We start from the raw sequence: 72,089 nt of genomic DNA, 5'->3' as shown, positions 1-72,089 counted from the left end.
GAGTATTATCCCACTGCAGACTATAAAAGAGACTACAGCACTGATCAGACACAGTCACAGGCAGAATGCACAACGGTTAGTGGAGCCGTCACCTCTCCTGACATGTCTATTCCAGCAAATACATGTGCTACCCATGAAATAACAATCCTGGAGCACATTTTCTCACAACTCTGCATTGTATTGTTCCTCTGCTATTCCTCCCAGAAATGCAAGAATTAAGTGACATCAAAAAGGGAGTCATATCTCCACAATCAGGCTACATGCACCCTATTGGTAAGGGGGAGGAATAACAGAGGAACATCATAACTGCTAAATAAAGATGCTCCAGAGTTGTTATCTCATGGGACAATGACTCAAAGGTGATGTCTTCTCTGATTGTAGACGCTTTCTTTTCTTTTCTGTGTCCTGCAGTCATGGAGAAGAAAATTAAAGTGGTTGTGTCATGAAATGCATTCTACATTTTTCAAACCAGCACCTGGATCTGAATTCTTGTAATTTAATGTAATTAAAAATTAGCCGGTAAGCAATTTAGTAAAATGTATTTGTACAGCGCCACCTGCTGTGTGTTCTTTTCCTTATTTTTCTTCCATCTTATTGCGCTGCTCGAACACAATCAGTTTAAGTCTATAACTGTCACCAGCCATAGGTTCTGTTAGAAGATGTGGCAGTTACGGGAAGAGAGTTGCAGTAGAAAGGACATGCCCCTGAGCTCGTAGGCTGAATATAAACGAGCAGAGCAATTAAAGTAGTGAAGATCAATGGACCCATGTGAGGTACAGGGCTGGTTCTAGCTTTGTTAAAAAAAGAATGTTATGTGTAGATATTAGCAAATGGAATCCAAGCCGGGGTGATGACGTAATTTCGCCCAAGATCTTCAAGCGAGATGGCGGCGACCGGACCGTAGCGAGCAAATGGAGGCGGTAAGTTTCATTAAACTTTTTTTTTATTCTTCATTTTACACTCAGATACCGCGATCATGTATGAACGCGGCATCTGAGAGGTACAATGATGGGGGCGGCGCTATCGCAGCTCCCTCTCATTGCACCCGCTACGAAGTAATTTGGCACAAAGCAAATATTTTTGTAAAATTCCGCGAAGCAGCCGAATTAAATTTTCAAGAAATTCGCTCATCCCTAGTCATGTGCTATATGATGTCTGATTTTCATTTTTTACATCAATCATGGGATAACCCCTTTCATGAAAAATCCCACACTAGACTGCTAGATATTTGCTTTAAAAGGGTTTTCTCCGATTTTTATACTGATGACCTATCCTCCGGATACGTCATCAATATCAGATCAATGGGGGTCCGACACCCGGGACCCCCACAGATCAACTGTTTTGGGAAGGCACCGACACTCCTGTGAGTGCCGCGGCCTTCTCTCAGCTCACCGTTGCACATATGCTGAAAGTATCGTCAATAATTCCAATGTGCGAAGGGAGCGGGCTGGGTGAAACCAGAAGTGTTTTTATTGAACATTTTTCTGCAATGACAAATACATGACCTTCAGTCTGAGAGGCAGAATAGTAACAGGATATTCTGTCCCTATAGATTAATACACATCTATCCCTTCAATCCTGACATTCACATAAACAGATATAGCCTTCTTGGAAAAGATAATAATTGATTAATATGTGCAGCTCTATTATTCCTGAACCTGCATCACAGCAAACAAAATAGTATAATAGAAGAGTATATATTAACATCAGCTCCTATAACAATTGCATTCACTATGCATTAGTACCAGGTGACACATCAGTTTACTCCACTAACATTTGTGCAGTGTGTTATCTACTCACACTGCATCACCAGCGGCCTTAGCTGATTACAGGGATGTGCATTAAATCATTTTACCCTGTTTAAAGCTCTGAATATGTGTTCTCTTACCTGCAATGACAAATAAATGATCAGTCTGAGAGACAGAATCGTTACTAGATATTCTGTCCTCTAGGAGCCAAATATCTGTGTTTTAAGATCCTACCTGCTAATGGTAGTACTATGTCATTCAGGCTTTAAGCACTCTGCTGCCATCTATTGGCGATTTAGTAGAATTGCGATGAGTTTGATTTTTCTATTACCAATACGATGAGGATTATAGTGCAGATTCTGCACAGAAACCCTCATCAGATCAGCTACACTTCCACATCCAATGGGGCTTCTGTATCCCCTTCACACAGGCTGGGGAAAAAAAGCATTAAAAAGAATGAGTATGCAAACTTCCACGTGGACAAATTAGCCGATCTGAATAGATCTCATTATCATCTTGATCTGTGGGGACATCTGAAGCGCGTGCACGGCGGAAAGCTGAGTGTAAGTCTCTGGGACACACATAAGATCTGTGATATGTGGACATACAATTAGACCTCATGCACTCGGCAGTAAGTGGATCGTGGAATAGCAAAACACGGATACTGACCAAGTGCATGCCGTCATTTATTAATTCACCCCTGATGACGCTGCACATGACCTATGATAGCAATAAGCGTGGGACTTAGCCTTTCACCCCTGATGACACTGCAAATAACCTATGGCGACAATACACGTGGGGCTTAGCCTAGCAGCATTTTGAAGGGGTCCTCATATCTCCTCATATTTTTACAGGTTGTATACACTTTTGCACTTCATTCTTAGCACGTGCACTTTATATTATATTTCATGTCCTTTTGGGATAATGTTTAAAAAGGTTTAACAAGATTTAAAAACTCTGGATAGGTCATGAGTATCTGATCCATGGAGGGTCTGGCAGCAGTGCTCCGGCCTTCTTCCCGCTGACCAAGCTCAGCGCCGTATATTATATAGCGGCTGTGTTTGGTATCACGCTCAGCTCCATTCACTTCTATGGGGCTGAGCTTCTCCTAGGTCACATGAGAGCCGATGCCTGGGTGTCGCACCTGCAACGATCACATACTGATGACCTATCCATTTGTAAAGTCTCAGAAAACCCTTAGGCTGGGTTCACACGAGCGGATGCCGTGCGTGGCATCCGCTCCGTGAAAGAGTGCCAAGACCCGATGCAGACTGCAGAGGCACGGAGCATTAACATGATTGATAATGCTCCGTGCCTCTCTGTGATCTCTTTACTACGAAATCACAGTGACAACTGTGATTTCGTAGTAAAGAGGTCACAGAGAGGCACGGAGCATTATCAGTCATGTTAATGCTCCGTGCCTCTGCAGTCTGCATCGGGTCTTGGCACTCTTTCACGGAGCGGATGCCACGCACGGCATCCGCTCGTGTGAACCCAGCCTTAGGATCGTTTGTTTGCGTTTTTATTTTTCTTCCCTATATCACTTGCGCCACAACTTTTTAAATTTTCCATTCACATAGCCATATCAGGGCTTATTCTTTGCAGGACAGGTTGTACTTTCTAATGCCACCATTTAATATGGCATACAATGTAGTGGGAAGCAGGAAAAAAATTCCAAATATGGTGGAATTTAGAAAAAAAAATTCAATTCCTTCACTGTTTAACAGGTTTTGTTCCCATGGCGTTCCCTTTGTGGCAAAACTGACCTCTGCCCTTCATTCTCTGGGTCAGTATGATTACGATACCTCATATATATAGTTTTTTTTATGTGTAAATAGTGTAAAACTAAATGTAAACTTTGAAAATAATTTTTTTTTTTTACGTCACCAAATTCTGAACCCCCATAACTGTTTTATAATTGTATCTACTGAGATGTGTGGGGGCTCATATTTGCAGGACAATTTGTCATCTTTATTGATACCATTTTTGAGTGTGACTTTTTTGTCACATTGTATTACATTTTTTTTGGGTAAGCAAAGCGATGAAAAAATGGCAAATTGGTCATTTTGACCCTTTTTTCCATTACACCATTGGAAAAATATTTTTATATTTTAATAGTACGGGCGTTTTCAGTCGCCGTGATACCCATGATGCTTATATTTTTGTTATTTATGTATTTATTTTATTATTCTACGGAAATGGGGTGATTTAAAGTTTTTTTCATTTATGTATATATTTTTAAAGTTTTTTTTAAACTTTTTTATGATTATGAAGCTCGTATTTGAGCTTAGAAAATGATTTATTTATTTAATTCTGAACAATCATGGATCTTTTAGAAACATGATTTGTACAGAATTGCTCATTTCTTATGTTGGCCTGCCACCTGCTGGCCAAAATAAGAATTGGAGCTTCAATACATTCAATTACCGGTATCCTCTTTGGCCTCAGAGGATGCGGGTAAGACGCCTGGAAGCGCAAGCTTCCGGGTTTTTCACCCTTAAGATGTTGGGATTTCAATTGATCACAACATATAAAGGTTTTAATGAAAGCAGCGGAGACCCGCCGGCCATGATGCCCGCTGCATGTTACATTGTAATCCTGGATTTTTATTGGTTAATGCTTAGTATTCACTTGAGATTATTCTGAATATTTATGTATTATCTTTATGGTTGTATCATGATCTGCGCTACGAGGGGAGAGTCTCCCACCATTCATTTGGGAACCTCCAGTTCTAATGGTTTTTAATTGGATCCATTGGATTTTTCATTGATGTGTGCCCTCTTTTTGTACTTGGTTTTGTGTTATTGAGCGTTATTTTACATGCAGGGCAGCACCCATGTGTCAGTACTACTCATACTGGTGGTGCCCTTCCTAAGGTTTTTTTTTATCATTTATTGTTTAACTTCTGTAGAAATCTGCAATCTGTGTCAGTAGAATGGACAAGAATAGGACATATTCTATGTTTTTTGCAGACAGAACACGTGCTGTCCACATTTTTTGAGGCCCCATTGAAATGAATGGGTAAGCATCTGATCCACAAAACATGTGGTTGTGTGAATGAGGCCTTATTGTGTGATACTATGTGCCAGGCAGTACTATGGTGTAGATACTGCTTTAGTGCCTGCACCTTGTTCTGGGTATTACTAGTACTACTGCTCTGGTATAGTTCCCCCCCCCCCATCCCGTCACAAGGCCTCCCCTTCTTCCAAACAGTTTCCTTCTCTCTTCTGATCCAGCTCCAGTCTACATCCACCTCCATGTAGTCATCTCCTCCACGCTTCTCTCAAGCTTCGCCCCTTTCTTCTGGTCTCCCAGTCTTTTCCTTCCCTCCTCCTGTACACCAGGAGACAAGGTTCCTTACTGAGAGTTGGTTCCTCCCTGACTGAAGCAGCACTTCTTCCCTCTGCTCTTGGCCCGCAGTGTCTGAGGTAAGCGCCCCCGTCAGGTCAGAGGGGCCTGTATGAGAGGGGAGTGGGGCTGCATAGAGACTGCACAGACTGAGGGCAGAGATGTCAGGGGGAAAACTCCAGAAACTCAAGATTAACTCTGTCCCTATCATGTGTCTGTGCCTATCCTTCATGTGTCCTCTGTCTGTCCTTCATGTGTCCCCTGTATGACCTGTGTCTGTCCTTCATGTGTCCTCTGTGTGACCTGTGTCTATCCTTCATGTGTCCTCTGTGTGACCTGTGTCTGTGCTTCATGTGTTTCCTTTGTGTGACCTGTGTCTATCCTTCATGTGTCCTCTGTGTGACCTGTGTCTGTGCTTCATGTGTCCTCTGTGTGACCTGTGTCTATCCTTCATGTGTTTCCTCTGTGTGACCTGTGTCTATCCTTCATGTGTCCTCTGTGTGACCTGTGTCTATCCTTCATGTGTCCTCTGTGTGACCTGTGTCTATCCTTCATGTGTCCTCTGTGTGACCTGTGTCTATCCTTCATGTGTCCTCTGTGTGACCTGTGTCTATCCTTCATGTGTCCTCTGTGTGACCTGTGTCTATCCTTCATGTGTCCTCTGTGTGACCTGTGTCTGTCCTTCATGTGTCCTCTGTGTGACCTGTGTCTATCCTTCATATGTCCTCTGTGTGACCTGTGTCTGTCCTTCATGTGTCCTCTGTGTGACCTGTGTCTGTGCTTCATGTGTCCTCTATGTGACCTGTGTCTATCCTTCATGTGTCCTCTGTGTGTCCTGTGTCTATCCTTCATGTGTCCTCTGTGTGTCCTGTGTCTATCCTTCATGTGTCCTCTGTGTGACTTGTGTCTGTGCTTCATGTGTCCGCTGTGTGTCCTGTGTCTGTCCTTCATGTGTCCTCTGTGTGACCTGTGTCTATCCTTCATGTGTCCTCTGTGTGACCTGTGTCTGTGCTTCATGTGTCCCCTGTGTGACTTGTGTCTGTCCTTCATGTGTCCGCTGTGTGTCCTGTGTCTGTCCTTCATGTGTCCTCTGTGTGACCTGTGTCTGTCCTTCATGTGTCCTCTGTGTGACCTGTGTCTGTGCTTCATGTGTCCTCTGTGTGACCTGTGTCTATCCTTCATGTGTCCTCTGTGTGACCTGTGTCTGTCCTTCATGTTCCTGCTGTGTGTCCTGTGTCTGTCCTTCATGTGTCCTCTGTGTGACCTGTGTCTGTGCTTCATGTGTTTCCTTTGTGTGACCTGTGTCTATCCTTCATGTGTCCTCTGTGTGACCTGTGTCTATCCTTCATGTGTCCTCTGTGTGACCTGTGTCTATCCTTCATGTGTCCGCTGTGTGTCCTGTGTCTGTCCTTCATTTGTCCTCTGTGTGACCTGTGTCTGTGCTTCATGTGTTTCCTTTGTGTGACCTGTGTCTATCCTTCATGTGTCCTCTGTGTGACCTGTGTCTATCCTTCATGTGTCCTCTGTGTGACCTGTGTCTGTGCTTCATGTGTCCTCTGTGTGACCTGTGTCTATCCTTCATGTGTCCTCTGTGTGACCTGTGTCTATCCTTCATGTGTCCTCTGTGTGACGTGTGTCTATCCTTCATGTGTCCGCTGTGTGACCTGTGTCTATCCTTCATGTGTCCTCTGTGTGACCTGTGTCTATGCTTCATGTGTCCGCTGTGTGTCCTGTGTCTGTCCTTCATGTGTCCTCTGTGTGACCTGTGTCTATCCTTCATGTGTCCTCTGTGTGACCTGTGTCTATCCTTCATGTGTCCGCTGTGTGTCCTGTGTCTGTCCTTCATGTGTCCTCTGTGTGACCTGTGTCTGTGCTTCATGTGTTTCTTTTGTGTGACCTGTGTCTATCCTTCATGTGTCCTCTGTGTGACCTGTGTCTATCCTTCATGTGTCCTCTGTGTGACCTGTGTCTGTGCTTCATGTGTCCTCTGTGTGACCTGTGTCTATCCTTCGTGTCCTCTGTGTGACCTGTGTCTATCCTTCATGTGTCCTCTGTGTGACGTGTGTCTATCCTTCATGTGTCCGCTGTGTGACCTGTGTCTATCCTTCATGTGTCCTCTGTGTGACCTGTGTCTATGCTTCATGTGTCCGCTGTGTGTCCTGTGTCTGTCCTTCATGTGTCCTCTGTGTGACCTGTGTCTATTCTTTATGTGTCCGTTGTGTGACCTGTGTCTATCCTTCATGTGTCCTCTGTGTGACCTGTGTCTGTCCTTCATGTGTCCTCTGTGTGACCTGTGTCTGTCCTTCATGTATCCTCTGTGTGTCCTGTGTCTATCCTTCATGTGTCCGCTGTGTGTCCTGTGTCTGTCCTTCATGTGTCCTCTGTGTGACCTGTGTCTGTGCTTCATGTGTTTCCTTTGTGTGACCTGTGTCTATCCTTCATGTGTCCTCTGTGTGACCTGTGTCTATCCTTCATGTGTCCGCTGTGTGACCTGTGTCTGTGCTTCATGTGTCCTCTGTGTGACCTGTGTCTATCCTTCATGTGTCCGCTGTGTGACCTGTGTCTGTGCTTCATGTGTCCTCTGTGTGACCTGTGTCTATCCTTCATGTGTCCTCTGTGTGACCTGTGTCTATCCTTCATGTGTCCGCTGTGTGACCTGTGTCTATCCTTCATGTGTCCTCTGTGTGACCTGTGTCTGTCCTTCATGTGTCCGCTGTGTGACCTGTGTCTATCCTTCATGTGTCCTCTGTGTGACCTGTGTCTATCCTTCATGTGTCCGCTGTGTGACCTGTGTCTGTCTTTCATGTGTCCTCTGTGTGTCCTGTGTCTATCCTTCATGTGTCCTCTGTGTGACCTGTGTCTATCCTTCATGTGTCCTCTGTGTGACCTGTGTCTATCCTTCATGTGTCCTCTGTGTGACCTGTGTCTATGCTTCATGTGTCCGCTGTGTGTCCTGTGTCTGTCCTTCATGTGTCCTCTGTGTGACCTGTGTCTATCCTTCATGTGTCCTCTGTGTGACCTGTGTCTGTGCTTCATGTGTCCTCTGTGTGACCTGTGTCTGTCCTTCATGTGTCCTCTGTGTGACCTGTGTCTGTCCTTCATGTGTCCTCTGTGTGTCCTGTGTCTATCCTTCATGTGTCCGCGGTGTGTCCTGTGTCTGTGCTTCATGTGTCCTCTGTGTGTCCTGTGTCTGTCCTATGTGTGACCTGTGTCTATCCATCATGTGTCCGCTGTGTGACATTTGTGAGAGAAGGATTTACTATTTTATGCATATATAATTAGAACATTCTGTAGTACACATTTTTGTCCACTAGATGGCCGCAAACCATATGTATGAGAAGGTCAATATGGGAGGGGGAAAAGGGGATTACATTACAGTTTTAAAATACACCTATAAACTCAGTTGAAGTTGCTGAAACCACTCCTATCAGGTTAAGGAGCCAATAGTCTCTTCTTAAGGAACATCCCTTTTGTGATGTCATGTCTGCTATTTAAGTGAATGTACTGTGAATAAAGGAGTCTTCTACCATGGCTCAGGGAAGATGAGAAGATGCTTTCATGAAACCACCTAGTGTGCCTGGTCTCATTATAAAGCAGTATGGTGTACACATACTTATTCTTCTAATTGATTTGGCACCACACAAAGAAGAAGGAGAAGCGCATGAATTGCGCTAACAAAATGGCACCCAACGTGGGGCAGACAGCTTGCGTAACTTCCGATTCAAACGCCACGAGAGCGACTTAAACGGAACCATCAGAGGAGATCACATGCCGGCAAGGTAAGAAAGCTTTATTTCTTACAAATCTCCTCTGAAACTTCCGCTTTTGTGGGTTCTCAAGAGTTGAATTGGTGTTATCGCGATATAAGGGTTCAAATTATAGCTGATCTGTCCGTTAGAAAGAACCTGTTGAAATATTCCTTCTTTGTGTGGTAGAACATGCTGGAACTAAACGGAAGTTGTTAGACGGCTGAGCCGGATATCCTGTGATGTAGAATTGGATCACAGCCCAAGATTCTGACGAGAATCTGGAGAAAAGGGTTAATACGAATTGTCATAGGCAATTGGAAGTTATTAAGATTTTGTATCCCGGTGAATTGACTAGGGGTCTTCACTTTGAGAGATTGTGGGTTCAATACTATTATATCATTTGAGCTTTGTGCAACTGCGCTTGAGTTAGTGGGTTCGGTGGCGATTACTTATAGTAATCGGATACCGTTTGATCTTTGTGCAACTACGCTTAAGTTTGCGGGTTTGATAAGTAGCAATTGTTTGATCTTCGTGCAACTACAATAATGGGAAATTCGAATGTTGCAGGACAGAGTGAAAAGATTTTAACAGCGGCTCAGTTGATGAGAGAAAGAGAAGGAAAAGTTTCAGTTAGAAATAAAAGTTGAAAGCATTCTGTCATACTAAGTAGCAGCGATTTCCGGTATTATCCGGAAATATGCAGTTTTGTGTAAAAGTTCCCCCTAGAGATTGCAAATGCAGTAGGAGATAGATTAAATTAAAGTTTGTGGATAAGTGTGTAGATGGAAAGTTGAAAGAAATTGAGGAGAATGGACAATATTGGTATAGTAAGATGGAGGATTTGGGTGTGATAGGGAACAAGGAACAAAGAACAAAGAAGAGTTTGCCATGTGGTGTTCCCTTCCCCCCCACCACATCTGTTGTAACTTTAAAAAAAAAAAAAAAAGTAATCCTGGGTCTTGTGGTCCATCAAAGACTACCTATTGCTTTTTCGGTCAGCCCCTCCTCTACACCATGTACTGTAATGTGCTAATCAGCACCACCCACTGTGCCTTCTGCTCCCTCTAGCCCTTCCCCATCCTCCAAAACTCTTTCCTTAGGACTTAGGGGGGATGGGAGTGTGTGTGCAAGCACGAGTAACATGTTGTTTGTTTGTGGATCTCAAAGACAGGACACAATTTCTATCATAGTTTCCAACACTGGATTATATCCAGTGATGTCTGAAAATAACCCTTCCCAATTGTATGTCCCATCAGTTAAAAAGGTACCTGCAGTAATTGCCCCTATGATGCCTACTAGAAATATTCCAGGCCAGTCTACTCAATCTAGATTGCACCCATTCTAAGTCCTTATTCAGGTATGAGTGAAAGTGTAGGGATATCTGCATCATTATACCACACCCAGTAGTAACATCAATTTTGCCATGATGAATAGAATTCCCAATTCAGAGAACTTACTTATGCTGCTTTATAGAAAATTAGTTAAAATATGGAGAGTTTTCTCATATTTTTTATGAGATTTGGAAAATTGAGTCCAATGTAGAGCTGGGGATTTAATGCATAGTGAAGATCAGTGAGTCTGGGAGGAAGTGTCTAGATCATCAGTCAGTCACATTGTCATCAGGACAGAGTGTGTGGAGAAAGTTTTCACTAGACTCCAGGAAAGTTGGGTGGATTTGGATTTTTGAGCTTACTTTATCTATGCATGAGAAAATCCTAAGTACTGCCTTTGTGTATGATCTTGAGAATCATCTAGAAAGGTCTAGTGTTGGCTAGGCTTGAGAGAAGTTCATTTTGTCCCTATTTTGTCATATTGTAAAAGTTAAATCGAACAAAGACCTAAGGCGGGGGTGGCTGCCTATCAGTCCTCCCCACAAGGGGGGGGGGGAGGACTTTGTATGTACTTGCCCACTTCCTCGCCTGTGGGAGGAAGACAAATGTTCAGCCCCTTCAAATGAAACACCCATAGGGAATTAACAACCCAGAATCAAATACTGGATCCCTATTATTTATATAATCCTTGGGATCTAATTCCTTTGCCTCATAGCAAACATGCTCCATGATCTCTCATGGCTAAGGGTAGTATCACATGTGTAGGAGCATCTAGTAATGCAATTCCAAATCCTCTCACCAATTAATCACCGTCTTAAGGGTGTGCAAAGTTAGATCCGATTACTCTGCTGCATCTGGAAGGGGGGAGGTTGGGAGTAGTAAATACAAATACTTTTTCCCACCTCTGTAAATAAAAATAAAAAGTGCTTCCTGGGAGTAGTAAATATAAAAATTCAAATTAAAATTTAATGTCTCCATCCAATTAATAACCACATTTTTGAGTTTCTGGTAGATCATTTCAGGTTCCTGGAAGATGGATCATTTCGGACAGGATATGCTGTTCCTACTTAATCTGATGTTGTCAAGAAAGAACCACTCCCTCCAGCAATGTTAGTGCAGGAGACAGAGCTGAAGACACTCGCTGAGGTTGGTAAGATGGCGGAGGGTAAGACTGCTAACATCCAGGTATGCCTTCGGTATCACTCATTATTATGGTCTAATCTAGTGAAGCAGAGATTTTGTTTGATCCATGGCTAAGCCCATCAATAATGAATGCTGAGTGTATGAAAGATGTTTGATGCCCTGATACTGCCTGAGAAGGTAGAGGCTACATTATTGCCTGAAATCTGTGTGATACAGGATGGCTTAAGGCCAGTGGACTTCCAAAAAGTTTGTCTTTTTCAGATACAGGTTACAGAGGCTGAAAGGAAACATCAAAGGATAAAGGTAGAAGTGATAATAGGACTCTGGAGAGTTGGTAATAAACTCTTCCTTCAGAGGGCACTCTACCTAAAGAGGATGGATTTAGAACATGGGCAAATCGAGAGAGAGAAGGTGTGATTGGGTTCTGTGGTGGATGGCTCCTGGGTTCAACAATCCTGCCACCAGGTTAGTCCAAGGTGAATGCTGTAATAATGATGGGAGAACTATGGGAGTTCCAGGAAGGCATATGCCAAGGTCATCTTACCCATTTCAGAGGCTGCGGATTGACTACATTCAGAACAAAGGTGGAACAGTGTGAATATGTCTGTGTCTATATTGATCTCTTTCCAGGATATTCGGAGATTTGGCCTGTAGCGAAGGCTACAGCTAAAAGATACTAACTGAGGTGAGAGTACCTATCCCTGGGGTTTTTCTTCCTCCGATATACATCTAACCGGAAGATAGGCCTAAGTCCTCATGAAGTACTCTTTGGGAATGCTCCTGGATTAGGTGTCTATTTCCCCAATAGTTCCAGATGCAGCATAGTAGTTTTCCAAAATGATGTTGTCTGTTGCACAATTTATTGTCTAATGTGTATTTCCAAGTTTTAGTTGTTTCCTAGAATCCAGACTGTATAGAAGCGATTCATTCTTTACAATCAGGAGATTGGATAGTGGTGAAACGAGAGACGTGTGGAAAGTCCTAGAGCTACGGTTTGATGATCTACATCAAGTCCTGATAACCGCCGCCACTGCTGTCGAATTGCAAGGAGAAACTGATCGTATTGCAATCATGTGCCAGGACTATAAGAGCCATAATGTCGTTTCATGCCTTATTGTTTGTTCCATATTGTACAAGGGGGAAATCACAGTCAAATCAAATTCCAACAGTGATATATTATCAAGATGAGTCAGGAACAACTAAGTTGACTTTTGCAGTATATTGGACTGTAAGACAGATGACAGATCGGACACTTGGTTTTGGTCTGATAAGTACATCTGTGTGACTGGAACTGACCCAGTCTATGGTAATTGTGTTTAGATATGACCATACCAACTGTGGATATTGGAAATTAACCGGATGGAGCACTAGTCTGAAGTGTTGTGAATATAAACTAGTGGAAACTACCTCTCGAGTCAGAAAAGCTGAAGGTTTGTTGCAAAGAATGACTATCCTGAAGGGAACCCCACCAAACAGCTGTAAACATGATGAGTGTAATCCTCTGTTCCTGTCCATTAGAAATCCTATCCAACAGGATTCGGGGATATATGTGTTAGGAGCGTGTGTAAGTGACCAAGATCCCCTAGGCAAATCTAGAATGTTGGTAAGAGAGAAACCTCAAAGTTCAGTTGCATCTGTGGCTCCTACATCCTTACCTATAATTGACATTAAATATTTGGCCAATTTAAAAATATAATGACAAACTGACCTTAGAGACAGGATTTATACAGGAAAGTCCTTTGGTGTTTTCCCTCCAGGATATTGTTCTTACATAATTCAGCTGAAGAAGACAAGTAGTGACTCTAACGTTTACTCTGACAGTTGGTTTATCAACCAAAATTATCAAAACGCAGATATCTGGTGATTGTGTGGAGATTTGAAACTCCAACCCAGGATGCAGGTGGAATGAAGTGGCCAATGTACCCTGATCAAGTCCTGATCGGGTACTGATGCCATTTGTTCTATTCTCACCTCCTGAGTGAGATCAAATCAGAAAACAATGTCCGGTCACGACTAAGGAGGTCACTGCCTACATCTTTTGACTCACGTTTATACATGGATACATGGATGCCATAGAAATCTGTAGAAGAGTTTCTGATGAATTTAAAGCAAAAAGTCAGATAGTTGCAGGATTTGAGTCACTAACTCCCATAATTAGGAAAAATAAAAATAAAAAATATATATATATATTTTTTTTGATTGGATTAACATATCTATTGTCATCAACAGAGATTTGTGAATTATATCTGTGATGCTGTGCAGAGAATGGTGGAACAACTGAGCTCTTTTCCAGTGATGACTCTACAGAACCGACTGGTCCATGACAGCAGAAAAAGGAGGGGTCTACAGGAACTGCTGCATCTACACTCCGGACAACACTGCCCCTGATGGAAGGATCACCAAGGATCTGAAGAAACTGATGAACTTTATCAAATGAACTGATGGGAAAAATTCTGAAATTAATATCATGGCCAGAATAATGTTTTGGGAACTGGTTCAGCGACTACAATGTTATTAGAATTTGGTTTTAACAGGCTGTCATATAGTTCTACATTTTAGGAAAATTGTTTTTGAAAATGTATAATACATCCATGCCCACACTATGTATATGTGCTGTGCCCCTGTCAAAGACAAAGATTATTCCATCCTTAAGTAAATAAAACCTTGTTGATGGTTGCGGGGTAAATAGGACAAGGAGAAGGCAAACCCGAAAGGGAGTTGAGGGGACCTGGTGAAGCAATAAGGAAAGTCCAGCTCTTCGCTGTTTAGGGCGTTGGGAGAGTACCTCACTTTGCCTGTTCACCTCTGGTCTATTTCCCGCAAAAGGAGGGATTTGTGAGAGAAGGATTTACTATTTTATGCATATATAATTAGAACATTCTGTAGTACACATTTTTGTCCACTAGATGGCCACAAACCATATGTATGAGAAGGTCAATATGGGAGGGGGAAGAGGGGATTACATTACAGTTTTCAAATACACCTATAAACTCAGTTGAAGTTGCTGAAACCACTCCTATCAGGTTAAGGAGCCAATAGTCTCTTCTTAAGGAACACCCCTTTTGTGATGTCATGTCTGCTATTTAAGTGAATGTACTGTGAATAAAGCAGTCTTCTACCATGGCTCAGGGAAGATGAGAAGATGCTTTCATGAAACCACCTAGTGTGCCTGGTCTCATTATAAAGCAGTATGGTGTACACATACTTATTCTTCTAATTGATTTGGCACCACACAAAGAAGAAGGAGAAGCGCATGAATTGCGCTAACACCTGTGTCTATCCTTCATGTGTCCTCTGTGTGACCTGTGTCTATCCTTCATGTGTCCGCTATGTGACCTGTGTCTGTGCTTCATGTGTCCTCTGTGTGACCTGTGTCTATCCTTCATGTGTCCGCTGTGTGACCTGTGTCTGTGCTTCATGTGTCCTCTGTGTGACCTGTGTCTATCCTTCATGTGTCCTCTGTGTGACCTGTGTCTATCCTTCATGTGTCCTCTGTGTGACCTGTGTCTATCCTTCATGTGTCCTCTGTGTGACCTGTGTCTATCCTTCATGTGTCCTCTGTGTGACCTGTGTCTATCCTTCATGTGTCCTCTGTGTGACCTGTGTCTATCCTTCATGTGTCCTCTGTGTGACCAGTGTCTATCCTTCATGTGTCCTCTGTGTGACCTGTGTCTGTCCTTCATGTGTCCTCTGTGTGACCTGTGTCTATCCTTCATGTGTCCGCTGTGTGTCCTGTGTCTGTGCTTCATGTGTCCGCTGTGTGTCCTGTGTCCGTCCTTCATGTGTCCTCTGTGTGACCTGTGTCTATCCTTCATATGTCCTCTGTGTAACCTGTGTCTATCCTTCATGTGTCCTCTGTGTGACCTGTGTTTGTGCTTCATGTGTCCTCTGTGTGACCTTTGTCTGTCCTTCATGTGTACGCTGTGTGTCCTGTGTCTGTGCTTCATGTGTCTGTCCTCTGTGTGACCTGTGTCTGTCCTTCATGTGTCCGCTGTGTGACCTGTGTCTATCCTTCATGTGTCCGCTGTATGACCTGTGTCTGTCCTTCATATGTCCGCTGTGTGACCTGTGTCTATCCTTCATGTGTTCGCTGTTTGCTTTAGAGTCTCTGAAAAGCTTGCTGACAACCCATAGAGACTCGGTGGTGGCTATCACTAGTATCTGCCATTTTCCTGATTAGCCCAGGTCAGGCCTGTACAAGGGACAAAGGTTTTAGCAGTATTTACGAAATTACTTCACCTTTTCCTATTTAAGGCTCCACCAGGGGCTTCAGGTTATAATTACATCTGAAAATATCAAACTGACTGAAGACACAACTGCAAGACTGCAGGTCAGCTCTGGACAACAGATTGAGCGCCTCTCATTCAGTGCGCTTAGAGGTTTTTTGTTGTTGTTATATTAGATGATTTTACAGCATGTCATAAGCTCCATGTAAGGACTGAGCAAGCAGGGACCGTGAAGAGATATCAGAGGTAATGCTTACAGAATAGGGAGTGCAGCTCTGGAGTATAATACAGGATGTAACTAAGGATCAGTACAGGATAAGTAATGTAATGTGTGCACACAGTGACTCCACCCGCTGAACAGTGAGTGCAGCTCTGGAGTATAATACAGCATGTAACTCAGGATCAGTACAGGATAAGTAATATAATGTATGTGCACAGTGACTGCACCAGCAGAATAGTGAGTGCAGCTCTGGAGTATAATACAGGATGTAACTCAGGATCAGTGCAGGATAAGTAATGTAATGTATGTACACAGTGACTCCACCAGCTGAACAGTGAGTGCAGCTCTGGAGTAGTGATGAGCGGCAGGGGCAATATTCGAATTTGCGATATTTCGCGAATATTCGCCATATATTCGAGAATTCGCGAATTCATGATCTCCAGGCATTATTTTCTTGATTGCGAAAATTTGCATAAAATTTGCATAAAATATTTGCATAAAAATTCGCATGAAGTGGTATTTAAAAAAAATCGAATATTCGCGATTACGAATATATTTTGCGATATTCTAAATATTCGCGAATTCTCGAAATGCCGATATTCGCGATTAAAATTCGCAATTCGTGATCAACACTACTCTGGAGTATAATACAGCATGTAACTCAGGATCAGTACAGGATAAGTAATGTAATGTATGTACACAGTGACTACACCAGCAGAATAGTAAGTGCAGCTCTGGAGTATAATACAGGATGTAACTCAGGATTAGTACAGGATAAGTAATGTAATGTATGTACACAGGGACTCCACCAGCAGAATAGTCAGTGCAGCTCTGGAGTATAATACAGGATGTAACTCAGGGTCAGTACAGGATAAGTAATGTATGTACACAGTGACTCTACCAGCTGAACAGTGAGTGCAGCTCTGGAGTATAATACAGCATGTAACTCAGGATCAGTACAGGATAAGTAATGTAATGTATGTGCACAGTGACTCCACCAGCAGAATAGTGAGTGCAGCTCTGGAGTATAGTACAGGATGTAACTTGCCTTCATTACCACAGAGTGAGGAATGGAGGAAGCAGGCACTACATACTTTTATTAAACATAAGTGACTATGTGAGTAAATTCTCATGAACAAGAAGAGGTTGGGAAAATCTTTGTGATAGGAGAAGAGATCTCCATATGGATATCTTCAGAGCTCTGCTGAGCTTTCCTGGAACACTGGTAAATCTACCAAAATGATTGCTGGAAGCTGATTGGCTATTGTTAATATTGTTAAAAGGGTTGTCTCACCATGGACAATGGGGGCATATTGCTAGGATAGGCCCCCATTGTCTTATAGGTGCGGGTCCTACAGCTGGGACCCGCACCTATATCGAGAACGGAGCCCCGCAAGTGAAGGAGGGTGCACTGCGCATGCGCAGCCGCCCTCCATTAATTTTCTATGGCACTGGCTCGGCTATTTCCGTCTGCCGCATAGAGATGAATGGGATCGGGGGCCGTGCATGCGCGGTATGCTCCCATTAACTTCTATGGGGAGCCGGCTTGGTGGTGGCCGGACCGGAGTCCTCCAGCCACCACCTTGTGGGGCTCCATTCTCGATATAGGGGCGGGTCCCAGCGGTGGACCTAGCGATATGTCCCCATTGTCCATGATGAGACAATCCCTTTAAGGAAACAGTAATAACCAGTAGAAATAATATAATTGGTCTAAATTCATCAAAGACACAGAAGTAGATAAAATCCATTTACTTGCAGGATTATGTAGAGCAGTAGAATAACTCATACAAGATAATGATAGACGGATATGATTACATCACATTTAATGATTTTCTGTATGTACAAAAAAAAAACATCTGAAATTTATTAGAAATATAAAAAAAATTCACAATTTTTACGTTTTTTTTTACCACAAAGTTTTACGGTTTCTGCATTTTGGTGAAAAACCAGAGGAATTGCCTTCATCTGCAGAGTTATCATCTTCACAGGGGACGCTGCAAGAGACAAAGCAGGTAAGATAGTACACAACGTACGCAGCTTCTTAGACCTCTGTAGGATAAACCTGTCTAGTTAAAGGGCATCTGTCAGCAGTTTTGTACCTATGACACTGGCTGACCTGTTACATGTGCGCTTGGCAGCTGAAGGCATCTGTGTTGGTCCCATGTCCATATGTGCCCGCATTGCTGAGAAAAATCATATTTTAATATATGCAAATGAGCTTCTGGGAGCAACAGGGGCGTTACCATTACACCTAGAGGCTCTGCTCTCTCTGCAGCTGCTGTACCCTCTCCATTTTGATTGATTGGCCAGGCAGTGTAAACCTTATCTCTCCTGGTACTTTCAATCAAACTGCAGATAGAGCAGAGCTTCTAGGTGTAATGGTAACGCCCCCGTTGCTCCTAGAGGCTCATTTGCATATATTAAAGCATCATTTTTCTCAGCAATGCAGGCACATATGAACATGTGACCAACACAGATGCCTTCAGCTGTCAAGTGCACATGAAACAGGTCAGCCAGTGTCATAGGTACAAGACTGCTGACAGATGCCCTTTAAGCAGTAATGTATCCCTGCTGCATAACTAAGAAGATGACTGACACCCTGGATCAGCTGCCTCATGTGCCTATCCTCCTCAAGAGGTAACGACCTGGTGTTCCCCTCAGGAAAGCCTATCCCCACCATCAGGGGTTCACTTAGACAATGCCCTTAGAGGAGTTAGGACACGTGGCACAGTGGGTTCCCACCCGCTGGTTCGTGCCATTTTTTTTATCATTGAAAACCTTTTTTTCAATGGGGAAAAAGCGTAATTTTTTTAATGTTTTTTTTTTTTTTATTGAATAAATTATTTTTAGTTTTTTTTAGTTTTTTTTAACCACTTAATAGTCCCATAAGGGGACTATAACAGACAGCTTTTTGATTGCTTTTAAAATGCAATGCAATATCCCTATAGTGCATTGCATTTTAATGGCAATGCTATTATGACATTGACCAGCAGGCTGCGCCAGAGAGGCACAGCCTGCTGGAAATTACTGAAGGCTGGTCTGGGGCCTATATCAGACCCCAGGCAGCCTTCACACACATCGGCACTCCGGGATCGCATTTGCCAATGGGAGACAGAGGGAGTCCGTTCCCTCTGTCAGCAATTTAGATGCGGTGGGTGCCATTGCCCCCGGCATGTAAAGTGTTAAAAAGCCCGGATCGGCACTCCTGCCGGTCTGAGCTGTTAGAGCAGGGCAGCGGCTCTCATGTGAGAGCCGGGTCCCCGCTCCCCGCAGCATGGGGGACCTGTGCAGCGCTTAGACTGGGCCGCCGTAAAAAAAAAACGGCGGCCCAGCCTAAGGCCCCATAGTGACCGCTGTAAAAAAAAGTATAGGTGGTCACTAAGGGGTTATATAAATAAATGATTCTTATATGGTAATGACTTATAGATTGCTGATTATAACTAGAGATGAGCGAATTTCTCAAAAATTAAATTCGGCTGGTTCGCCAAATTTTCTAAAAAGATTTGATTCGATCCGAATTTATTTGCAGAGAGTCGCATTAAAAAAACAGCTATTTCCTGGCCGCAGAGAGCCTGTATAGTGGTGTAGAACACTGTGCCTTGCAGTTAGGGCTCATGCACATGACCGTATGGCTTTTTCAGTGTTTTGCAGTCCGTTTTTTACGGATCCGTTGTTCCGTTTTTTGTTTCCGTTGTGTTTCCGTTTCCTTTCCGTTTTTCCGTTCCGTTTTTCCGTATGCCATATACAGTATACAGTAATTACATAGAAAAAATTGGGCTGGGCATAACATTTTCAATAGATGGTTCAGCAAAAACGGAACGGATACGGAAGACATACGGATGCATTTCCGTATGTGTTCAGTTTTTTTTGCGGACCCATTGACTTGAATGGAGCCAAGCACCGTGATTTGCGGACAAGAATAGGACATGTTCTATCTTTTCACGGTACGGAAATACGGAAATACTGAAACGGAATGCACACGGAGACACTTCAGTATTTTTTGCTGAACCATTGAAATGAATGGTTCAGTATATGTTCCGCATACTGAACTAAAAAAACAGCCAGTATACTGAACGCAAAATACTGTCGTGTGCATGAGCCCTTACACGTATAGAGAGTCTGCTGTGGTAGTGAAACAATACTGCGAGTCAGTATGACATGTCGATGACAGGCGTCGCTCTTAGAATCACTGCACACTTCACTTATTTGGGCAGTCACGGGGCCAAAACTGACCAAATAACTCAAGTGTGAACTCAGCCTTACAGGTCAATGTTAGCGCTAGGTATAAAGAACTGCGCAGAGGCTCAAGATCCTACTGTAGCGTGAAAGAGCGCAGTCCTTTTAAACCGTCGTCAGCTGATTCCACATAGATGTCTAGAGAACCTGCTCTATTAAACGCTTATACAAGTAGAGCCCCCCCCGACAGAGTGGAGAGGGTGTCAGCAGTAAGTTTGTGTTGACGTCTCTGATTACTTTTCCCTTCCTCTGATCCGTCAGAACAATAACCCCCCAAAAAACGGATCCTGTCTGTTGAGCATCCTCCTTCACTCGGTCAGCATTTGGTCAGTAATCCATCAGTATTGCTAAAGCCAAAAAACAGGAGTGGATCCAAAACAGAGATGACACGTGAATGGAATATTTGCATGTCTTCTGTGTTTTGTACCCACTCCTCCTGTCACAGTGTGGTTTACTAGGACAGTGGTGTCCGTATAGGCTGGCTGCAGGCGCACTTGCTTACTGGCTGCTGCCTGTGGAGGCTGGTTGCTTGGGGCTGCGTACTGGCTGCAGTGTCTTTTGTGTACTCGCCTGTGTATGTTGCTCTCCCCGTGGTTTGCTAGTCTGTTTGCCTCTGTGTTCTGGTTGGTTGTGCTCTGGCGTACTGGCTGTGGGTGTTTCCGTGTATGCTGGTTGCCAGGGGCAACATGTATTCTGCCTGTGTGTTTTGCCTGCTCCGGCTCTGATGGGGTTAACATCCTCTGCTCTGGTCATGGGTTTGGTTTGTTAGCCTGCTTTATCTTTCTGTGAGCTTCTATGCTTGTGGTCAGATCTGTTTCTTGTCTGGCTGGGTGTTGCACTTTCTGCTCTACCAGGAGGTCTGTCTGTCTTCTGTCCGGTGTCTTCCAGGTGTTGCCTTTATGCTGACCCAAGGGGGTTTACCTTCTGCCCTTTAGTATGGTTTCACCTGGTTATGCATTTATGTATTATGTTTTATGTATTATTTATTATGTTTGCCTTGTCTGTTCTCTGGTAACATAGTAATATAGTACATAAGGCCAAAAAAAGACATTTGTCCATCCAGTTCGGCCTGTTATCCTGCAAGTTGATCCAGAGGAAGGCAAAAAAAAAAACTGTGAGGTAGAAGCCAATTTTCCCCACTTTAGGGGAATGGTATCTGTTCTGTTATGTTATGTCCTTCTCTGTTCTGTTCCTGGCCTGTACTATGTTTGTTATCCTGTTTTGCCTAGCAGTGCGTAACTGCATCCTATAGCCTTGCAGTGCTTAACTGCTTCTGATGTCTGCCTGTCCCTCTCTGCTTCTGTTTCTGCCTCTTGTGAGAGGGTCCCTGGCTTCCCCGGAGGGGGAATCTATTTTCGTTCTCTGGTGTGTATTTAGTTTCTGTCTCTGCTCTTGTCTGTTCCTTGCCTGTCTGTTTACATCTGTATTGGCAGTACCTATTAGGTATCCTCTGGTCTGCCTGGACCAGCTGCCTCTGACTTGGTATCGCTCTTGGAGTCACCCCTGGCAATTACCTTGGCTCAAGTCTATCCTCACCATCTGAGGCTCTAGTGAATACCAGATGTTGCTTAGTCATGCCCCTCCAGAGTTTGCCAGTCAGTGGCATAGTGGCTCCACGCCCGCTGAGCCATGTCTGTTCTAGTGTTTTTATTAATATCGTAATAAAGTTCTGTGGTTCCTTGGTGTATTCTGCCTGTATCTTGCTCGTACGAGGTCCCGGAGGTCCGCCTTAAGACCTTGGCACATTACACCTGCTTTTGGCTACCAAATTGTAAGCCAATTCTGATAGGACTATACAGGCCTTACAGCTGCTAAACAGACAGGATCCATTGTTCGTCTCATTTTTCCTTCCCTCTGACAGATCAGAAGAAAGGTCAAATAAATGATGATGTCAACGAAGCCTAAAAGGCAAAATAGTGGCCCAGTCATGGAGTGGGGAGGGTGGGTAAACAGCTTAGAAGTCCATAGAGTGGCCCAATGACAGTGTTGAGCTAGCAGCAGCATGAGAAGACGACAGAGTGGCCCAGTGACATAGTGGGAAGGTGGCGGCAGCAGCATGAGGAGACCACAGAGTGGTCCATTTACATAGTGTTGAGGTGGCAGCAGCATGAGGAAGCCACAGAGTGGCCCAGTGACATAGTGTTGAGGTAGCAGCAGCATGAGGAGGGCACAGACTGGCAAGGTGAAATAGTGTGGAGGTGGTGGCAGCAGCCGCAGCATGAGGAGGCCACAGAGTTGCCCAGTGACATAGTGTTGATTTAGCAACAGCATGAGGAGGCCACAGAGTGGCAAAGTGACACAGTGTAGAGGTGGCAGCAGCATGAAGATGCCACAGACTGGCAAGGTGACATAGTGTGCAGGTGGCAGCAGCAGCATGAGGAGGCAACAGAGTGGCAAGGTGACATAGTGTGGAGGTGGCAGCAGCAGCATGAGGAGGATACAGAGTGACACAATGACAGAGTTGTGAGTTGGCAGCAGCATGAGGAGACCACAGAGTGGCAAGGTGACATAGTGTGGATATGGCAGCAGCAGCATGAGGAGGACACAGATTGACCCAGTGACATAGTGTTGATTTAGCAGCAGCATGAGGAGACCACAGAGTAACAAGGTGACATAGTGTGGAGGTGGCAGCAGCAGGAGGAGGCCACAGAGTGGCAAGGTGACATAGTGTGGAGGTGGCAGCAGCATGAAGAAGCCACAGAGTGGCAAGGTGACATAGTGTGGAGGTGGCAGCAGCAGCATGAGGAGACCACAGACTGGCAAGGTGACATAGTATGGAGGTGGCATCAGCAGCATGAGGAGGCCACAGAGTGGCAAGGTGACATAGTGTGGCGGTGGCTGCAGCAGCAGCAGCATGAGGAGGCCACAGAGTGGCCCAGTGACATAGTGTTGTTTTAGCAGCTTGAGGAGACCACAGAGTGGCAAGGTGACATAGTGTTGAGTAAGCAGCAGCATGAGGAGACCACAGAGTGGCTCAGAGACAGAGTTTTGAGTTGGCAGCAGCATGAGGAGACCACAGAGTGGCAACGTGACATAGTGTGGAGGTGGCAGCAGCAGCATGAGGAGGCCACAGAGTGGCCTAGTGACATAGTGTTGTTTTAGCAGCTTGAGGAGACCACAGAGTGGCAAGGTGACATAGTATGGCGATGGCAGCAGCAGCATGAGAAGGCCAGAGAGTGGCAAGGTGACATAGTGTTGAGTAAGCAGCAGCATGAGGAGACCACAGAGTGTCTCAGAGGCTGAATTTTGAGTTGGCAGCAGCATGAGGAGACCACAGGGTGGCAAGGTGACATAGGGTGGAGGTGGCAGCAGCATAAGGAGGCCACAGAGTAACCCAGTGACATAGTGTTTATTTAGCAGCAGCATGAGGAGACCACAGAGTGGCAAGGTGACATAGTGTGGAGGTGACAGCAGCATAAGGAGGCCACAGAGTGGCACAATCCCAGAGTCTGGAGTTGGCAGCAGCAGCATGAGGAGACCTGAGAGGTGAGGTGGCAGCAGCATCAGGAGACCACACAGTGACCCGGTGACAGAGTGGGGAGGTGGGTGGCAATAACAGTACCCCCTGACGATGGTGGGTGTAAGAAGGAGCACTTGGCATCAGATGTGTGGCATCAAGCGGGTGGCAGCATCAGAATAGTTCCAATAAAAAATAAAGTCTCTGTATAGGATATTTGTCCCCTCAAGCGCTGCAAATCCTAGGACAATGTGGGCAAAAAAGTCAGCTAAATGTAAATGATAAAAGGAGGGATTGCGCTGCAGGAGAAGATTCTTTTCTGTTTCTTTTCTTTCTGTTATATTCGTAAAACTCTTCGGTTAAATGGACCACATACAATCGATAACTCTCAACAATGGCATGGAAACCTGAAATATAGTAACAAGACGCACTCTGGTGTAGTATGTTCTGAACACCTATCGCACCGGGTGAGTGCAGTATACTCACAAGACTCCACTTGCAAGACGCATAGATAGAAACCTCGTGTGTATCTTCAATAGGAGAGCTATCACACAAGCAGGGCGCCACTTCAAGAAGATATCACCCGACTCACATTTCCATAGATCTCAAAGGAAGGAGGGCGCAGGGATACTGAAGTACGTACCAGTTATTACAGATAAAAATGGTTTAATATACTCACAAAAGTACAAGGATAAAACCGTAAAACAATTTGTGCTGCCCGACCCGGGTTTCGCCATAATGCTTCGTCAACGCCCCAGACGAAGCATTATGGCGAAACCCGGGTCAGGCAGCACAGATTGTTTTTAATACGGTTTTATCCTTGTACTTTTGTGAGTATATTAAACCATTTTTATCTGTAATAACTGGTACGTACTTCACTATCCCTGCGCCCTCCTTCCTTTGAGATCTATGGAAATGTGAGTCGGGTGATATCTTCTTGAAGTGGCGCTCTGCTTGTGTGATCGCGGTTTGGATAAAGATCAGCTGAAGGTGAACTGACGGCTCCCGGTTCATGCCCACTCCACGAATAGAGCTCTCCTATTGAAGATACACACAAGGTTTCTATCTATGCGTCTTGCAAGTGGAGTCTTGTGAGTATACTGCACTCACCCGGTGCGATAGGTGTTCAGAACATACTACACCAGAGTGCGTCTTGTTACTATATTTCAGGTTTCCATGCCATTGTTGAGAGTTATCGATTGTATGTGGTCCATTTAACCGAAGAGTTTTATGAATATAACAAAAAGAAAAGAAACAGAAAAGAATCTTCTCCTGCAGCGCAATCCCTCCTTTTATCATTAGCATCAGAATAGTAGCTGAGACAGGTAGCCAGAAGAAACCGGTCTCTTTTGACAAGGTTTGGGTGAGGCAGCACCGATGATCTAATCTGATGCATCATGCATTGGTGGGTGGAAATCCTGGCTGATCCACACCTGATTCATCTTGACAAAGGCCAGTCTCTCCACAGGTGAGTTCTCCTTAGGGTATCTATGGTCCCCGTCGCACTAAACACCCGCTCTGATGCCACACTACTGGCCGGGCAGGACAGCTTTTCCAGGGCAAACTCGGCCAGCTGTGGACACAAATCCAGTTTGGCTGCCCAGTAGTCCAGCGGATCTTCAATGTGGGGTGGCAGGGTGCTGTCCAAGTATGCCACCACCTGCTGGTTCAGCTTCCGTTCCAGGTCTAGCTGCTGCTGGTGGTGAGTAGTTTCTTCACTAGGTTGGTTAAGAAAGCTGCTCATCATCAACTCTAGACTAAAGCTGCTGCTGATGTAGCTGGTACTGCTCCTTGCACCCCACCCCGCCACAGCAAGCATGGCAGTGGAACGAGAGCGCAGAGGGCCCCCCCGGTCAGACCTGCGAGAGTATGGACGGTGGCGCAGATAGGCAGCGGTCAACTGACTACATAGGATGTCTTTATAGTAGTTCAGTTTGTCCTCCCTCTCAGCGGGTGTAAAAAAGGCCCCTGCCTATATCTATACTGCATACTGCCACGGTGTGACTGGGTCATTTGCTTGAACTCCCTCTTGCTCCTCCGACTGCTCCTGCTCCTCCTCTCCTGTCACCTGTGTAGAAAAATCATCTGTTTTACTACACATTGCTTGTGCTCCAATGTCCTCCTCCTCCTCCAGTTCAGCCCCCCTAGTGCTCATGTGGCTGTGAGATGTAGGCTCCATGTCTCCAGTCCCATGACCAACCAGATGTACCACCATCTGTTCCAGGATATGAAGCAGTGGAATGATGTTGTTCATCCAGTAGTTCTGATGACTGGCAAATAATGTGGCATCCTCAAAGGCCCTGAGCAAAATACAGGTGTCACAGATGAGCTGCCACTGGTTGACATCGAAGTTAAACAGGGGAGTACTCCTGTCCGCTTGGAAAAGCAAGAAATCGTTTATGGCCTTTCTCTGTTCGTATAGTCGGTCCAACATATTGAGGATGGAATTCCGATGGTTGGAAACGTCGTATATCAGCCTATGTTGGGGGACCCTGTTCTGCCGCTGCAGCTCAAGGAGGGTGTGCTTGGTGCTGTACGAGTGGCTGAAGTGCATGCAAAGTTTCTTGGCCATTTTTAGGATGTCTTATAGATTGGTGGAAGACTTCAGGAACCGCTTGACAACCAGATTGAACACGTGTGCCATGCAGGGCACATGGCTCAGCCCTCCTTGAGGCAGTGCCGACACCATGTTCTTCCCATTGTCGGTCACCATGGTTTCGATTTTAAGTTGTCACAGAGAAAGCCAGGATTTGATTTCTTGATGAAGGACACGGAGCAGTTCCTCCACTGTGTGACTCAGTTCGCCAAGGCAAACGAGGTGTAGAACAGCATGACACTGCCGTGCCCTGCACATGTGGTATGCTGGAGGAGGAGGCAGACATTGTCGCAGGACCAACGACGTGAGAACGTGGAGGTGGAAGCGGCGTCACCTGGCCAAGTTGCTGGTTTGGCTGGACAGGAACCACATTTACCCAGTTGGCCGTAAAGTACATATATTGTCCTTGATCGTAGTTACAGATCCACACATCGGCGCTGCCGTGCACTTCGGCAGACACCGACAGGCTCAAGGCCTGGCCGACCTTCTGTAATACATATTTGTGCAGGTCTAGTACTGCCTTTTTGGCAAAGAAATTATGGCTTGGGACTCTCCACCTCGGCTTGGCACTAGCCATCTGTTCTCTAAAAGGTGCAGAGTCCACCACTTGGAAAGGGAGGGACTGCAGCACCAGCAACTCTGCCAGGAGCACGTTCAGCTTCTGCACCGTTGGATGAATGCACGCATACTGTTGTCTCTTGGAAATCGCTTTGGTGATCGATTGCTGACGGAATGACTGACGAGGAGTAGGAGGGCGAGGAGCAGGAGCATCAGGACTGGTAGATGATGGGAAGGACAGACAGCTCCCTTCGCCTTAGGTGGTGGAGCCTTTACTGCCTGAAACCGGGTGCATGCCACTGGGTGATGCAGCGGTTGCTGCGGCAGGCTAGACTACCACATTGGAGCCACAGTTCTCCCAGGCCACTTTATGGTGATGCTGCCCACAGATTTGGCAAATGGCCATGTTCACCTCCTCCGGTGGCTTAACAAAAAAATGCCACACCGCCGAGTAGGTGATTTTACTCCCAAACACCCCACCCTGACTGACTGCTACGGGCGCTGCCTCGGTGAACCCTTGCACCACTACTTTCTGGGCAGGTAGGCTCCTGCGAAGCGGGTGGTCTACCCCAGGCACGTTTTGCTCCCGACCTCCCACTGCTGCCACCCTGCTGACTTCCGGCCATCCTACTGACTTGCTGGCTCCGCCGCTGCCTCACGCGCAAGCTGCCACCCTCTTCTCCCGATGATGATGAAGCCCCTTCGTCACCCGGCTCCCAATTGCGATCTGCTACATCATCATCGAATACTGTCTGCACGTCACTGATGTCCTCCTCGCAACACGCAACACGAGCTCCCACGCCACTCTCCTCATCACTACTTGCCCGCCTACCGAGATCTTGGCTGGGCAGTAGCTGCTAACTGTCCTCTAGTAGCTCGTCCTCGCTGTATAGTGGAGCTGAGCCCACAGTATATAATACTTCTCTGGCTGAGGGAAAAGAAAAGGACAGAGGCAGGTTGAGGACAGTTGAGGGCACAGGGCCTGCTCCTGGGCAATGCCAACTAAGGGTTGTGTCTGACAAACCCACAGACTTTTGGCTGGGGGTTTTTGATGTCACTTGGGACGAAGTGGATGACCAGGTCAACCATTCAAGAACCGCTGGGATGCTGGTCAAGACACGACCGGACAAGACAGGACACTGGGAGCTCAGGCCTCTGGAAGTGACCCCTGCTGCCACGCCCCCTTACTCTGCTGCGACCTGTGCCTGCGCCAGAAACATTTAGGCCTCTTCCCCTCCCCTGTGCAGGGCCTGGCACTTCTCTCTGACATACTGTTAGATCAAATAAGTAAATAAAAAGGCTGTAATTTTGTCACTTCACCACACAATGGCAAATAATACTTTTTTTGCCACTAATACACGCCAAAAAGGCTTTAGAACATATAACTGCACCACTGAACGGCAAATAATACTTTTTTTGCCACTAATACACACCAGAAAGGGCTATAATTTTCTCATTTCACCACACTAATAAGCCCTTTATTTTTCCCCACTAATACACACCAAAAAAGGCTTTAGAACTTATAACTGCACTGTTGAACGGCATATAAGCCCTTTTTTGCCACTTATACACGCCAAAAAAGGCTTTAGAACATATAACTGTACCGCACAAAGGCTAATAAGACGTAGAAATAATTCCTTATAATACACCCTGTTAATGGCTGTATCACACAGCACTTTCACCCCAATAACACGCAAAGTTTGCTGGAATTACAGAGGTATCATCTATTGCAGACCTGAAAGCAGCAGTATGATAGAAATTCTGATCCGCAGTCAGCGCAGCGAGGTGTAATAGGATTGTTCCTATTACCCAGGCTGTAACCTCCCCTACTAAACCCTGTTCTGCTTCATTACTGTGGAATAATTTCTCCCTATTTTTTCCCTACACTTCTAATGCCCTTTCCCTGAACTTCTATTCAGCCAAAAAAAGTTTTTAAGTCTTTCCTAGCACTGTCCCTAGCGCCTGCTAACGTCTCTCCCTGCACTAAGTACACTGGAAAATGGCTGAATCCAAGATGGCTGAGGCTATTTATAGGGCTGTGACATCACAGGGCTGGCTGGCTGCATATGGCATTGTGGGTGATCCCTCTTTCCCAGAGTTCTTTGCTCCATATCCTAACATGTCCAGCAGCCATTTTAGGAAAAAATGCGATTCATTACCACGAATCGTGAGGAAATTTGGTGCAAATCGAATTGTTCCTGAAATTCCTGAAAACTTTGATTCGCTCATCTCTAATTATTACCTATGATTAGATGGATGGTTATATACTGTTGATTATTAGTGATGAGCGGCAGGTCCCATATTCGAATTTGCCATATTTCACAAATATGTGGTAGAATATTTGCGAATATTCGCGAATATTCGTATTCGATATCATTTCGCAATTGAGAAAAGTCTGCAATGTAAAAATCGCGTAATGCGAAGTGGGTCAAAAACGAATATATAACACTATAGAATATAGTGCTATATATTCATTTTTTAGAATATTCGTCATTTTTTTTCATCTGAAGTGAACAGTCATTGTCCCACAAGCAATTTAAGCAGGGAGGAATCATGACTTCAGGTGGAAAAAAATTACGAATATTCAAAAAAAATGAATATATAGGACTATTTAGCATATAGTGCTATATATTCGTTTTTAGAATATTCATCTTTTTTTCAATCTGAACACATGATTCCTCCCTGCTTCTTGCTTGTGGGCCAATTAGTCATTGAACCACAAGCAAGAAGTAGGAAGGAATCATGTTTTAGATGTTAAAAAATGACGAATATTCGATATAGCGAATATATAGCACTATATTCGAAATATTCTCGAATTCTCGAAGTTGCAATATTCGAGATAAATATTCGTAATTCGAATATTCGTGCTCAACACTATTGATTATAACTTATTATATTCTGAATCATCTCAGTTCTTACCATCTAACAAAGTCTTGTGCTGTCCAAGAGGTGATGAACTCGGAGAAGCTGGAACTGGACTTTCCTCCCAGATTCTGAAGATCATCAGATTTCTTTTTGTTAAAGTTGCCACAAGCTCCACAAAGGGCCCTAGAGAACTTCTGGTGCACATTCAGGGCTATGTCTCCATTGTGTCTCATCGTGAACTCCAGGTCTTCACCACTTATTAGCTGCAATCTTTCCTGGGTAAATTCTACCTTAACATCTCCAGACGAGTAGGGAAGATTCACTGTCCGACCGTTGAACTGTAGGTACAAGCAACATAGCCCAATATTAGCCATAGGATTATGGGTTGTCCCTCAACCTGAGATATTCCCCAGGGTGTAGAGGACAACTGAATGCAACTAAAATTCAAATTCCTGATAACCATAGGTTAGGATGCAAGGTTGGAAACTTCACTTAAAGATAATATTCACTTAACATGAGGTCAGTAGTGTTCTCAGGGGCAATAGAAGTGAAACTGAATGGAACTAGAGGCTGTATTACACTGGCCGATATTTTGCCTGATAATCACTAATTAGCATTCGCATGAACACTCGCTGAAGTTCACTCATTTAACTACATCAATAAGTCAAATTTATCTTACCCAGGCCTGTCCACTGGGACTTAGAGCAATCGAGAATTCAGGGAAATAGACGTGGACAGCAGAGATGTCGCTATCATCATCGTTGCAGTTGTGAGTGATCACAACAATTCGGAACCAACTGTCAGCTTCTTGGTTACACACGGAGACAAGGTCAAATATGTTTTCGGGGGCAACAAACCCAGATAAATTGTCAAATGAGACCAGGTTGCCCTTAGCACTTAGGCTGCATGTGCCACGTTTTTTATAGCAGCCTTGTATTCCTTCATGAAGACCACAGTACTCAGTATCTGAGCAGCTAAACGGGCTGCACAAAACAATACCACTATTTTGACATGTGCATCGCTGGAGACAGTCAGCAGACAGAACCTCATCTCCGAGCTGAGGAAGAGAGAGATACAGTAAATCACTTGACCAATGACAGATTCGGTCTCCTACAGTAAGAACATCTTAAAGGGCTCTTTTATGATAGACTTTTTGCCCTTAGATTAGTCATGAATGAACATAATATCTTGAGAAGTAGCAGAAGTAATAGTGAAGGCTTTTTCAAGTTAATACCAGTATGGAATCATCTACTGACAATAGTTCTTTAATCATGCTTGGACTAAGAACTGGCCATAGTGGTGTGCAACCCATGTGGACTTCCTTGTAACTTCTAAAGGGGGCCCTACAGAACCTGATTACTTAAGTATCCAAAACCCCCCCCCCCCCCCCCCCCCCCGATCCCGCACTCCAGACTCCAAAGAAGGATAATCTTGCAGATACGTTACCTTCTTTATTGATTGTGCATTAATTAAGCATTATATGAATGTATGTTAAAGCACTATGTGGTACACCAGTAATTCCTAATCTTGTTGCCAAAGAGGAAACCCCTACTACTTGTTTTTGTCCATCTGGGGAACCCCTAAAGCTATCCAATACCTAATGCAAACAGTAGGTCCTGTTTTCTGGAAAATGTCCAGCACGGTTCTCACAACCCCCATGTAACCCTCTTTGGGAATCAGTTGACTTACATTATAGTATCTTCCATGGTAAAAGCATCCACAGTTTTTCATGGCCACGCACCGATCTCCATCAAAAAGATATCCATCATCACACTCACAACCCTCTGAACATTGCCCAGTGCAGGAAATGGGTGTGGAGACAGCAGAACACGAAACATCACAAGTGTGAGCACACAGCTCATAATGGCTGTTTGCAGGACATGCCGATGCTACAAGACAAAGTGTAACACGATTTAAGCATACAATACATACAGGGTGGTCTAATTGGACAGAGTCTTACATCAATAACTGATTAAGATACTTACGGCAGAAATTGGATGACCTCCAAGATTTAATTTTGGCCCCAGCAGCCTGGCACGCTGTAACATAAGCTTGAAGGCTGTGACATAGGACCTCTGATTGACCATCACTTGCACACATATCAAACAAACATTGGTTAAAATATTCAGTCACATTGACTAGCCCATAGCAGTCTGTAAATGGTCCATCTTGCTTCAGCAATAACCCACAAGCCTTGTCTTGGCCGAATATGGCTGACCTTATCTTATCACAACCCTTACAATTCTCTTTACAGCTACAGTCTTTTACATCTCCATTTGTACTCCAGGCTGCCCCAAATTCTTCAGTGGTGGTGGACAACTGGCCAGAGGGTAGACGTAGGTCATCATCTAAGTGGCCATTGAAGTTACCACACAGACCACACATAGCACTCTCATAGACAGAAGGAACTGTGATGTGGACAGAGTTTATGGTATCATAACGGACAACCACATCAAAATCAGTCTGAAGGACTATACTGGAGCCTTCTTGGTTGATTTCAACTTTACCATTGTCCAGAACGACAGGCAAGATGCGGGTCTCCTCATTAACCTGTAATAAAAAGTGCAAGTATATATTCATATAAGTCAAAAAAATACATTACAGATATTTTTAGGACAAAAAACATATTGTAAGTGGATTGATTAATAAGACAAAAGGGGAATACCATGGGTGTACATGACCACCATTTTCAATTAGGGTATGTGCACATGTGGCATTGCATGCCACTGACCAATCCGCTTCAAGATCTGCTTTTATTACCCTGTGAATTTACAGTCTATGCAGATTTCCATTGGTGAAGTCCACAGCACGTCCAAGGCAAAACCACATCCAAATCTGCATGTAAAACATGTATATCCTTCAGCTGATTTGTCAGTGCTGTAAAATTGCACGAATCCATTCTTAAGCACCATTTAAAGTTTAAGTGTAAGGCCTTCAAAATAAACATGCTCATCAAATACATTTTTAGCCCAAATGAAGTATATCTTGGCTATAATGGTTGGGAAGGTGCTCATGAACTTTATCGTTCTGGGGCCAGATAATTTTCAGTCAGCCTCTGTAATTGAATTACTTAATCTGCAACTCTATAATATACTTTCTGTTCCACTCACTCCTGATCTTACTGAAATTACAATACAGAAATCTCCCAAATATTCCCTAATATTTAAGCTCAGGTACAGTATTCTCAAACTCTCCTCTTGGTGCCCAAGGAAGGGGTTTAAGAATAAGACCCAAACCCCCCACCCCACCCAAGTTCCACGAAGTAAAGCACAATAGCTATCAAATGGACAATCATGAATTACATTTTTTGTCCTACCTCAATGATGCCCTAGGCAACTGTCTATTCAGCCAACCCCTTGCACTAGTGCAGCCTACCAACCTTACAGTGTAAAACCATTGGGAATTTACAGAGATAAGCAAATTACGCTAATGTTGCTTGCTAATTATTAGGCAGCCGTAACATGCAGCCTACCAATCATATATTCCTATATTAGAGCATATGTTTAGCATAAGTCATTGGTATATGGAAATGTAGATTTTTTCATCCACCCTATTGCTTACCGTGACTGTCCATTGTGCCTCTCGCTCCACAATAATCTCATACCCATGCACATTGACTGTCAACGAACGTGTTCCGACAATGTTGCCTCTTCCAAAAGTCCCACTCTCAGCCACAATCGAAAAGTTGCCAAGGTCCAAACCTTCACTACAGACCTCAGTCAAGATATAGGAACATGAGCCTTGGAGGTTGTAGCTTAGACCATCAAATGTAATGAAGTTACGGTTCCCGGCTATAAGACATGTGCTTGTTGTTTTAGAATGACAGCCAATGGCTCCATTGACCACCTTACACTCTTCATTGGGGCCACAGGACACTGCCTGGCATTCGACCAATCCATTGGCTGTACACTGACACTGCGTATTGCACTGTTCATCCAGATTAAATATCTGACCTCTTTGATAATAGGTGTTATTGTAGTCACAGCCACATTCAGAAGCAGAGACACATGTGTCTCCACTGAGCACAAAGCCACTGTCACAATAGCATCCTTCAGTGCAGGTCTTCTGGCAGTCAGATGCAACATTTGAACATGTGGCATGACAACCAGGTCCACAGAGCTCATAATGACTATTCGGAGGGCAGACTTGTTCTAAAAAAAAAGAAGAAAGTCATTGAGATGTTTTCGCAACTATTAGCACTTTCGGTAATAGGCGTAATGTTATGGAGCCTTGGTTTTTAGCTTTGGGTACATGTATCCTAGGGGGTACTTATAACTCTAGAGGGTTGGCCACTATTGAATTTGCAGTCCACCTCTGTTGCTTGCATTTTCGAATTATTATTGTAACTCAAGAATGCTCAGAACACATGAACATCTATTATTTAAGAATGTATGGTTATCTAGGCATAACTTTAGAGTCTATGCTCTCAATCAAAGGTACGTGTACCACCTCATGCCATGTATAATCAAAGGGCTACTCTCACTTATCCTAGATTGCATTTTTAATAGGCTCACCACAATGTATTATCATAGTCTTGGGGGTATCCTAAATGGGTTGGGTGTAGGGTGACCACGCGTCCCGGAACGCCCGGGACAGTCCCGCATTTGGAGAGTCTGTCCCGGGTACCGGTCACCCTCATTCCGGGACAATGCAGTGTCCCGGAATGACCTGGGGTGCCGTCAGAAGGGGGGCACCGGCAGGGCACAGCAGGAGATGAGCACTGTGCTTCCATTGTGGAAGCGCTCACTCATCTCTATAGTCATCTGTATCGCCGTCCTCAAGACGGTGATGCAAATGTCTGTGCTGCGGCAGCCGGCAGAGGAAGGAGAGGTGTGTCCCCTCCCTGTTCCTCTGATAGGCTGCCAGCACTAGGCCGGCAGCCTATCAGAGGCCGGTGCAGGCGGCGCGATGACGTCATCACACCCCCTGAGCCAGCGAGGGACGCAGGCCGGAAGAGGCCTGCATCGCATCCTGGAGGAGGTAAGTATAAGTTGTTGTTTTTTATATATATATGTACAAATTAAAATACTGGCACATAAGGGGGGCTGATGGCACATAAGGGGGGCTGCTGGCACAGACATAAGGGGGGCTACTGACAAAAACATAAGGGGGACTACTGGCACATAAGTAGGGTGACCACGTGTCCCGGATCGCCCGGGACAGTCCCGCATTTGGAGAGTCTGTCCCGGGTCCCGGTCACCCTCATTCTGGGACAATGCAGTGTCCCGGAATGACCTGGGGCACTGTCAGAAGGGGGGCGCCGGCAGGGCACAGCAGGAGATAAGCGCTGCGCTTCCATTGTGGAAGCGCTCACTCATCTCTATAGTCATCTGTATTGCCATCCTCAGGACGGCAATACAAATGTCTGTGCTGCGGCAGCTGGCAGTGGAGGGAGAGGTGTGTCCCCTCCCTGTTCCTCTGATAGGCTGCCAGCACTAGGCCGGCAGCCTATCAGAGGTCGGTGCAGGTGGCGCGATGATGTCATCGCGCCGCCTGAGCCGGCGAGGGACACAGACCGGAAGAGGCCTGCATCGCATCCTGGAGGACGTAAGTATACGTTGTTTTTTTTATATACAGTACAGACCAAAAGTTTGGACACACCTACTCATTCAAAGAGTTTTCTTTATTTTCATGACTATGAAGGCATCAAAACTATGAATTAACACATGTGGAATTATATACATAACAAACAAGTGTGAAACAACTGAAAATATGTCATATTCTAGGTTCTTCAAAGTAGCCACCTTTTGCTTTGATTACTGCTTTGCACACTCTTGGCATTCTCTTGATGAGCTTCAAGAGGTAGTCCCCTGAAATGGTCTTCCAACAGTCTTGAAGGAGTTCCCAGAGATGTTTAGCACTTGTTGGCCCTTTTGCCTTCACTCTACGGTCCAGCTCACCCCAAACCATCTCGATTGGGTTCAGGTCCGGTGACTGTGGAGGCCAGATCATCTGGCGCAGCACCCCATCACTCTCCTTCATGGTCAAATAGCCCTTACTTTCAAAGTTTTCCCAATTTTTTGGCTGACTGACTGACCTTCATTTCTTAAAGTAATGATGGCCACTCGTTTTTTCTTTACTTAGCTGCTTTTTTCTTGCCATAATACAAATTCTAACAGTCTATTCAGTAGGACTATCAGCTGTGTATCCACCTGACTTCTCCTCAACGCAACTGATGGTCCCAACCCCATTTATAAGGCAAGAAATTCCACTTATTAAACCTGACAGGGCACACCTGTGAAGTGAAAACCATTTCAGGGGACTACCTCTTGAAGCTCATCAAGAGAATGCCAAGAGTGTGCAAAGCAGTAATCAAAGCAAAAGGTGGCTACTTTGAAGAACCTAGAATATGACATATTTTCAGTTGTTTCACACTTGTTTGTTATGTATATAATTCCACATGTGTTAATTCATAGTTTTGATGCCTTCAGTGTGAATCTACAATTTTCATAGTCATAAAAATAAAGAAAACTCTTTGAATGAGAAGGTGTGTCCAAACTTTTGGTCTGTACTGTATATGTACAAATTACAATACTGGCACATAAGGGGGGCTGCTGGCACATAAGCGGGGCTACTGGCACAGACATAAGGGGGACTACTGGCCCATAAGGGGGGCTACTGGCACATGATAGGGGGGTTACTGGCACATAAGGGGGACTACTGGCACATAAGGGGGGCTGCTGGCACATAAGGGGGGCTACTGGCACATAAGGGGGGCTACTGGCACATAAGGGGGGCTACTGAAGCATAAGGGGGCTACTGGCACATAAGGGGGGCTACTGGCATATAAGGGCGGCTATTGGCACATGATAGGATGTTACTGGCATATAAGGGGGGCTACTGGCACATAAGGGGAGCTACTGGCACATAAGGGGGACTACTGGCACTTGATAGTGCGGCTACTGGCACTTGATAGGGGGGGCGACTGGCACATGATAGGGGGGCGACTGGCACATAAGGGGGCTACTGTCACATGATAGGGGGGGCACTCTGGCTACTGGCACATGATGGTGGGGGGGGCTCTTATTACTGGCACATGATTGGGGGCATCTATGGGGGCACATCTTACTGGCACATGATTAGGGGGCATCTATGGGGGCACATCTTACTGTCACATTATTGGGTGGCACTAAAGGGGCATCTACTGAGGCTAAAAAGAAGGGGTCTTTTATATGGGGGGCTCTGTATAGGGGCATTTTATACTGGGACACATTATGGTGGGTACTATGGGGAAGGGGGGAGAGGAGCACTATGGGGTCATCTACGGGGGCAGAAGGGGTATTTTATATTGGCACATTATGGGAACATTAGCTCAACTGGGGGCATTACAAGGGGGTATTTTTTGCACATTATAAGGACAATTATTTCTACTGGGGGGGCATTATGGTGGGCTTTATTACTCCCCCATGGTATGACCCCCTAGTAGCAGCACCAGCCTCTCCCTGTTCTGCTATCCCTCTGCCCATTCTCCAAATCCTTATTATGAAATCTTTCTCATTAGGATAAAACACAACATCAGCTCCGCCGAGCCCCCCAGCCAAAGTGTTGAAGTGGCGTCCGAGATCCCCAAGGGCCAAGCCAAGTAATTGTAAGTTTTCATGTGGAGTATGTTTATGTTATACACATATAGCCTACACGGTGCCACACAATATACAGTATACGGTATAAATCTATTTCTTAAGAGATGTCTAAGTAGCCAGTTAATGTGTGCAGAAATACTGAAAAATGCACAGGCAGATATGTTTTTGCCAGTCTCAAGTATAAGTTTGACAAAATGCACTTGTGAAAGTAAGTGTCCCTGAATGGCAGTTAGGAAATGTGGTCACCCTACACATAAGGGGGGCTACTGGCACATGATAAGGGGGACTACTAGCACATAAGGGGGGCTACTGACACATAAGGGGGGCTACTGGCATATAATGGGGGCTACTGGCACATAAGGGGGGCTACTCGCATATGATATGAGGGGGCAACTGGCACTTGATAGGTGGGCTACTGGCACATAATAGGGGGGGGCGACTGGCACATGATAGGGGGGGCGACTGGCACATGATAGGGGGGCGACTGGCACATAAGGGGGGCTACTGGCACATGATGGGGGGGCGACTGGCACATGATAGAGGGGGGCGACTGGCACATAAGGGGGCTACTGGCACATAAGGGGGGCTACTGGCACATAAGGGGGGCTACTAGCATATGATATGAGGCTACTGGCATATAAGGGGGGCTACTGGCACATAAGGGGGGCTACTGGCACTTGATAGGTGGGCTACTGGCACATGATAGGGGGGGCGACCGGCACATGATAGGGGGGTGACTGGCACATGATAGGGGGGGAGACTGGCACATAAGGGGGGCTACTGGCACATGATAGGGGGGGCGACTGGCACATGATAGGGGGGGCGACTGGCACATAAGGGGGCTACTGGCAATGATAGGGGGGGCACTCTGGCTACTGGCACATGATGGTGGGGGGGCTCTTATTACTGGCATATGATTGGGGGCATCTATGGGGGCACATCTTACTGGCACATGATTAGGGGGCATCTATGGGGGCACATCTTACTGGCACATTATTGGGTGGCACTATAGGGGCATCTACTGAGGCTAAAAAGAAGGGGTATTTTATATGGGGGGCTCTGTATAGGGGCATTTTATACTGGGACACATTATGGTGGGTACTATGGGGAAGGGGGGAGAGGATCACTATGGGGTCATCTACGGGAGCACTAAGAAGGGGTATTTTATATTGGCACATTATGGGAACATTAGCTCAACTGGGGGCATTACAAGGGGGTATGTTTTGCACATTATAAAAAGAATTATTTCTACTGGGGGGGCATTATGGTAGGCTTTATTACTCCCCCATGGTATGACCCCCCCTAGTAGCAGCACCAGCCTCTCCCTGCTCTGCTATCCCTCTGCCCCTTCTCCAAATCCTTATTATGAAATCTTTCTCATTAGGATAAAACACAACATCAGCTCCGCCGAGCCCCCGGCCAAAGTGTTGAAGTGGCGTCCGTGATCCCCAAGGGCCAAGCCAAGTAATTGTAAGTTTTCATGTGGAGTATGTTTATGTTATACACATATAGCCTAAACTGTGCCACACAATATACAGTATACGGTATAAATCTATTTCTTAAGAGATGTCTAAGTAGCCAGTTAATGTGTGCAGAAATACTGAAAAATGCACAGGCAGATATGTTTTTGCCAGTCTCAAGTATAAGTTTGACAAAATGCACTTGTGAAAGTAAGTGTCCTTGAATGGCAGTTAGGAAATGTGGTCACCCTAGTTGGTTGCACTTGACACTTATAGAGAAGCTATGCTAAAAATGACCAGTGTTTCCATTGAAGCCCCACAAAATAGTATGTGACCACCAGACAGTCAGTCTCCTTAACATTGGCAAGTTATAATGGTAACTCAAGGAAATTCGAAACACAAGGTCATCTATGATTGAGATTAGTTGACAACACTTACCACATATTGTATATTTTCTCCATTCTTCGATGATGACTCCCTTTTCTTGACATTCAGAGACATACCTAGCAATGGCTCCACAAACTCCTGAATATTGACCTCCAGATAGACAGCTATCATACACGCAGTCAGTAAAATATAATGAAGGGTTGATTGTATTGTAGCATTGACTCAGAGGTCCGTCCTTCTTCTTGATAATACCACAATACTTCTCACCTGAGTATTTAAGGGTATCATCTGCACTACAGCCTTTGCAATTCCCTACACATTCGGATGTACAGTCATTATTTTCACCAACCCTAAACTTTTCTTCAAACTTTATTTCGTCTTCTTTTTTGCCATTTGGTGTCAAGTCATCACTAGGATCCTGGTTGAAGTTTCCACACAGGCCACATAGTGCATCAGCATAAGTATTAGGCACCATCACTCGGCCATAAGTTTCCCAGTTGTAATTGATGGTAACCTCAAAGTCAGTGCGGACAAAAGCATGTTCTCCTTTCATAAATGCTTTGATTTTGTTGGATCCCAGTGTGAAAGGTAAAAAATTGGCGACACCATTGACCTAAAAAAAATTTTTTTTTAAGCATCTGAAATATTTTCATGTACAGTGAAACCGAACATGAGATACAATGCAGATAGAGGAGTGTAGCAGGTAGACATTGAATGAAAAATGGAATATTCCAGCTTCAGTTTATAAGAGTGTGGCCTTCAAAATGTGGCTCCTTGTATGCTGCAAACGTCAAACTTCTATCATGCCCTGACAGGTTAGAAATGCATACTTAGAGTTGTAGTTCTGGAACAGCTAAAGAGCACAGCTGGATAGCCACAGTTTGGAAACCACTGTTCTAGGGATAGGTTCTGCAACCCATGGTTCTCCAGTTGTTGCTAAACTACAAATCCCATCATGCCCTGATAGTCAGGAGTGTTGTGGAGAATCAGTGGTTGGGGAATACTCTTCTAGATTTATACCTGGTCAGATTGTTACTGCTTGAAGTTGGGTTTAATAATGAAGATGAGAGAGAAGTAACTATGAGGGTGTAATGGTAGAAACATCGAGCATCAAGCCCCAAGAACTTCAAATTTATACATCTGGCTGTCTTCCCTATATATGGTTAATTATATTAATTTTAAATGTCAACCAAGTACCCTTGAGATCATAGGTACCGAAAATAGCAGGCACCTTTAAACCTCTTAATTTCTTTCCAACACAACCCAATAGAAGTACAAATCATATGACATAAACTCACCAAAACTCTTTGAGGATAGTCCCTGGTCAATGTGATGGTTTGATTGTACACTTCTAAAGTCAAAGACTTTGTGTAGGAAACAGTTTTACTTCCCCTTCTCTCATTTTGAATTTTGACTTGGAAAGGGGTAAGGTTTGGATCCATTGAAGGACACAATCCAGTCAACTGATAGGTACATGACCCCATGAATTCATATTTCCTTCCATCGAATGTTGTATAGTGAGGATCTCCTGTGCTCACACATGTGGAGTAACTTACAGGATAGCAGTCTCGGACACCTCCTCTTAGCATACATCTTTCATTGTCTTGGCATTTGTCTTCTGTGCACACTACGATTCCAAGATTGGGGTCACACTTACAGAGAACACTGCACTTATCATCAGACCAAAACTTTTGGTTGGGCTTGTAATAAATATCCTTGTAGATGCATCCACAGGTTGTGACATCAATACATTTGCCAGCACTAAAAACATATCCCTTATTGCATTGGCATGCCTCCCTGCATGGTTCTGTGCATCGGTCTGGAGAGTTTTTGTCAAAACAGGTAGCCGGGCAAGAGGTGCCACAGAATTCATAGTGACTGTTCTCAGGACAATTCATATCTAAAAAATAAATACATTTCAACTTTAAATCACAATGACAATAGTTTAACAAAATGAAGTTTATAAAATAAAATGACTAATAAAAAAAATCAAAAACAGAAAATAGATTAAAATAATTTAAAATTTTAGCTTACCACATGCAGTAATGTTTCTCCAGTCTGGGATGAGCACTCCCTGTTTTCTACATGCTGTAACATAGGCTTCAAAAGCCTGACACAAGCCAAGCCCATCATGACTACAGACATCTTTGACACAGTTATTAAGGAATATGGTTGGACTGACTGTGTCATAGCAATCTTTGAAAGGTCCATCGTCAGCCTCAAGAAGACCACAAAACTCTTCTCCTTCATAGAGGTTCTTTTGAGTCTCATTGCATTCAGAACAGCTTCCTTGACAACTGTCCCAGCAGAAAGCATCGTCATCATCAGCCACTTTCCATGACTTTGCCCACTTGGTTATCACAGTCATTTGTTTGTTGTCAGGAGATACTTTGTCATCTTTAGAGTTACCATTGAAGTTTCCACAGAGACCTCTAATGGTGTCATAATAGCTGCTTGGGATTGTGATTTCCACATGCCAATTGTAATCATATTCCACCTTAAGACCAAAAGACGTTTTCAGGACTGCATATCCTCCACTTTGAATAACAGTGATTTTGTCTTTTATGAGAGGGAGGTTTTGAATTTCACCATTTAGCTGAAAATTTACAAAAAACATATATTCATTTATGGAAGGAGTATGGAGGACACAAATTTATAAATACTATATGAGCATTCATTTGGTTTAGAAATTGGATGATTTTCAAAATTTCTCATGACAAAAAAATTGCTGATATAGTAATCTGCATCGAGAGGCAATCTATTGTATACCCGATAGAACTTCTTAGGGCCAACTTAGCATATGTAACTGATGTGTGTAATTGCCAGACATGCATGAATGCAAAGAAGAGGCACTTACTCGAACTTGTCCAGGTTCATCTTTTAAGATTGAAATGTTGAAGTTGTATACAAAGATATTAATTAGCCTGACGGAAGAGGATGTTGGACTTCCTCTGTTGTCATTTTTCTCCTCAATACGGAAATACTCCAAGGTTGTATCAGAACCAATATATGCAGCCAGGATATATGTGCAAGTGCCATGGAAGTCAAAGTTGTAGCCATCAAATGTGGTAAAGTGAGGATCTCCCCATCCAGTGCAAGAGCTTGTATAGTCAGGAACGCAAACTGGAACATTGACATCAACAACCTCACAGTGCTCTTTTGTTCTACATGTGACTGACTTGCAAGGATCTAGAAAGATAAAACACTATTCATTAGGATCAGAGCAGCACAGCTTTCTGTGGCAGGTGTTTTTTTTTTTTTGGCCCACACAGTATGCTAATGTTACCCATGTTACCTTACAAAACTCTTAATAGACTTGGAAAACTCAAAAGACTAGTACATATAATGTTATGCAAGCTAAAGTTGCCTTACCTTTATTAATACATTGGACTTTTCCATTTAAGACAGTGCAGATTTCATCAGAGGCACAGCTGTACGGTTCGCAGACCATCAGATGTCGAGAAGTACAAGTGCAAGACTGGCTGCAGTCATCTGAGATGATGGTCTCATTGATCTGTTGACAAGCAAACATGCCATTGAAAGCTCAAGAATACATACAGTATAACAAAACAGGAAACATTTAGAACTAGTGTTAAAGAAAAGTGAGAAGACTATGGAGGAGGAATTAAAAGTAGGAGAATGGTTGAGAATATGAATGGAGAGAAGCACAAAGAGATTGTGGGAAGGAGAATGGGGGAGTATAAAAATGCGTGAGCGTGAAAAATGAGTATGGGGAAGAAGAAGAGGAACTTGGGGGGAGAAGGAGAATGGAGAGAGATGAGGGAAATAGGAGGAGAACAAGAAGAACAGAGAGAAGGAGATGAGTGAGGGAGTACAAGAGAATAGAGGAAGAAGAAGTAGATCAAAATGGGGAAGAAGAAAAGAAGAGTGAGAATAAAGGGAGGAGAATGGTTGTGAAGGAGAATGGAGAGGAAAAACAAGGATGACATAGTAGAAGAAGAATAAAAATTACTGTAGAAGATAATGAAACTTCAGGAGAGAAGAAGAAGAATGGTCATGGGCAAAGAAGAGTGAAAATTGGGGGGAGGAGGGCAAGCAATGCTAAAATAGGGGAGAAGAAGGAGAGTGAGGATAAAAAGGAGACAATGAAAATGAAAAACATCATAATGGGTGGCTGAAGATGAAGAAAGGAAGAGCAGATGAAGCAAACAAAATAAAGAAGGATGCAGAAGCAAAACCAGACAGAGAAAAAAAGTGGAACAGAATATGGAAGACGAAATAAATCAAGATCAATAAAGAGAAATAGTGAATGGAAGGAAGTAGGAGGATGGAAAAGGTTGGAAGACTAGTGGATAGCACATTTAATCAAATCCATAATCCTATTAGAACTATTAACAATGAAATGAAGAATTTAAATCTGTAATCATAAAATGTCTCTTTACCTTGTAAAATGTTGAGTTTAATATGCATTGGTCACACAAATCTGGAGTCACACAGAGACCACTTTGGAAGAAATATCCATTGTCACATTGGCAGCCCTCTGAGCAGGTGGTTGGGCAGCTGGTAATGTCATAGAGGGAAGAGCAACTAGTGGAACAGACATCAGCACAAAGCTCATAATGGCTGTGCTCCTGGGAGCAAGTGTATGCTGGAAACATCAGAATGGATAAGTGTTAATGTAATGGACACCCATACAAATTCCACTATATTAACTAAACTCTATGTGCGGGGATGAATTACAGAGAGGGACGATGAGGAACATAAAATCAGTTTTGGAGCCACTATAGGCCAGTTCTTATTAACCAGTTGTTAAACGTGTTTCCCATCTTCAGGTTTATTTTGGCTGCCCCCTCCCCATCGCCGGACCTGCGGAAGGATGCATACTTACCTGCTTTACGTTGCTGGGTTCCAATTCCTTTGGTCCCCCCACTGCCTCTGATGCTCTCCAGTCCCCCATGTAAATATCCATTGATCGATTTACGTGACGCATGTGGGACATGTCACAACTGCAGCCAGACATTGGCTGCAGTGGCACACATGACCCCCATTAAACCAGATGTTTACTCGCTGGACCGAAGTGCATCAGTGCCAGTGGGAGAGTGAAGATGCCAGAACTCAGGGGTAAGGAGCAGGTAAGTATGCTTGCCTCTGCAGGTCTGCCAATGTGGGAGAGGGGGAAGCAGACTGAAAGCCCCTAAATGTGGACAACCCTTTTAAACTCAAAACTGAAGCAGATGAAATGATTGTCCAGTATAAGCAGAACTGAACAAACTTTTTCCCTGCAGCATACTGCCTTGCAAGCTGAACAAACTTTTTCCCTGCAGCATACCGCCTTGCAAGCTGCAAGAGGCAATGACTTCATTGTGCCCACCTGCATTGATTCTCTTTGTATATATTGGGTTTGGGGGGGAGTGAAGTCCTAGAAGTGGGATGGGGCCTTCACCAACCTCACTCTGGCCCCTCTATATACAGTAGCCTCAATAACTGTAGATGATTTATTATAATTTGTCCTTTTTTTAACCCACACCAACTGCTTACTACATTAAATATAGATCTCAATAAAACTTCCTGTTTCCTGTTGCAATTATTCTTTACAGAGATTATGCTGATGGACTATTCTGACAAATATTTAAGGAGTTGTATAAAGTTTGAAAATCTGGTCTTTCTTGGACCATGATCTTCCAAGAAGGTGTAAGATTCTAGTACTTACGACAAAAGCTCTGTGTCCTCCATGGCTTTATATCTATACCCGCATCTTGGCAAAGCTTTGCATAGCCTTGAATAATGGTACAAAGTTCTCCAGTTTTTGTGCAAAGAGTATTAACACAGCTCCTCTGGTAGGCTGTAGGGTCAATTGTTTGATGGCATGGTGAAAATGGGCCAGTTGGAGAAGTAAGAATTCCACAGAACATCACCCCAGAAAAAGTCTTCCTTAATAATCTGGGGCAGTCAGAACAAGTTTGGTTGTCTCCAGTACAGACTTCATTTGTAGTGCAGAATTCTTCTGGTTCTTTCCAAGACTCAGCAAATGATACAGCATCATTATCAGTTGGACTAAGTTCATCTTTATTGTCATCATTGTAGTTTCCACACAGGCCACATGTCTGATTGTGATAGGTTGCCGGTATAGTTACATGAATTGCATTGTCTATCGTGATAACCATGCTAAAGTCTGTTTTGAGGACAAGTCCTCCACCCTGATACTCAGCCCTGAGTCTACCAGCCTCCAGCTCAAATGGGATATTTCGAAGAATATCGTTTACCTGAATAAAGAAAATAAAGAAGTGGATCAAGAGCTTATTAATGTCATACACGACAACATTTGTGAATACCTTAGATGCCAAAAGAAATCTATTCCACTGAAGCACAAGTGCTACCTGTTGACCTGTTCTTGAACATTTTATTACGCCCAGCTCATTGCTAAAGACAAATTCAATGAAACCTCTTTGAGACAGCCACACGAATTACAGAAAAAAAAATGGTCTTCTAGAGAAATGATCCTCTGAAAGAGGAAGACCAAAAGGCAATAAAAAAGCTCTGCTCCTTTCTGGGCCTGCCTCTCCCTCGCTTCATTGCAACTGCCTGGCCCTGTCAATCAAAGCAGTAAAGGGAGGAGTTGGCCACAGAAAGGAGTGAAGCTTGTGTGCAACATGAACAATGGGGATGCCCTTGTTCCACTAAAGTCCTAATCTGCATATTAAAGTGGTTGTCTCATCACAGACAATGGGGACATATCGCTATCACCCATATCGGGAACAGGGCCCCGCAAGGTGCTGGCTGGAGGACTCCGGTCCGGCCACCACCAATCGCGCTCCCCATAGAACTGAATGGGAGCGCACCACCCATGACTGGCTACGGCTCCCATTCACTTCTATGGGCCCGACGGAAATAGCCAAGCCAGCACTAGGCTTTTTTCTGCGGCCCCATAGAAAATTAATGTAGGGCAGCTGCGCATGCGCAGTGCGCCCACCACACTTTCAGGGCTCCGTTCTCGATATAGGTTCGGGTCCTGACGGTGGGACCCACACCTATAAGACAATGGGGGCCTATCCTAGCGATATGCCCTCATTGTCTGTGATCATAATGTGGGAACGGAGCCTTGGATCAGTGGATCCACAGCTACGCATCTATGCAAACAGTTTGATAGGGAGATCACCAGTGACAGATTCCTTTTAAATAATAATAAAAATTGTCTTACCAGGATGTTGTTTTCAGTTCCTTGCAGAAAGGTGACAGTATAATTATAGACTTCAAGTATGACTCTCTTGCTGATGGTAACTGAGCCTTCTACATTCCTGATTCGGATAACATAAGGAGTCAGCTTTGACCCTTCCATCAAGCAGGTCTGTGTCAATATGTAAGAGCAGTTTCCATTGAAATCATATCCGAAATTATCAAATGTATTGAAGGTTGTCCTTCCAATGGCTGAGCAGAAGGCGTATCCCACAGGATTGCAACTTTGTACGCCCTTGACAATGCTACATTGTTCATAGGGGCCACAGGAGGCGGACTCGCAGGTGACAGCGCCTCCCCCATAGCAGGTACATTTTTTCTCACATGTGTCCTCTGGGTAGAAGACATCCCCGGGCTTGTAGTATTGGGAATTGTAGAGACATCCACATTGGGACAAGGGCACACACTCAGTACCACTGAGAACATAGCCCTTCTCACATTCACAGCCTTCCCGGCAAGTGGCATCACATTTTGTTGACAACAACATCGAGAGGCAGGTGGAAGGACAGCCACTGACGCAAACGTTATATCTGCTGTTCAGGGGGCAGGACATTGCTGCAAATGAAACCGTTAAGATTTGCATTAAATTATTTATTTCATTTTCTTATGTTTGAATTATTGTGGTACTGAATTCGTTACAGGGCGAAATAAATGTTAAGAACTATAATTCACACGTAACCACATGATGTATTTTCTACAAAGGTTTAGGACTAAGGCTACTTTCACACTTGCGTTTTTGACTGATCCAACAGGGTTCAGCAAAAACGCTTCCGTTACTGATAATACAATGATCTGCATCCGTTATGAACGGATCCGGTTGTATTATCTTTAACATAGCAAGGACGGATCCGTCATGAACTCCATTGAAAGTTAATGGAGGACGGATCCGTTTTCTATTGTGTCCTTTCCTATTGACTTGCATTGTGGGTTATGCCGGATCCGTTTTGCTTCGCATCCCATGACGGAAAGAAAACCGCAGCTTGCTGTTGTATGCTCTCCGGTCTGGGAACGCAACCAAACCGAACGGAATGCATTTTGGAGCATTCAGTTCTGATCATTTACTTTTTGTCTACATTGACAATGAATGGGGACAAAACGGGAGCTTTTTTCTCTGGTACGGAGATCCTCTGCTGGATCTCAATACCGGAAAATGTAAACGCTAGTGTGAAAGTAGCCTTATACACACAACAGTTGTTTGAAAAGAGTCTACATAGTGTCACACTGACTCCCTTTGGCTTTGGAGCCATAGTATGTGTGTATGCTGCCATATGATGTTTCTTTATTGCACCATATTATGGAGATATTCATTCCTAGAAACAGTGTTGGAGCCTATTAGTGCCACAATATTAAAGGGAGCCTGTCACCAGGAAATTCACTGTTAAGCCAGGCACATGTCTTCTAGTTCAGCTAACTATAATGATGCCTTTCACTTAAAAAAATACTCGTTATCCATATGCAAATGAGAAGTTAACCCCTTCAACCCTGGGACAGTTTTCGCCCTTCTGCCCAGGCCTATTTTTGCAAATCTGACATTTGTCACTTTATGTGGTATTAACTTTGAAACACTTTTATTTATCCAAGCCATTGTGAGATTGTTTTCTCGTGACACATTGTACTTTATGATAGTCATAAATTTTAGTCAATATAGTTCACCTTTATTTATGAAAAAATCCCAAATTTACCCAAAATTTTAAAAAATTAGCAATTTTCAAAATTTTAATTTCTCTGCTTTTAAAACAGAAAGGGATACCTCATAAAATATTTATTACCTAACATTCCCCATATGTCTACTTTATGTTGGCATCATTTTGCTGCTGTGCGCTCCCATGTGCACGATGTATGCCGCTCCGGGACATATGGCCCACTCACGGACTGTATGTCTCAGAGGGCATGCGGTCGTGTGCAAGAGCTCTTATTGTTTAACTTCTGTAGGATTCTGCAATCTGTGTCAGCAGAATGGACAAGAATAGGGCATGTTCTATGATTTTTGCGGACGTGTGGACAGAACACATGCTGTCCACAATTTTTGCGGCCCCATTGAAATGAACGGGTAAGCGTCTGATCCACAAAACATGTGGTTGTGTGAATAAGGCCTTATTGTGTGTGTGGTACTATGTGCCAGGCAGTACTATGGTGTAGATACTGCTTTACTGCCCGTACCTTGTTCTGGGTATTACTAGTACTACTGCTCTGGTATAGTCATATGGAAATGCAAGGAGGCAGAAGCTTTATAACAAAAACCTCTGAATGTAATAGATGAGAGCAATAAACCAGTAACGACCCAAAAACAGTGCCTGGCAACCAATAGATCCAGCTCCAGTCTATGTTCCACCTCCCTGTAGTTATCTCCTCCTTGCTTCTCTCTAGCTCTGCCCCTTCCTTCTGGTCCCGCAGTCTTTTCCTTCCCTCCTCCTGCAGACCAGGAGACAAGGTTCCTAATTGAGAGCTGGCTGCCTCCCGCTCATGATGCGCCTGCCTCAGGTTCACAGGCAGAAGGTCTTCCCCAGGCGTGGTCCAGGGTGACCAGGTACATCCTGGCATTGAGCCACTGGTGCGCGAGGTACGGACCTTCCCAGGCTGCCTGAAGCCTGTTTGAGGTATGGGAACCAGTATCCACGCTTGCTGACCCACCTGGTGGGTCCTTTCTGAAGCCTTCTGGTTGTACTCCCACTTCTGGTCAGTCTGGGCCTGCCACATACTGTCGTGCACCAACCGCGACAAAGCCTGTGCCTTTTCCTGGAAGCGTAACCCACAAAAACTCCGCCCAGAACGGATAGGGTATCACAAATTGTCGGTCCCTAGGCCACGCCTCCAGTGAGCCCTGCTGGACCGTTTCCCGGCTCAACCGTCCTTGGTCCCAGACCGCCCTCTGGAGGTCTGAGTCCAAGGGAGGCCATGCCACCTGCTCCGTGAGAGCTTTCAAGCTAGCGCTAACGCCACCTGAAACCCCTGGTTGGCCATGGCCAGAATAGACGAGACTGCCACGTCCCCTGTCAATTTTACTACCTGCCGGTCCCTAGGCCACTCCTCCGGTGAGCCCTGCTGGACCGTGACCTGGTACAGCCTTCTTTTGTCCCAGACCACCCACTCGAGGTCTGAGTCCATGGGAGGCTGTGCCGTCTACTCTAGTGATGAGCGGCAGGGGTCATATTCGAATTCGCGATATTTTGCGAATATTTTGTAGAATATTCGTCAAAAATTCATGATTTTTTTACTAAAATCGGGAAGGTAATGATTGTGTAATATGCGAATTTTCGTAATTCAAATTTTCGGATTCGAATTTTTTTGAGAATTTTTCAACTATTAGACAAAGAAGATTATAGCACTATATTAGCTAAATTGCTCTATATTCGATTTTTTTCGAATATTTGCTATATTGCTATAACAGTTTTTTCGAATATTCGTAATATTCTAAAACAAGAATATATAGCAATATAGCGAATATTCAAAAAAAACGAATATAGAGCAAAATTCGCAAACACTACTACTCCTAAAGTCAAGTATATTGCAGCCTTCTTATTGGCCCACAAGCTAGAAGCAGTGAGAGATCATGTGTACTGATAAAAAAAAAAAAAAAAAAAACGAAATAAATTTGAAAAATAAATTCGAATATTCGAAATTACGAATATATAACTATATTCAGATATACGCGAATTTTCGAAGTACCTAAAATTTCGAAATTCGAATATTCATGATCAACACTAGTCTGCTCCTTGAGAGCGTTCAGTCTGGCATCAGCCACTAACACCACCTGAAACCCCTGACTGGACGTGGCCAGAATAGACGAGACTGCCACATTCTCCGCCAGGTCCTCGGGACCTGTCTCCTGGCCTCCATCTAACTCTGCAGCCACTTGGTCAGAGAGGGGAAAGCCATCAGACCCCTGAGGGGCCCCAAGGGCCCCAGAACTCCCACTGCGCATGACAGCAGCTATGGCCGCTGCCACCGCTGGTAGTGCCTACTTCCCCTCGGCTTCCGACCAAATTGCAAGTCCAGACGGACTAACCTGGCCCTCTGACATCCCAGTTGTGGAGGAACCCTGCACTGAGTCTTTACCTGGGAGCCCTACTTCTCCTGGGACAGCCCTGACCTCATTTGCATCCTCCTCCTCTGCAGCTGTCTGCCCCCTGCTTGTCCCCTTAGTAGCCACACCTGACGACAACAGGTTCCAGCATGCTTGCTGGCCACACCCTGGGGTCTCAGCACAGCTGGCGTGAATGACCCCCACCCCACTGAGGCACACATTATATCCCCCAACCCCACATCCCTATCAACAGGCATGTTATGTACATTAACAGTATAAACAGGGGTGGACATGGCATCACATTCTGGGGGATCGAACCTCGAGGTATCAGCGGCCACGTACTTAGACACAAGCCGCCCCAAGTCTGTCCCCAGCAAAACACTGGCAGGGATATTTGAGGATACCCCCACCTCCCTTACTCCTCGACCGGTGTCCCAGTCCAAATAGACCTTGGCGACGGGCAGCGACGGTTCTACTCCTCAAATCCCGGAGACAGTAGGGGATCTCCCGGGCAATAAATCGTGGGGTGCCAACAGTTCAGGCCGTACCAAAGTCATCTCAGCGCTGGTGTCTCTAAGTCCCATGGCAATGGCCTGGCCCACATTGACTGGTTGAAAATTGTCCAGGGACCTCCCACCACCCCCAGCCACACACAACACAGTGAACGGTTTGCGGGTCGATGACTGGGATGGGTCCCTTGGGCGCTGGGGACACATGGCCTTGAAGTGTCCTGGCTGCTTACATAGATGGACATATGCACTCCAGACTGGATACGTTAGAAACCACACAGGCGTCCCTGATTGATTTCAACACTGAAGTTGCACACAGCCTAGATAACTGCCAGGCACATGTAAATCATTTATACTCTTTAATAGAGGTCCAAGAGAAGCGGGGGCGTAGGAACAACCTCAGGCTGAAAAAGATATCCGAGTCGGTGGCACCAGAGGGGTTGATCACCTCCATTTTCTCTGATCTATTGGGCCCAGAATCCAGCAACTTAGAGATGGATTGCGCTCTCAGAGCGTTGCGCCCCCTACCTAAACAAAATGAGGCCCCAAGAGATGTAATTTGCCAACTGGTTTATTACCAGACTAAGGAAAAACATCTTTGTCGCCTCCAGATCCGAATCCTCCATTATGTATGAAGGTTCCACTGTTTCTATTTATCAGGATTTATCTCCCATGACCCTCCGCAAAAAGAACCATCTACGACCCTTACTCGATATCCTTAGACTTAAAGGACAACTGTCACATTTAGACCCTAATTTCAATTTTCATATATGTAGTTACTAATAACATGATATTCCAGAATCAGTTACTATTAGATTCAGCCCTTAGCAACCAGTCTGCATAAAACTGCAATTTCACTATTCAGTTAAGATGGCCGCCACTGCCCTCACCCTGAGGCTAATCCCGCCTGCCCTCACTAGCCAGTAACAATAGCCCCCCAAAAGTGTCAGTAACCAGAGCCCTCCCCCTAAAGGGTTAATCTCCTGCAGCACAAAGGGGTCCTCTTACCACATGTTGCTTTCATTTATACACTGAGCAGATGGCAGATCTCCCTTCCCTGGTCTGCGCTGCACCAACTCTGCATTCTCCAGCTCTGCTGAGTGAGGGAGTGTCTGCCAAGCGCAGGGACAGGGAGAAGTGCACACAGCCCAGGCACTGTTATCAGCTACTGGGGAGGACCTGGCTTTAATCATTTACTTACAGTCCCTGGCTGTCAGTAATGTGACACTGCACGCTGCGTGCTCCGTCCTTCAACAGATAGACGGACCATGCCTAGCAACCCTATTTTAAGCACAGATAAAAGTAGGAAGTACAGGGAACAAAAATGTGGAATTAAGGGGAAATTGAATACACAGTGAAAAGTTGAAATAGGGCCACCAAGGTGATATTAATCACCACAATCCAATACTCCAAAAAAATAAATAAAAATACTTTAAGAAAATTACGTATCGCTGGCTATACCCGTTCGGCCTACTTATCAACTTACCTGGCTGCAAACTGGTAGTTTGCTCTGTTGCCGACCTACCGAAGGTGTATAAGACTTTGGATTTGGAGGCGCTGGACATAGTCGATTGGAACATGGCACAAAATATAGCCTCTCTACCGTCGCTACCAGTGGCAACCACGTGGACCCCAGGGACAACCGCCAAATCCCAAAGGAAAAAGTCTTTGCCTTGCAAGATGACCCAGAGGAAACTACATTCTACACAGGAGAGTACACTAGATGACATTTAAGTCTCATTCTGGTATCTCCTCAACGCTCTGCTCTAATGGAGGTTTTTCAAATCTCTACTTCATCGCTAAGCCCGATGAGGTGGCTTTAGGCCGTGTGAATGGAAAATCCCTCCCCCTCATGACCGACCGGCTGAGGTTCCAGCACAGTCATGTTCATATCTTTACGGTTTGACTTTCCTCGATATACTTAAAAGCACTATTTTATTGCGTAATTTGGTAACATACCAGTTATATCGTTTTATACATTGCCTTACTTTGCTCGTCCTTTCCTTGCCCTCATCCTTTTCCTGTCAACTTACCAGACATAGACCGCCGATTTACCCTGAGTATAGTGTTCCACTTATTAGACATGCCTCCAATGAGAATCTAATCTTGCGCTTGGTGGCGAATATCTTAACCTATTTGGTGTGTCATCTTGTCTCCCATACCTTTCTTTCTTTAATTTATTCATTGCTACCATCAAAGTTTGCTCTTATAATAAATGCTTTTTGCTGAAGTGAGACAACCCCTTTAAGTGCACCGAGACTGGGCCCAAGCCACTCTGTGCACCATTGCCCCACCTGCTTCCTTTGCCATCCCATCCCTCTCTTTCTTGATTGACAGGGCTAGGTGAGATGACTATGTAGGAAGCTGGCGCTGTCAAGAAGGAGAGGGAGGGGATGGCAGGAGGAGCAAGGGTGCACATTTCATTTACACAAAAGTATTTTTTCTCTAGAATGAAACAATGGATTGCTAAGTGAACGGTATACTTACATTTAAATCTGCTAACCCTAAATGACTTTCTGCCTGGTTTAACACTGAATATCCTGGTGACAGATTCTTCTTAAAGGGGTTTTCTGAGTGTTTCATATTGATGACCTATTCTGAAGATAAGTCAACAGTATTAGATCAGTTGGGGTACGACTCCTGGGGTCTGCCAATCAGCTGTTTGAGGAGGCCTTAATGTTTCTGTGTGAGCAGCGGCCTTCTCTTAGACTACCAAGCTCAACAATATCCATTGGATAGTGGCTGTGCTTCGTATCGCACGTCAGCCCCATTCACTTAAATAGGATTGAGCTGTGCCTAAGCCATGTGACTGATCAACCTGATGTTACTTGCCTAGGGCAAGCTGCAAAAGAGCTGCGGTGCTCACTGGAGTGCCACAGCCTCTTCAACCAGCTGATTGGTGGAGGTGCTGGGAGTTTGAGTCCCGCCGATCAGATACTGAAAATTCTGAAAGCCCCTTTAAATCAGAGGCATATGTGGGTACAGTATGGCCCCACAGACTCATATAGATACCCTATTATGATTGTCTACAATGTAGAGCCTATACATTACTGTAATAGTGGAAGAGGACTATAGGTGGTTTGCGATATTAAGCAAGTTTAAATTTCTTCTGATATGTTTTCAAAAAGTGGACATAGACCGTTGACAGTGGACAATGGGACCCCACTATTGACTTCTCAGGAATAAGACATGGAATTTTTAAGGTCTGTGGGCTCTGGCAATAAATAGATTTTGCAACAGACATAATATGAAATATCAATATGGACATGGTAGAAGAGGTGTTATGTCTAGGTGCAATATGTTCCTATTATACCTGTATCCAGACAGCTTACTGGGTATGGTAGATATCTTTGACTGGGTTTTGACATTGACACCCCGAGGGATGCTGCCACTGATCATGGATATACTTACGACAGATGTCAGATCTCCATTCATAGATGTCAACTCCAGTGTCCTGACACAAAGCAGCATAACCGGTCAATAGTCTACATATGAGATCTGGCCTTTTACCATATACACAGATATCATAAACACAGTCCTTAAAGTAAGATGAAGGATCAATTTTGGAATGACACTTTCTAAAAGGACCCTTGGTGTCAAGCACCATGCCACATTCCTTCAGGTTTTTCTTCTGCTCAAATTCCAACCTTCGAAGATTGGTGCAATTAGGTTCATTGACAATTTCGCATTTGTCAGCATTTGGACCTTCTCTCCAGCTATGACCAAACAAAGAAAGATCAGGCTGAAGGTTACCACCGCGATCAATCAGGTCATCTGTAGAATCATTGTTGAAGTTTCCACAGAGACCACACACGGATCCAGAGTATGTTGAAGGAAGAGTGACACTGACTCGTGCCTCCCAGTCAAATGTCACACGGATTCCAAGGCTGGTCTGAACAATGCATTGTCTCCCAGACTGGAAGATGTTGATGTTACCAAGCTTTGACTTCAGAGCTAATGGAACATTGGACTTTATTCCATTCACCTAAAATGAAAAACAATGTATTTTTATCTCTTAAAGCAACAGTATATCTCCTAAAGTTGACATATGTAGGGTCATTTGAAAAATAAGCTTCTATATAGCTATTTCTATCTAGCCACTACTTGCTTCCCTTGCATGTAGCTATCTATGAATACTCTAGTTTTCGGAATTGTTTTATAGGAGAAAGATGGAGGTCAGAAACCATGATATGTGGTCATGACCACTCCAAGTATTAACTTACCAAAACTGCTGCTGGGTATTCTCTATAGATTTGGACTTCTGTTTCAAATATAGTGAAGTTAACAGCAGTGGTATAAGAGACGAGAAGACTTCCTTGGTGTTCATTTCGCACAATGATTTGAAAGTCAGCTAAATTATTTCTCTTCTTGCAAAGCCCTGATAGCAAGTATTGACAAGCTCCCTGGAAGTCATAATGGAGGTCATCAAAGGAGACATAGTGAGGGTCTCCTGAAGCAGAGCAGATCTTGTATTTGGTTGGATAGCAATCTTGAATTCCATCATAGACCAAACACTTTTCTCCATTTGCGCATTTACTATTGTTGCATACTACTTGACGTGTTAATGGATTGCAGAAGCATTTTCTCTTACAGACAGTATCATTCCAAAATGAGTCACCTGGATTTATGGAATGACCCTGGTAAAAGCAGCCGCAATTAGCCTTTGGTTGACATATTCCCTCGATCATCACAAATCCTGCATCACACTCACAGGTTTCAATACAAGGATTGTTGCATTTGGACGGAGCATTCGGATCCTGGCACGTAGCTGGGCAAGCACTTCCACATTTGTTATATGTGCTGTTCCCAGGACAGTTCATAGCTGAAGAAAGGAGAAAAGGTGACAGTAGAAATTGTAACAATATAAACTGGTTCCATAATAAAAAAAGAAAAGGAATAAAGATAAAGGTTTAACAAACAATAGACTATAGAAGTTGAAGCTGGTAAGTACATCAAGAAATATTGACCTGAAAGAATCAAATCTAAAACTTCCTTCTTTTCACTTTTAGAAGACATCTGACCTTCTAACTTCTAAGAGCAGGGCTATCTTCAGGACTATGTGGTTTTAAGGGCTAACCATGGCTCCTTTGTAACTTCATTGGTTCCTTTGTTTCATATGTGTTGTTTATATTTACTTAGATCTCCAAGGGCCCCCCAAGATCAAGGACATCTGGCCAGGCTTGCAGAGAGATTTGTCAGTAAAAGGATATAAACATAGGATCATGCGAATTTTTGGATCTATAAAGGGAATTGTAAGGAGGGCAACTCCTTAGAAATAGAAGTGTCCAGTTGAGTATATCTAAGTCAGTGGTTATTATTACCCCCAAAGTGATTGTCAGTCCTTCCAATATAAGCTGGTTTGGGTAACAGACTTCTAAATCCCATAGGAACCTTAATTTACCTTAAGTTATCAAGACTAAGAAGATCTCGAGGTTCAACTTACGGCATTCGGTTATATTTCTCCATTCACCAACTTGAATATCTTCCATGGCACATGCATCACTGTAGGCCTTTAATGCCTGGCACAAGATCTGATTGTAACCATCGTTGAGGCACAGATCATAGACGCAGTTGTCCATGTGGTTTTTAGGATCAATTTTTGTATGGCAGACTTTAAAAGGGCCATTACTCTGGGTGAGAATGCCACAATACTGATTTTTTCCATATAATATTTTATTTTCAATAGCACAAGGCTTACACACTCCATTGCAGTCATCATGACAGGCTGCATCACTAGTCTCATTAACCTTCCATAGTTGGCCATATTCGATTGTTGATAAAATCTTTTTTTCGTAGGAGAGGTCATCTCCGAGGTTACCATTGTAATTTCCACACAGACCACCAACAGCCTCATAATAAGTGCTGGGAACGGTGATCTTTAGGAGTGTGTTCCAGTCATAGAGGACTTTCAGCATAAAATCAGTTTGAAGATTTAATGATGTACCATTTTGTGATAATTTCAACTTGCCGTCATTCAGTATAAGGGGAAGCGTAAATTTTTGATCATTTACCTATTAAATGAAGAAAGCAAAAAAGGATGTACAATTAAACAAACTTAGGTGGGGGTGATGAAGGACAAATTAGAGAGAGGGCACATGGGCCATTTGTCTGGGCATGCCAGATCCCAGCTTCCATGATGGCCAAGAACGTGTGTCTTTTAAAAGTGGTTTTCTAGGATCATATTAATGGCCTATTCTCAGGATAAGTAATCAATTTCAGTTGGGGTCCAATGCAAACTTTTGACTCTGTCTTCACTTTTGACTCCTACTTTGTGGCCCTGTTTGAAAGGGCTATGACACTCATACATGCAGCCTCTTCAATGTTTACCTTAGGCCTCTTGCACACGGCCGTTGTTGGTCCGTGGCCGTATTGCGGCCTACATACGGTGGGTCCGCAATACACGGAGTGCTTCCTTGTAGTTTCTAGTTTCTATAAGTGCCTCCGCACCGCAAAAAAATAGAACTTGTTTTGCGATGCGGACAGATCACGGACCCATTCAAGTTGAATGGGTCTCGATCTGTCCCGGCCGCTGCACGGAACGGATGCACAACGTTCGTGTGCAAGAGGCCTTAGTCTGTCAAGCTGCATGTCCTTTACTTAGTAGGATCATTGCAGCTTTTGCAGTTTTGTCCCATTTGACTACTATATCTCAAACGTGCAGGTAGACAGACAGAGGGTAAGACTGAGGAGGCTGCAGCCCTGTGGCTCCTTCAATCAGCTCATCAGCGGGGTACTAAGAGTCATACCCGCTCTGAAAAAAAGCTGTCTGTTCCACTCACTGTTTTTATATTGAAAAAAACACTTTTCAATGGAAAAAAATTGCAAAAAATAAAATCTCCACCACATATTTGATGCCGTGTCCAAAACACTACAGAATTATCATTTCGTATATCCCATACGAGGAACACCATAAAAAAAAAGCCAGAATAGCTTCTTTTTTTATTTGCCACCAAAAATACTGAATAAAAAGTGTTATGTACCCCAAAATTATGGCAAAACAGGCTGGTTACTAAGGGGTTAATCCAGGTCTGGGGGATGATGCTTTTGTGTATGGTGACATACTGTATTACTGAAATGAACTGGGTCAGTAAAGGAATCACTGGTAAAGTTAAAATATACTTTTATATAGATTTTTTATATATTTATTATATACTGTATTTATGAAACTTGAGAACTTTATCAGTTTTTCTAATTTGTTATACGGTGGGAAAGAAATGATTGACCTGATTCTCCAGGTACATACAAAGCACTTACCCTCACTGCTCCAATTTCCGACCTGACACCAATGATATTATAACCGTAGACCTGGATTTTGACTGATTTAAGGTACGATACAAGAGATGAATCTCGATTTTCATTCACAGTTTCAATATTAAAGTATGTAAGGTTTGTATTAATGGTTTTGGACATGGTATAAGAGCAAGTTCCCTGGAAATCGTAGTTCTTTCCATCAAAAGTGCGATAATGGGGGTCTCCCCATGCCCAGCATGTGGCTTCTCCAGTTGCTTGGCATATTGCTTTACCGTGAATGATTTTACAAACTTCTTTTGTCCTGCAGGAGACTTGACTGCATGATGGTCGGGAAGAACCTACATAACAAATGTAAATATAACATTTAGGTATTAAACAAAGTATTTTAATCCTAAATTTGTTATTAGAGCTCCCCCAAATTTTTTTTTTACAAAATCCATACTCCTCCTGCAAATTCCATACCTGAAAGTAGACTAGCAAGTAGATTTGCTGACGGAGGAGAGGACAACTTTCTCTAACTGCTATTTCAACTTACCTGCGATGCAAGTAGCGACTTCTCCATATGCGTTTAGGTTGGAGATCCTAAAAACACTTAGACTAAAGGGACTTTTACTGCTTTCAAATAGATATTCTTGAGAGTTTTCAGTCAGTGGGAACTCCCCCCAAGAATATTTGGTTCCTTGAATTGAGTTCCAGTTAATGCCATTAAGAGAACCTCCGTTAACAGTTATGTCTTTCAGATTAGATGTATTAGCCACGAGAATGGCTTCATTAAAGCCTTTCAAATCTTTCATATTCACAGTCTGAAACGAGGTACAAAATGAGGTCACATCTGGGACGGTCATAAGAAATGTGTCATACTGCATGGGTCCTTTATAGCCACCAGTACTGTAATACATGACTTGGATGCCCTCTGTTGAATTGATGAACAGTGGAGAATCCGCCTTCAGTGGAATTTCCATGACTCCTCCGGCATCTAGCTCCTGGCTCTTCTGCAGTGATCCAGCTTGATAAGTTACTAGGGTGTTCTTGGTGGCAGCTGTGATGTACACAAGATCATAATTGGTCTGGAATGATACAGTTGGTATGAAGAACATTGTCCCCCAAATGTAAGTGGGCTGCAGCTGTTCATAGACGTGGTTGCACTTGGTGAACTTTATGGAGCAGGTGTGACCACTCAGAACTGCAATTGGTTTATTTGACACAACTTTGGTGCCGCTGAGATCATCTGCACTTTGAAACTGAATAGCTCCATAGCTTTCAGTAGACAGTTTGAATGACTTTCCTTTGACGTAGGTTGTGCCCAAATATTTCAGTGTACCAGTAGGAAGTATAGTGAGTTCTGCAGGTTCTTTTGAAATGACAGCAAACTCTTTAAAAGATCCATCAGAAGGGGTAACAATGTAATATTCATTCCCCAGTTCCTATGGAGAAAGACATCTACATTAAATGAAATCTACATTACGATCACTAGGGAAACACCAATTATGGATAGTAGACACTGTAGGGTATAATTAAAGAGGTTCTGTCAGCATAATCATGTATTAAACCAGGCATACAGCATAGTAGGGCTCATCATGCTGATTAAAACTACACCTTTCCTTTGTCTGTACACTAAACAGCTGCAAAGATATCAGAGTTTTTATTCATATGCAAATGAGCAAGTAGAAGCACCAGGGGTAGGGCTAAATCATTGGAGCACTGCTTTTGTAACACCCCCTGTGCTCTGCACACTCCCCCATCCCCTTGATTAATAGGACCAGACATCAGCATGCTGAGGGCAGAGCTATGTCCTAGAGCAGTGTCCTAGCATGTACATATCATATACACTACTTACTGAAGCTTAACCATGTTAAGAAGAGTGGCTTTCTATACTTAGAAAGCCAATATACATATTACTGCTTTATTCAGAAGTACAATAAATGATAATAAAGAAACCAGTAATATGTGTTAGCTTTCTAAGTATAGAAAAAACATTCTTTAATGTGGTAAGGTTATAGCTTAGTGTTAAGTGGTGAAACCTGCATGTAGAGGTTCAAGTCCCAGGAGAGACTTATATATGTTTGTTTGTTTGTTTGTTTGTTTGTTTTTTAAAAGGATGACTTTAAGATGTTTGGCCTAGAGCACTTAGACTTACTGTACGTGCAAAGAATTTCATAATCATTTTCCATCGTGAGGTCAATTAACAAAGTCTACATGTAGGCCCACATCTCATTAGGTCTATTTAAAGAAAATAGCTCTCTCTATGCTGTATGTCTCTATGCTCATGTTGGGCTAGTCAATCAGCAGAACATGATGCTGACTGGCTAGCCTAGCATCCAGCAGAGAAATTATAGTGAGCTGTGTGGCTTCATTCATCTGCCTGCACAGAGCACGCATTGTGACTCGACCTGTATTACCAGTCCAGGCTCCAGTACTGTCAAGTTATCTGACCCTGGCCCTGACCGACAGCTACAGCAGCACATACTAAGTTATCTTTGAAGTTTTTAGGGGTACGGTACACTATATAATACACTATTAGGCACAGTTCATGGGGGATATAGTAAACTTTTTTAACAAGTCCTGTACCTCTTCCCACCATCAAAAAGCAAAGGGGATAAGAGTAACCAGAACTTAGCCATCTCTTAGGGAACCAAAGTAGCTACACGGTCTGGTTCTACAATACATACACCCTGAGCCCCATTGCAGATCTTTAATAAGCTCCCAGACTACCATGTACCATTTATAATACTTCTTTCTTTTTGAGTGGAAGTGGATCATTTAGGCCCCTACAGGAATGAGGACTTGGGTGCAATTGCTACATCTGCCCCATGGTCAGCTGTGGAATTGAGATATAAAGTGAAGTAGAACTTCAGACAGAGCCTTCATAGATGTAGATATCATCAGGTTTATTATATCTGACATACTTGAGCAATGCTGCTGGAATAATCAAGTGTGTAGAACCAAGGTGTGATGAATCAAACAGAACGTCTGAAAATTGATCTTAAATACTTTTTGAAAGATCTGAAGAAAATGTGTGCTACGTGATGATAGAAAGGAACATAGAACAAAGATGGTCAAGGACAACATCAATCTGCAGTGCTTGAGAACAAGTAGAACCTTTACAAATAGAGCTTTTCACAATTTTTTTTTTCAATACAGTTGATGATGAATTTCATACCGTTAATGGAAATAATGATGCAGTATCCGAGCTTTGTTCCTTGTAGTTTGTGGAAACAACCGACACCGGATTATTGGATGTGACAGACACAACATAGGAGGAATCCACAGAATCTATCAGCTGGATCTTCGATGGAAGCAAAATTGTGGTTTCCTCCAATTTATTTAAGGTGGTCTTCGAATTAAATTTATCTTGATTGATCCTAATAGTGACTGTGGTGGAGTCATATAAGGCAGTGATGGAGAGACTAAGGGTGGGATTGCCAGAATTTCTGTCATGGTTCTGCATGAAAGCAGTTATGAACTCTTTTCCTGGGACCCCCGCTGTGCAGAGAGCTGGTGTAGAAGAAAAATATATTTTTTTTAAAATGTAAAAAAAATTATAATACTCGTACATATTCAATTATATATATATATATATTTGGAATATTTTCCTTGTTATTTTTCTGAGCTGGATTTTCTATTTTTATGAAGCGCTATCCATCATTTCATAGAGTTTGTTTTTATAAAATGAGCCTCTATTTCAGCACTGTTGGCCCTGGGTAGATGACATACTGTACCAAGGACCTCTTTGAAGTGTTATTAACACATAACTCAATCTTCAATGACCCATAAAATACTTAAAGCTGGTGAGTACAATAAAGGAATTCAAGAGGGGCCTGGATGTATTTCTGGAGCGTAATAATATAACAGGCTATAGCTACTAGAGAGGGGTCGTTGATCCAGGGAGTTATTCTGATTGCCTGATTGGAGTCGGGAAGGAATTTTTTATTCCCCTAAAGTGGGGAAAATTGGCTTCTACCTCACAGGGGTTTTTTGCCTTCCTCTGGATCAACTTGCAGGATAACAGGCCGAACTGGATGGACAAATGTCTTTTTTCGGCCTTATGTACTATGTTACTATGTTACTATGTAAATGTGTCAGCAAACAAAAGATGAAACATAGAAGAGCCCAGAAAAAATAGCACTGACCTACAGGGCTGAACAATAAGCCCCGGCGTGGTAAAGAGAAGAAATAGCGAGAGAAATGTAATATTTAACAGAATCCATTAGAATTCCTTCTCTGAGCTATCTGTCTCTCATATCTATCTAATATCTATCTATCTATTTTGACTATTTATCTCCTGCCATGTATCTAATATCTATATATCTATCCATTTATATCTATAATCTATCTAATCATATCTTTTTATGTATTTATTATCGTATAATTCACTTCCTGTTAATAAAATGTCAGCTACTTGTACAGTGACCCACATTTAGAGTACATTCAGACGACCATAAGTGTTTTGTGGTCCGTAAATTGTGGATCCGCAAAACACAGATACCGGCCATGTGCATTTCGCATGGCCGGCCCTATAATAGAAATGCCTATTCTGGTCTGCGACTGAGGACAAGAATAGGACATGTTGCATCTTTTTTGCAGGGCCTCGGAACGGACATGCTGCATCTTTTACGTCCCCATTGAAATGAATGGGTCCACACCCGTTCAACAATTTTGTGGAGCCAGAAATACGGACGTGTGAATGGACCCTTACTACGAGTTATTCGGGGTGAATGTTCTGACAGGAAGTCTTCAGATGTGCCAGAATTATTGCAGTGCAAATTTTTTTTTTTTTAACTTTAGGCTATGCCCCCTTTTCCGCAATGCCACACCCCCGTATTGAGTATAAAAAAATAAAACTTTCTTAAAAACAAACAAGATGCAAGGTCAATAGGCAACCTGGGCCTGTGTCACTAATCATACACATTTATTAACCCTTAATATCTCAGTTATTATATGTACTCACTGAATCCCAGGAAGAGCAGAAGGAGGCACTGCAGACCCTGAGAGCGCCTCATTGCTGAAAAAGAAGAGAAATTCTATATATTATGTTATGGTTCAATACACAAACCCAAAGTATAAAGATAAAGCTGAATAATATGGGACGACACAAAATAATAATTTAATAAAATATAATAATAATAAAAATAATAATATAATACTGTATAATGTTACCACAGAATCGGCTGCAAATTTGCTTCTGCTTGATCTCCTGAATCTTGTCTTGAGAAATTCACATTGTATCACCGACTATGCCGGATATTTAATATTATTTATCTCATAGATTATTAAAAGAAATATCACAGGAGCTGCCATTTAAAGAGGTCCCATCGCCTCTCCTGAAACGTCCATTTTAGTAAATTATTTTATTTCTTACTCAGTTCTTATCATTACTAGACGTTTATAAATTGCCAACTGGGTGTTACCAGTTGGGGGTGTGTCTCACACTATCCAATCAGTGCTGCTGGTTTCAGACAGTGCAGGGACACACCCCCAACTGGTAACACCAAGATGGACCTTTATGGCAGACTGTTGGCAATTCATTTATAAACTCCTGGCAGGAATAATAGAGGAATGGCACATCATAAGAAGAAATGCTCCAGAATTGTTATTACATGAGGAATTCAAGTAGTTAGTAACACTGGCATGTCAGGAGAGGGGACAGGTCCTTTAAGAATCATTTGTTCATAAATGTTTTAACAATAAATGATATTTTTAATGACACTTTTTTTCTCCATCTATTATCTATCTATCTATCTATCTCTCTATCTATCTATTATCTATCTATCTATCTATCTATCTATCTATCTATCTATCTATTATCTATCTATCTATCTATCTATCTATCTATCTATCTATCTATCTCATATCTACCTATCTATCTATCTATCTATCTATCTATCTATCTATCTATCTCTCATATATCTTTCTATCTATCTATCTATCTATCTATCTATCTATCTATCTATTATCTATCTATCTATCTATCTATCATCTATTATCTATCTATCATCTATTATCTATCTATCTATCACATATCTATCTATCTATCTATCTATCTATCTATTTATCACATACAGTATCTATCTATCTATCTCCTATTTATCTATCTGTTACCGACTTCAAGTTTTGCCTGATTCTTCAGTGCTTTGCAGCGGCGTCTCTGCCCCCGTGGGACTGCTGCTTACCATGTCAGGCCTGGTGGTTCCCCTGCAGCAAAGTCCAGATTCAGGGGAATGGAAGGTTGTTTGACACAGTGGTTCCATACCCACTACCATAACACATATCTGTCTATATATAATATAATATCTATCTATCTATCTATCTATCTATCTATCTCTCAAATATTTGTCTCTATATACAGATGTAACTGAGCTAAAATTGACTCTGATAACACATATCACAGTGTTATCTCATGCCATTTTGTGACAAAAGCCATTGAAATGCATTTAAAGAGTTAGTTAATCTTTTTTTTAACGTGTTAACCATCAAGTTTAGCTCAGCTGCATCTGTATCAATCTCATATCTAGCTATTATCTATCTATCTATCTATCTATCTCATTACCTATCTCTTTATCTATCTATTTCATATCTATGTCTATCTACTTCATATCCATCTATCTATTGTGGTCATGCAGATGGAATACTGGTAAAAGGAAGGTATATTTCAGCCAGATTTCTCACCTGGGTGAAGTAAGTGTAATCCAGGGAGTGCTGTGGCCTGAACAAACTTAGTTGTTTAGGCAGGATTTTTTCTGGAAATACGTGGGGCCTGGATTATGTGGAACGGTTGTTAAGGTTGGCAGAGGGAGCAACCGTTCCCTTCCTTCCAGGCCAGTTTGTTGGTATGCTATGAAACACCTTAAGGCAGTTAACCTCGTTAGGTTACTATATACAGAGTTCTGTGGCTCACTTAGGTAGAGGCCTGCAAGGGCAGCACACGGTGCTGTGAAAACTCAGGACCAGTGAGCAAACTACATGCTGTGTGAACGTCAGCCTAACCACTGTAGCCTAGGTGACACAAACTCTTTGCGTCATTAGTTAGTCCCAGACGGGAAGGCTTTTGTTTTGTGATTTGTTACTGCAATACTGGAAATCCTGGGTTCCACTAAAAAGCATGTGTTGATGTAAACCTCCTGAAATCGGACCCAAAATAAAAGTGACGTGAACTTTATATCATCTGTGACTCAGCGAATGTACAGAACCGTATGCTGCCCCCCCCACTTTGCAGGCTTACACTATTTTCTATCTATCTATCTATCTATCTATCTATCTATCTATCTATCTATCTATCTAATATTATCAATCTATCTCATATCTAAAAATAAAGGATCTAGACTTAGTAAATGTCACCACATGGAAAGATTAATTGACCTGCTGTTGATAGGTGTCCGGTCAGTTATCGGCTGGGTTCACATTTCTTCTGTCTCTGTAATCACACCCTTGGGCTCTGTTGATTTTACACCTGACTTGAAAACCAAGACTTCAATGCAGTCACTGATATACAAGAAGGACTGGATTCCACAGGCTTTGTTCTCTGTATTTATTACCTGTCAATTATCTACAGTATATACGAATAGAAATTCCTCTGCATCTAGTTATAAAAAATATTCTCCATTTCATGACTGTATCTGTTAGAGGGGTTTTCCAGGTTCAGGATGTTGATGCTGTAATTGCGCTATTCGCGCCTATGACTATTGTGCTGTTCTCTTTTGTTAAAACTCAATAAAAATGTATTAAAAAAAAAAAAAAAAAATACCACTGCACATATTAGATGTGTCTCGGCCAGGTTTGGCGCTCCGTCTGATGTGTATCATGGTCTGCCAACCTTCCTCCAGTGATATTGGGGAAGATACACATCGGGCAGGTCACATTGTCCATTCTGTTTGTTACTGAACAGATAAGCTGTTGCCTGGCAGGAACTTTCTCCCCTATTCCCATTCTCCACAGAGTCGAGCATGCATATATATGGGAGGATCGGGAGAGAAAGCTGTTGGACGAATGTGCATTCTCATGTATAAAGCCAGCTTTAGGTTGGGTAATCAATATCAAATCAGAATGGGTCTAACATCTGCCAGTCAGCTGTTTAAAAGGGGCCATGGTGCTTCTGCATAGGCCATGATATTCACCTTTGTCCCATTTGCAATACCTTGCATTGGTGTACACAGTGAAAATGGACAGACTGATGTAAACAATGAATAAAGAGCTCACAAGAGTCACAAAATTGGTAGGGGTGTCCAGTCAGACCCCCACTGATCTGATGCTCACTACATAGCTGAAAAACAGCTCTACCTCCGACTCTCCCTTACACATGTGCCCTGGGCTCTGCGGGGGTGGGCATAAGTTGCCACACCCATGCTTATATCCAGTCTTTGATATAAGCTAACAAAAAAATGAATAAAACTATATATATTAAATTACTGTATATTAAATAAACTTCATTACATGTCATTTATTTTCTTATTTTCTTTAACTTACTTCAGATACTTCCAGTAACTTATTTATATATTTAGTTTCCTAAAGTGTAACTATCATTCTTTTTTTTGTAAAGTGTAGGGTCAGTGATACTATACATTTTTGTAATATACTTTTATTACTGAAATTTCTATTAGAAAAATAACTCTAAAGTGACCCATTTTGAGCCATAGCAACGCCCCACCTCCTGTCTTCTGTTTACATAACACAGTCAGTGTTAGCACGTCTCCATAGTTAAGTAAACAGAAGACAGGGAGCGTCGCTTTAGAACTATTTTTCTAAAAGAAATGTACAATTTCAGTAATTCAAGGGCTTGTCCGGGTTGAGAGCTAAACCTGGACATATCCCCTTCTTCACCGAGGCAACCCCTCCGAGGGGGTTGAGCAGTAGAGCATTTCATGGTCTGATACTTCCATTACTCTGCGCTGTATCGCACAGTGTAAGTGCTTTTTTGTTTACAAACTTACACGGGACAAATGGGTGGGCTTTAGCCCTGCCCTAGCCGTTTACATTAGTGCTGGTGATGTCACCTGGTAGGCGGAAGTCCCCACCTAGCAGAGACCTGGTACGTCCCCGTATGTAATGAAAAAAGCCCTTGGGCAGGGAAAGAGAGAGCTGATCCACTCTGAGGGGCTGCCTGGGTGAAGAAGGGGATATGTCCGGGTTCAGCGCTGAATCCAGACAACCCCTTTAAAGTATGTTAGAAAAATGGTCAGTATCACTGCCCCTACACATTACAAAAAAATAAAAAATAACAGTTAAACTTTAATCATAAAACATAGCTTTCTTGTATTTTACCCGACTGATAACTTTTTCGGTAAAGTCCGCCTTCTTTTCAGATTAGACACTGAGGATTTTTTATAAAATTAGATGCAATTAACGGCAGGAAAAAGTTAATTGTGTCAGATTGCTCAGAATTGTGGTGGAATCTACATCACCACCTAGGTGAACACACTTTAGTAAATAGGGTTTCTATTGCAGTATTTCTAGTATACAGAGTTAAAAAGCTAAACTCTAAATAAAAAATAAAAAAAATAATAATAACAAATATATATTTATATATATGTAATATTAATTTAGAAAAAACTGCACTGTATTTAAAAGACAAATGTTTAGTCTCAGTCTCATGCTCTTTATGTGACAGTTTATCTTGGCTAGAGCTGTAAATTTACAGAAAAAATGAATATGCAGTCTATTATATTTATTGACTGATAATGTAGGATCTCAATCGCTCAACATAAAATGATTCCAACAAAATATTACTAATATTAAAGACATTGCAGCCTTAGTATTTAGAGTAAAAAAATCAAAAAAAACTTACATTTCCAATATTATCCATTTAGAAAGAAATGTATAAAACTACAAATATATGTGAAACTGATATGTTTAAATAATGTATTTATTGTTTGATAATCCAGGATTTCAATTGCCAGGTACAAAAATATTCCAAGAAAATATTACTAATATTAAGGACACAAGTTTTAAAAACCACCAAATATAATTTCATGAATAAATAATATATATATATATAATCGATTAATAAATTGATATTTATACACTGAAATCTTTTTATTCTTTTTTATTATGACTTTTTATTTTGATGATTTATATGAACCTGTGAAAAGGATATTTTCTTAAGACAGTCAAATTTTGTTAAACTGAATTATGTTAAATTTTGTTTTGAATATTTCAAAGAAATATATTTTACATTTGATGAATATTTTCACAAAACAGAATTTAGAATTTTTTTGCAAAAAAAATTATATATATGGTATATTTAAAAAAAAAAAGCAAAAGATGAAGAGCAGCACTATCCAAATAGTTGGGTGCGATCTCCTTACAAACCACTAACCAGGATCCACAGTTAATGCAGAACAATTTAAAAAAGAGCAGCACTCCAAAATCAAGTGAAAAAATTTAGATGTCTTTATTTACCCATGCATCAGCAACGTTTCAGTTCTACCCAATCTCAATGGAGCAATTGTCAAGCAATTTTTTTTATTATATATATATATATATATATATATATATATACACATATATATAATATTTATATATATATATATATATATATAAAAATATATATTACATATATTATTTCATCCTTTTTAGCTTATTAAAAAGAATAGGTCATGAAATATTGTAGAAAATGCATAAGCATGGAGCTCCTATGGAGTATAGAATCAGTGTAATACAGAGGTACAGACTTCTATAGGTCCAGACAGCTCACAGCTTGCACTAAGCCATGATTAGTGATGATGAGCGGGAGGTGCCATATTCAATTTTGCGATATTTCGCGAATATTCGATTGAATATTCGTCTTATATTCGTCGAAATCGAATATTCGTCATTATTCTATTTATCGCGAATAATATGCGATTTAATTATTCGCATATTGAGAATTTTCTTTTAACTGTATAAGGCAACTTTCCTATGGCTATGGCTAGGCTAATATGTGTATTTTACGAATATTCGCTATATTGCTATAACTTCTTCCTTTAGAATATTACGAATAATCGTAAAATACACATATAGACTGTAATTTAGCTAATGTAGTGCTATAATCTTTTTTTTTGTCAAATTATTTTTGCCTCTTCTGAACTTCAGTTTTGGAAAAAAAAGTACACTATTAAAAAAAAAATACTATAGCACTATATTGGCAAAATTGCAGTCTATATGTGTATTTTACGAATATTCGCTATATTGCTATAACTTCGTTATTTAGAATTTTCGTCTTCGTTTTTTTTCAATGTGTACTGTTATTCCACTTTGGCATACTGCTCCCCGACAAGCGTCCCTGTTATCATGAGAACGCCTGTGGGTTAGAATATACCATCGGATCTGAGTTTTCACGATCTCAGGGAAGACTCAGATCCGATGGTATTTTCTAACCCACAGGCGTTCCCATGGTGACGGGGACGCTTGTCAGGGAGGAGTATGCGAACAACTGTACAGATAGGAAAGAATAATGCGAAAATTCTAAATAACGAATATATTCACTATATTGCTATATATTCGTTTTTTAGAATATTGGTAATTTTTTTTTCCATATCAAAACATGATTCCTTCCTGCTTAAGTTGCTTGTGGGCCAATGCCTTATTGACCCACAAGAAAGAAGCAGGGAGGAATCATGTTTTCAGATGTTAAAAAATGACGAATATTCGATATAGTGAATATATAGCACTATATTCGTAATATTCACGAATTTACGAAGTTACGATATTCGCAATTAATATTTGCTATTCGAATATTCGAGCTCAACACTAGCCATGATATATCTGTGCACATAATCCCAGTCAATAGGTATGTATACGACGTTACAAAGTCGACTTCGATCTGAATTTCTGGAAAAATTTGATTTGTCACAAAGTCGAATTTCCTGGCGCTTCGTGGCAACAAATCCAATTTTTCCTAAAATGGAGGTAAAAAACAAAACAAAAAAAAACCCACATGCCTCATCCATTTGCTCGCAGAGAGGCCGTCGCGGTCATCTTGATTGAAGAAAATGCGCCAAATCTCACGCGGGCTGCCGTGTGACATCACCACATCATCACACTGGCAGGGTGTGGTGATGTCATTAGCAATGACGTCATTACATCCGCCCAGCGTGGTGACATCATCATTTCAGCTCGTTCGAGATTTGGCGCATTTTCTTCAATCAAGATGGCCGCAACGGCCTCTCCTCAAACAAATGGATGAGGGGAGTATATAATTCAATTTATAGGCTGAATGGGACCCTTAGATGCTGCGATCAGAGTTAAACGCGGCATATAAGGGGTTCAATGACGAGGGGCGGCGTGATTGCCATTCCTCGTCACTGCGCCCACTACATACAGTGGAATGCGATTTGTGACAAAGTAATTAGTCACAAATCGAATTTCTTTGTGAACTTTGGCAGACTTCGCTCATCTCTAATAGCTATGTATCCTAGCTTTAGTCGTTAGCTGGCCCAGAATTCCTACACATTCAGCTTCATAAATCTCTCCCAATAAAATTTATTTGGGAGATGAAGTGCCAAAAAAAGGGGAATCAGACAGATTTTTTGTGCGCCACTCACCATATGGGATAAATCATTTACAATTTCATACTCAGATACCTATGATTTTATTTTTTTGTAATTTTAATAAACAATTTCTTACTTTTTTTTAAACTCTTTTTAAAATACACCTAGGGGACATAAATATGTGATTGTTTTTCCTATAAACTTCAATGAATTACCATTGCAGCCTATGGGAGTTTCATCACTGTGGTAGGTACCGATTCTTCAAGTGAATGAACGGCTTCCTCGATCACAGACATTAAAACAGCAGTCACCTGTCAGCTATGATTCCCTCTCCGTTTCTGAACGGGGGCCATGTTTAAATACTGGACATCCTCCGTACATGTATGGCTGGGTTCTGGAAGGCGTTAAAGAGGTATTCCCATCGCAGACATTGAAAGTATAATGCTAGGATATACCATCAATGTCAGATAGGTGTGGCTCCTACCCTTAAGACCAGCTCCTATCTTCAGAACAGGGACAATCAAGTGAAGGGAGAGCAACCATGCATGCACTACATGCTCTTTATTCGCTTCTAGGGTAACGGGGGGGGGTTGGAAAATAGTCGAGGGACTATGCTTGGCTATTTTCAGAAGTCCTATGTCAGTGAATGGAGAGTGTACCACACATGCATGACCATATCTTGGCGATATGTCATCAATGTCTGAGATGGGAATACCCCTTTAAGGCTGCATTCACACGTCCGTGGTGTGTTGCGGACCCGGCACCCCCATAGAAATGCCTATTCTTGTCCGCAAGCTGCGGACAAGAATAGGACATGCTCTATCTTTTTGCGGATGTTATGGACCCAAAGACCGGGGCCGCGCTCCGCAAATGCGGATGCGGACAGCACACTGTGTGCTGTCCGCATGCATTCCGTCCCCATAGAGAATGAATGGGTCCCCCCCCCTTTCCGCAAAATTGCGGAACGGATGCGGACCCATTTTGCGGACGTGTGAATGGAGCCTTCATCTGTCAGATGTAGCAGACTTGAGTTCACGTTTAGCCGAGTCCAGATTACTGTTTGTGGCATTACAATTTGTTGGAGCAATTTTACATAGGACTACAGGTAAACTTACTGAGTTTTTATGCACACGACCGTATGTATTTTGCGGTCCGACAAACAAGGATCCGCAAAAAATATGGATGACGTCCATGTGCATTCCGTATTTTGCGGAACGGAACAGCTGGCCCCTAATAGAACAGTCCTATCCTTGTCCATAACATGGACAATAATAGGACATGTTCTAATTTTTAGCGAACAGACGTACGGGAACGGAATGCACATGGAGTAACTTCCGTTTTTTTTTTTGCGGACCCATTGAAATGAATGATTCCACATAGGGTCTGCAAAAAAAAAAACGGAACGGACACGGAAAGAAAATACGGTCGTGTGCATGAGCACTTAGTGCCTTAGGCTCTGTTCACATCAGGGTTACCAGGGGGTTTTCTTTGAGATTCGTCATGTAGGATTTTTTTTTTTTTTTGTTAAACGGATTTGTTATGGCTCCACGAAGAACAGATACCAAAATTCTAATGTGAACAGACAGCACAAATGAACATGCATTTAAAAAACAAAACAAAATCATATTTTCACAGTTGAAATATGAGTTTGTATATGAGTTTGTCATCGATCACCATATATATATATATTTATTTATTTATTTTTTCCCCCATATCACTGCAGGTATACCAACCTATCTTAACTCA

The 72,089-nt window shown here is 43.0% G+C and overlaps 1 protein-coding gene across 1 annotated transcript; it reads right to left on the bottom strand.

Moving 5' to 3' along the window:
• Positions 1-29,527: 29,527 nt before the first annotated feature.
• Positions 29,528-39,457, bottom strand: LOC120984893 (IgGFc-binding protein-like). The gene is made up of 6 exons (XM_040413504.1): positions 38,956-39,457; positions 33,039-33,628; positions 31,463-32,027; positions 31,167-31,366; positions 30,157-30,534; positions 29,528-29,815 (listed from the first exon to the last, which is right to left on the bottom strand). Exons 1-6 carry the CDS (start codon positions 39,455-39,457, stop codon positions 29,528-29,530), a joined length of 2,523 nt encoding a protein of 840 aa, XP_040269438.1.
• Positions 39,458-72,089: the final 32,632 nt, after the last annotated feature.

Source organism: Bufo bufo, chromosome 1, assembly GCF_905171765.1.
Source record: "Bufo bufo chromosome 1, aBufBuf1.1, whole genome shotgun sequence".
Taxonomy (NCBI): domain Eukaryota; kingdom Metazoa; phylum Chordata; class Amphibia; order Anura; family Bufonidae; genus Bufo; species Bufo bufo.
The sequence above is the reverse complement of the archived record's forward strand: the minus strand, read 5'-3'. Positions and strand labels throughout refer to the sequence as shown.

Excerpts from the sequence above, each read along its gene's own strand:
- LOC120984893 (XM_040413504.1), bottom strand. The coding sequence starts at position 39,457 with ATGAAAGGAGAACATGCTTTTGTCCGCACTGACTTTGAGGTTACCATC. Across the intron at positions 33,629-38,955 it reads GAGAAAATATACAATATGTG|AACAAGTCTGCCCTCCGAAT; the intron begins GTAAGTGTTGTC and ends CTTTTTTTTTAG. Across the intron at positions 29,816-30,156 it reads GTCCCAGTGGACAGGCCTGG|TTCAACGGTCGGACAGTGAA; the intron begins GTAAGATAAATT and ends TTGTACCTACAG.